At 35.5% G+C, this 70,434-nt stretch overlaps 6 protein-coding genes across 6 annotated transcripts; 3 read left to right on the top strand and 3 right to left on the bottom strand.

Annotated features, from left to right (window-relative positions):
- Positions 1-23,440: 23,440 nt before the first annotated feature.
- Positions 23,441-24,789, bottom strand: LOC131841641 (uncharacterized). Its single transcript, XM_059189965.1, has 2 exons — positions 24,288-24,789; positions 23,441-23,696 (listed from the first exon to the last, which is right to left on the bottom strand). The coding sequence occupies exons 1-2, from the start codon at positions 24,572-24,574 to the stop codon at positions 23,441-23,443; spliced, it is 543 nt and encodes a 180-aa protein (XP_059045948.1). The 5' UTR covers positions 24,575-24,789.
- A 692-nt stretch (positions 24,790-25,481) lies between these two features.
- LOC131841640 (uncharacterized) lies at positions 25,482-29,079 on the bottom strand. Its single transcript, XM_059189964.1, has 4 exons — positions 28,899-29,079; positions 27,632-27,833; positions 26,350-26,440; positions 25,482-25,553 (listed from the first exon to the last, which is right to left on the bottom strand). Exons 1-4 carry the CDS (start codon positions 28,912-28,914, stop codon positions 25,509-25,511), a joined length of 354 nt encoding a protein of 117 aa, XP_059045947.1. The 5' UTR covers positions 28,915-29,079; the 3' UTR covers positions 25,482-25,508.
- Positions 29,080-29,936: 857 nt separating this feature from the next.
- LOC131841635 (2-methoxy-6-polyprenyl-1,4-benzoquinol methylase, mitochondrial-like) lies at positions 29,937-41,381 on the top strand. Its single transcript, XM_059189961.1, has 7 exons — positions 29,937-30,126; positions 30,537-30,686; positions 32,155-32,281; positions 33,336-33,471; positions 34,946-35,034; positions 35,618-35,729; positions 41,251-41,381. The coding sequence occupies exons 1-7, from the start codon at positions 29,955-29,957 to the stop codon at positions 41,350-41,352; spliced, it is 888 nt and encodes a 295-aa protein (XP_059045944.1). The 5' UTR covers positions 29,937-29,954; the 3' UTR covers positions 41,353-41,381.
- A 1,935-nt stretch (positions 41,382-43,316) lies between these two features.
- Positions 43,317-50,460, bottom strand: LOC131841630 (serine/arginine-rich splicing factor 1B-like). The gene is made up of 5 exons (XM_059189955.1): positions 50,105-50,460; positions 47,851-48,214; positions 46,933-47,006; positions 45,520-45,663; positions 43,317-43,556 (listed from the first exon to the last, which is right to left on the bottom strand). The coding sequence occupies exons 1-4, from the start codon at positions 50,281-50,283 to the stop codon at positions 45,540-45,542; spliced, it is 741 nt and encodes a 246-aa protein (XP_059045938.1). The 5' UTR covers positions 50,284-50,460; the 3' UTR covers positions 43,317-43,556; positions 45,520-45,539.
- A 660-nt stretch (positions 50,461-51,120) lies between these two features.
- On the top strand, positions 51,121-57,330 carry LOC131841626 (dynein light chain 1, cytoplasmic). The gene is made up of 3 exons (XM_059189952.1): positions 51,121-51,242; positions 52,658-52,781; positions 57,031-57,330. Exons 2-3 carry the CDS (start codon positions 52,674-52,676, stop codon positions 57,190-57,192), a joined length of 270 nt encoding a protein of 89 aa, XP_059045935.1. The 5' UTR covers positions 51,121-51,242; positions 52,658-52,673; the 3' UTR covers positions 57,193-57,330.
- An 11,230-nt stretch (positions 57,331-68,560) lies between these two features.
- On the top strand, positions 68,561-70,132 carry LOC131841633 (phenoloxidase subunit 1-like; the record flags this gene model as incomplete). Its single annotated transcript, XM_059189959.1, has 3 exons — positions 68,561-68,671; positions 69,333-69,525; positions 70,030-70,132. Coding segments are annotated over exons 1-3 (407 nt in total), but the record flags the coding sequence as incomplete, so codon positions are not given.
- Positions 70,133-70,434: the final 302 nt, after the last annotated feature.

Below are 70,434 nucleotides of genomic sequence, written 5' to 3'. Positions count from 1 at the left end.
GATCAAGTTGTCAAAAGTGTGTCAAAAGTGATAAGTTGTATATTCATCTGCCAAGTTCGAATCTGCCGCCCCCAGAACTTGCCGGCGGGGCATGGGTGCTGTATTGCCTCCTCCCTCCCCTAGATTCGGGTCTGTATGTACTTATTATGGATTAAAACACGTTTATTTTCTTTTCTTTTTTCAACGACCGAAGTCTGTAAGCATAGTCAGGAACAATAATGTCTGACTCACGGCGCGTTTAGCCAGCGACCTTATATATGCTAACAACTATTATTTATGTACGTAGTATGTATATCTATAGCTTAACAATATATGTATACATAACACACCACTTCATTTTTAATCTATATTGTATGTTTTGTAATTGTATAATTTTTTAAGAGCTCGAAGTGTAATATATAATCATTCACGTATATATGTATGTAAGTATGTATTTAATTATAGGAGCCAACAGAATATCAGCGCTGCAGACTTATCTGTAGCTGCATGCTGAGTTGGTTGCCTCTTCATCATTGCGACACATAAAGCCACCTCCATTTTTATTTTACTTTGTAATATTATATTTCTGTATTATTTAATTTGTAAACTTTATTTCTATCTATAAAATGTATCTCATGTATGTTATGTGTTTGTAATTGTTGAATAAAGAACTTATCTATCTATCTTATATTTTAGAATCATGTTTTTTTATATGAATGCTTGTATTGAGGTTTACATGTAATGATTATATTTGAGTGCGCTACATATTTGACATTTTTAATTAAAAGTTATATTGCGGGTGACAAATACAGATACACACAATTATTGTTATATGTACAACGGTATGTTGGCATATACATATAGTACAGAAAATCCGAAAGAAATTTGACGCGGATGAAACCGCGGGCTCAGCTAGTGCTATATAATATTATCTTATCTCTGGTTATCCGGAACTGAATTCCAGTAAAAACAGCACCAATTCCGATATCTTCAGCACTGATAAGGTAATCTTAGTGGACTAAAAAAATCTATACATAGTTTAAAATTAGATTTCGTCTGTCTATTTTACTTGTAAACCACTCAACTGAATTTGATACGGCTTTTGCTGGCATTTTAATAATTTCTTAGGTAATGAAATCAAATTCAAAATATCTTTATTCATGTAGGTCTATTACACTTCAAATCTACCGTCAGTTAGTAGTGATTTCGACTTTTTTTTTCGGACTACTCTAATGCTGTTGGCCGCAGCTGGCCTTTACAGCTTCACCGGACGTTAGGGAGCGAGTGCAGATGGCACTCCAAACCAAAGGAAGGACTTATGGAGCGGCTGAAGGCCAACTCCCGCCTGACGGATACGACTTTAGTCTGAGGGCACCACTAGGGGTTCGAACCTCGGCTCAGGCCGTCGTAACTTCGATCCCCGTTTGAATTGGACGGGGGATCGATCGGAAGTGATTTCGAGATGAGAAGAACTAACAAGAAACTCAGCTCGTATTCTGTTCAAATATTGTTTAATAATACAGATTCATTTTTAAAGTCATATTTGTGAGTATAGAGTGACCACCAGCATATGCAATTGCTAAAGCAAATAGTCTAATCAGTATTCGTAACCTGAACAGACCAGCAGGACCCGTTCACAAGTATGACGGACGGCCGCCCGTCATTGCAAAGGTAAAGTTTATGTGTATGGTAAATGAACATAGTTCGTTTATGATTTTATAAGTATAAATGATAAGACTGCCTCGGTGGAACAGAGGTAACTTCGCTTTAACTCCGACAGTCGGGGGTTCAATTTTTCACACGGTATGAGCATTTCTATTAAGTATTAAGTATATACCTTATTTATATTCACATGCGTGTAGTAAAAAACGGTTATTTCAATATTAGAAACAGACATACCAATTTTATTTATATGTATAGATGTATTTATTAACCGACAGAACATATTTACGCAGTTTCTTGGTTGCATGAAATAGGTAAACGGCACTAGAAAGAGTTGAATTGCTTTCCTTATCGATATTTATCATTATAAATACACAAATATAACTGGGGCAGATGGCGGACAATTTATAGGTATTTACGCATAAAAGTAAATATGGAAATGCCCCTGACATAAATACACCATACTCCCAAAAGTCAATAACGCCATGACTTTAGTTTATGGTTGGTAATGTTTTAGGGTAATCACAGTTTGCATTTCATATCTATTCCTGGCCCTTCCCTTTTCATCTACGAAATATAAATGGCTATAAATATAAGGTACAGATTATACTTGTATTATTATTATCTTATGATAATCTATATCATCCTTACATAGTATAAAAGCAAGTCGCTGTCGCTGTCTCTTCGTCTTTATGTATGCTTAAATCTTTAAAACTACGCAACGGATTTTGAAGCGGTTTGTTTTAATAGATGTGATTCAAGAGGAAGGTTTATATGTATAATACATGTACACCCGGGGGAAGCCGGGGCGAGTAGCTTGTATATGTATAAAAATGAATTGCTGTTCGTTAGTCTCCCTAAAACTCGAGAACGGCTGAATCAATTTGGCTAAATTTTAGTGTTAAATTATTCGTCAAAATCCAGGGATGGTTTAAAATGAAGAAATTGCATGTAAAATAGAAAAACAACAATTAGGTTTTCCCATACAAATGGCTGATATCTGTCAAACTGGGTGCGTTCAGAAATTTATTGCGGAACTACACTTCAAAAAACCTTTAAGATATTTAATTTTGACGCGAAACAGCGTTCGCAGGGTCAGCTAGTGTAATGTAAATTGGACTCTATTTTGCGCAATCGGCTTCTTATCTGAGCGGTTGCATATGTAGAATAGAATAGAATAGAATAGAAAATCATTTATTCAAATAAACTTACATTGAAGCACTTTTGAATAGTCATTACATTTTTTAATCTACCACTCGTTCGGAAAGCTGTCTCATCACATGAAGAACGAGCAAGAAACTTGCGTGTTGCTTTCTTAAATAATTTTATTGTTACTTTACATTTCTAAGTTTAAGTGTGTGAATACAAACCACCAATTAGCACTAATTCAATTAAATACTCAAATAGAAAAAATATTGAATATATAACCAACTGGTTAAACAATTAATAAGAGGAAATCAGTCATAGTGATTAGAGCAGACCAGTCCCTACAAGCAGCATCCGTTCACGAGTATGACGGATGAGCCAGCCATCACTGCGCTCGACCATATTTTAGGGAGCCCAATGACCCGGCCCACCACGCCGCCACAAGTCTGGACATTTTAGTGAGCATGACTACTCAAAACACTAGACCACGTCAAAGCTACTTACAATTGCCATCTGATAGTTATAGTATTCACATTTTACATAAGAATGCATGCGGCAATCAATACAAAAACCGCTACGCTTTCATATTTCTAAAAAGAGCCGAGCCGAGACTACTAAAGTAATCAGCCAAGCTTCTCCCAGAAGCGCAGAGGTCTCCTGGTGTCTTCACGGGCTTCACGGAGCGACCTCACCATCCCGAGGATTAGTGCTCGTGAGCAGTTTGCGTGAGCAGCCGTTTCTTCGGTTTCAAACACCCCCGACTAAAGAGACGGCGACAGCTGGTCGACAAGGTAATGTAGAGTCGTGATCCTCAGCAGTAAGGATCAAGATGAGTTCCAATAAGTAACACGGTAGTCACTAGTTACATTTTTTCTATTAATAGTTTTTCCCTACCGACAAGTTCAGTAAGGATTATGTAATATTATATTATCTGTGGTAAGGAAAGGAAATGAAATTTTATTGCATAAAATGTGGTATATTGGATGTGGTATTTTGAATATTATTATATTGTTCGCACATTTAGTCATTTCTGACATGCAACAGATAATTGTGAATATATAAGGTGTTAGGAGTATCCTCTAAATTTAATTAAATAAAAGAAACTGATAACAAATCGTATAATTAATTTTAACAAAATCAGTAAAAGAATTTATAAAGCAAACACGGTATGATACGGAGATTCGTTCGAGAGCACGTCTGTCGACCAAAAGAGGCCGCACACCGGGTTTCGCAGCCTTTTATAGACGCGCCGCACGACGGTGGCGCCACCACAGGAAGTTACACCTAACACGGCCTCTCCTGACGGAGCATCGTCCCCGATGCTTTCTGGTCACGGCGCGTCGTCTGGTCCGACTGCTAATCTTATGCGCTCTGTCCAGGCTGAAAGTATGCTCAGGGCTATTGCTCGGAGACGAGTCAACAGTGACTCTTCACAACCTGTGAACCATAAGTTAGTGGTAAGCATTTTATTTTTGGAAGTAGGATCACGTTGCCTCACAAGGACTAATTTAAATCTGATCTAAGCTTGTATACATAGAAGCCACACAAAGCTTTATACGTGAGGTAACCTATAACACACTTTACGCTACACAGAGCCTTACACGAGATGTATCTTATAACACACTCGATGCTGCACAAAGCCTTACACGAGGTGTATCTTATAACACACTCGATGCTGCACAAAGCCTTACACGAGGTGTATCTTATAACACACTCGATGCTGCACAAAGCCTTACACGAGATGTATCTTATAACACACTCGATGCTGCACAAAGCCTTACACGAGGTGTATCTTATAACACACTCGATGCTGCACAAAGCCTTACACGAGGTGTATCTTATAACACACTCGATGCTGCACAAAGCCTTATACGAGGTGTATCCTTTAGCACCCTCGATGCTGCACAAAGCCTTATGCGTGGTGCTACCTAATACACACTCGACGCTGCACAAAGCCTTACACGAGGTGTATCCTATAACACGCTCGATGCTGCACAAAGCCTTATACGAGGTGTATCCTATAGCACCCTCGATGCTGCACAAAGCCTTATATGAGGTGCTTACCTATTACACACTCGACGCTGCACAAAGCCTTACACGAGGTGTATCCTATAACACACTCGATGCTGCACAAAGCCTTACACGAGGTGTTACCTAAATACCTTACGATAAAATTTATCTCAAAAATACAAATTACATTAGAAAAACTCAAATTCCTTTTTGACTCTACTCTATTTTGACTCTGTATAGATTAGAACAATAGAGAAAGCATTTGAGTGTACGAGAATATATTTGTATTCGTTACATTTTATGTACTGCATCATAAGGTATTGAAAGTATAGTGGACCTGGACATTGGGTGGAGAGGAACGTGATATAAAGTATAAGGTAACATGTTTACACATTAAACAAACAATTCCGTGCTCTATAGTATTTCTTTACAAGATGGACCCTACTTTGAAACCGTCAACTAATTTGAACTCGACAACGTTTCCACGTCGATATGGTCAACACGTAGTCTTTAGAAATATAACAATAATCGCGACTTTTTCCTATAGAGATATGTTAATAATTATTTTCTTTAAGATTTATTTTCTTTATATATCGCAAACTATTCAACTGCCCTTGTACAAGTAGTTTCATCATCAGCAGCATATGCTACTACGATTCGTGAGGTTATTAAAAGGATTTCGATGCGTGAGATATGAACTAACCTTTACGATATTCAAACGTCAAATCACGATCCTGTAGGCACATTCACCAGCGCACTACCCTAGGCAAGAGATCCTCTTATAATTTTCAGGGCGTTGCAGTTAGTTACTACCCTAAAATGTTTTCCGATGAGATGACGATGTTGCAATGCCTTGACAACAGCAAGTATCTCGAGCTCAGGAGTAGTACCTTGGATCTGCACATATTGTAAAGCTACTGCGTGTATACGTCCGTCTTTTCCTATTTGAATTAGTACCGTAACCTAGTGCACTTGCATCCGTATGGACTTCAGTCCGTAAATGGTCAAAGATAAGCAACGCGGATTGACTAGCCAATATAGAGATGATCTCATCTCTCTAGTTTCTATTCTTTTCCCCGTTAAAATTTCAAGAGGCGATTTGGGTGTATCACGGGATATACCGAATAAGATAGCTGACCAGTATCACTAAATAATATCAACTAAATATTGCACAAACCATGTCAGCTCTCCTTAAATGATATTGTTTGCATTTGATCAGTTCATTTTTATTATACATCGTCTCAACCGACAACATCGTATTCCGCAACAAGCAGCTTCGACAGTTTTTGGTATCCAAAACTACTACGGCGTTTATTTTCTCTGTCCGTCATACACATGAACGAGGACTGCTTGTAGAGACTTTCCTACTCTAACACCGCTTTAATCTTATTTACTTAATCAACCAATTGATTGCGTATTTAATATTTAGATTTTAATGATTTAGTACTAATTCGCAGTTTGTATTCACACATTTGAACTTAAAATGTACAGTTACCACAAGTGTTCAAAAAAGCAACAGACTTAGTCTTCCTCGCTCGTTCCTTATACGATAAGATAGTTCACGCGGAAGATTCAAAAATAAGTATTACTTGATGAATGAATGAAATGCTCAAATTGAAATTTGTTTGAACGAAGAATCCATCATTTCTTTTTGGATACGTTCGGCCTGACCTGACTCTTACAAATAGTTCCAGTCTCCTAGGATACACAACCTCAGGAGCGAGGTAATTACACTTAGCGGAAATGAATTGTAAACCTGGATTTTCACACGCATGCTTAATTTATAACTGTAAAATAATTTATATGGTCGATTCGGTAATTAACCGTCGTACCTACATAACGCTACTTCGTTAACAAGTAGTCGAATGTGTATCTCTATACGGTATTGACCATAGCTGTGACTGAGCCAGTAAAAAGTATTCAGAATGTTTATTCATTAAGACTACAAATTTTCTTTTTCATCACCACGGAACGGTGTATTTATCAATTGAAGTCGCGCTATCGATTCACTACGCGCTATATTATTTTCAAAAGAGCGGTTTCTAAAAATACGCTAAAAATCGTTATTTCGTATATGCAATGTCTTTTCAATATTAAAAATATCATTACCAATGAGTACCGACGTCTTTAAGATAATCACAAGGTACTAAGAAGTTACTTCTTGTGAGATGTTATGAATTTTGCAGATTAAGTAAGAAAGTAATCAAACCGCATATCCGTTTCGTCTAAACAGCATAATATGTGCACCTTACAACACGAAAACCATCATTTGATTTAAAAGAAGTTGTTGAACTACTATCGTACTAAACATTTGTGGGTATAATCAGACCGCATATCCGTTTCGTCTAAACAGCATAATATGTGCATCTTACAACACGAAGACGATCATTTGATTTAAAAGAAGTTGTTGAACCACTATCGTACTAAACATTTGTGGGTATAATCAGACCGCATATTACGGCGCGATAATTTCGTAAATGTGCATTATCACTAGTAAGTCACGGCGAAAACTTGCGTTAGCCTAATTCAGATTATTTCTTTGTAAAGTAAGCGTATTCAGTATGACCTATATTCTTACAAAACGCATATGCGATTTTGTCCGTAGGTTATTTTTCAAAAGAACTAAATTTACTTCTATACTACCCGACTATATTGCAACTATAGCACCGTATTTGAGAATCTACTTCTATACTACGTAGTTTGCTATCATATATGACCAAGTATGATCATCACTAACTCACTCACGTTACTACGCACTTGCTTCACCTTTTAACAACAAAACTGACACCGTCTGTCGGTTCACTGAATGACCACGATCTACTTCATCGCAACTACTCGTCAATGTTGCGCATACTTAAAAGTATGAAATATAAAAATGGAAAGATCTCACCAGATTCATGACATTAAACGTCGATAAGACGTTTCGTAATGTCTGTTGAGGTAGCAACCGATCGCGCCACCGCACCAGGTGCGCTCGTTGGCGCCGCGTTGGCGGGTCTGGCTGGCGCGCCGACTGTCTGCGCGGGCGGCGACAGCGTGGCGGGGCCGGTGCCGGCGCAGGCACGTCGTCAGCATCTACGTCGGCAGCTATATGCGAACCCCTGTTTCGCTGAGCTACCCGCACGTTGTTCCAGCGACACCAATTGTTGAGACTTGCGTCCATTAACGCTCCTAGTTCACCTATATTTGATAGGTGGAGAACGGAGACGCGTGCTCTCGTAACGATGGGCGTTTTCTACTCGACATGTAATCAATCCTTAGTCAAAAATGTTATTCGCGACCAAAAATGGCCTCGAATCCCACTTCTGATGTTAGGAGTATCCTCTAAATTTAATTAAATAAAAGAAACTGATAACAAATCGTATAATTAATTTTAACAAAATCAGTAAAAGAATTTATAAAGCAAACACGGTATGATACGGAGATTCGTTCGAGAGCACGTCTGTCGACCAAAAGAGGCCGCACACCGGGTTTCGCAGCCTTTTATAGACGCGCCGCACGACGGTGGCGCCACCACAGGAAGTTACACCTAACAAAGGATATAACAATATAATGATAAATAAAACGAGCATGATGTCATGTCAGTTTGCCCATCATGACAAATACTAGGAAATTATCGTGATGGTTTCCAGGGGGAACTGCGTGGAGGTCAACCTGATTGAAAATTCAAAAATCATTTTAGCCGCTTATGAACGTCAAAATTTTACATTATAATTTTTTTTTTCCCTACCGTCCAGTTCGGTATATAGATCCAATTTAGAAGAACTGGCAAGAAACTTGAATTACTTTTTTTTAAAAGCCAGTTTATATATAGATGTATATGTCTAACATTAAATGGAAATCCCGTGCATGAACAACTATTGCCATGCACGCTCGTCATTCAAGTAATGTCATAAATGAAAATAAAAATGAATAATGATGTGGTACATTGCTAGCAATAAGATCATCAGTCCACATTACCACAGATATATATTTTTTTTAATGGATTTGTTTGGGCTATTGTCAGTTGTGTAGCACCTGTAGCACTGCGACCTACATAGATCTATTGTGCTCGCCCTTTTCAGAGTTCGCTACCTAGACCCGTCAGGGACAAGAATTGAAGTATATTCTTAGGAGCGAGTGTAAACTTTCCAAGGGAGATATTTCGTTTATGCATGAGTGGGCTACAACCACATAGGATGTGATATGACAGATAACATTATTGACAAACGCCTTCCCTATGTAGGTAGTGACATATATACATATATATACATTATGTAAATAGTGTAAACATCATCCATTTAACTGATTCTTCATTTTATATATTTAAATTCATCACGAATGCTATTTCATTTTTTCAAGTGGCTCCACTGAAAATCAGCGCTGTAGTGACACGCTGTGGCATCAGCTGAGTGGAAGCCTTTTCAGTTTTTAAATTTTCTTTTTTACTCTGTACTCTTTTTTATGCTGAATAAATGATTATTATTATTATTAAACATTATATTAACTTACAGGAAAATAAACAAGATAAAAACACACAAATTACGTGTGCGCGCGTGTGCCTGCATGTGTATGTCTGTCGAATCATCTACTGAATAGGTCCGTGCTCAGCATAATGCTGCAGCGGCTGGAGCGCTGCAACGCTGTTTTTCAGCACAAGACCTGGGGTGGTGCTGGACATCATGCTCGTTTTATCATCATTCACTGGTGCCCCACCAGCCAGGGGCGTAGCTACCTAGGGGCTAGGTAGGGCAGTGCTCCGGGGCCTTCAAGCTCATCCCTCGAACCCTTACCAGAAAATCTCGATCAAACTTGAAAATTTCTCCCATTTACAAAACAAATGTGACAGATTGCAACCAGACTTCTATCATGGCAACTCAGTAGAGAGAAATTCGAAAGTTATACCTTCGGAATTCCCCTAAATTCGTTCTGTGGGTTGGCAGTGTTGTCTATTTGACGGATAGCGATATGTGTGTTTTATAAAACTATAATGTAGGGCCACTGCTGAGCAGTGGAGCACCATTTAGAAAGAAAGAAGGAAAGAAAAATATTTTATTCAGTGCAATGTAAAAAATAAAATATAAACTTATTGATTTGTCCCCGGGGCCCGTGGTTACCTAACTACGCCACTGCCGCCAGCGTTAACCGTTAGAACAAGAGGGTGCACCATTCCATTATCATCCCTTAAAAAAATGTAACTATGTGCTAATAATGTAATGTAATATGTATTTATTAATTTTAATTTATTTAAGTAAGTTTATATATATATATATATATATATATATATATATATATATATATATATAAATATCCCCTTGGGCACTTTGTGGCTCAGACGTGCCGTATAGGTAGTTTTTTGTTGATCCTTTTTCACTTGTTGATCCGGAGGCCTTTTGTTGATCTAATGCCAGATGACCATATGTAAATGTTGCTCCGTTTTGAGCCACAACTGTCACGACGAGTAATAATAATAATTAAGTGATTTATACACGATTTTATACAAATCCACCTTTTTGGCATACGAGCACTTCTTGATCCAATTCAAACGGGCCAATCAGGGTGCAGCATTTGCCAAGGGCTTCCTCATTGGCACGTTTGGGCTACTACATTATGGCTACAGTAACTTAATAATGTCTAGCTAGTATTTCAAGAATAATAGTCTATCTAATCTAAATATTTATAGAAATCAGTCTGGAGTAACGTGACTCCAGATCAAACCTCAATACTTGTTATTTTTTGGACGGGAATCTTTTCTTTTGTAACAACGTTACTGAGCGAATAAAGAGAAGACGCAACGGCGGATCCAGGGGGGAGCGTCATGGAGGTCATGGGAGTCATGGGGGCGTCATGACTCTCCCCCCCCCCCCCCCCCTTAGCCCAGAACTTAGGTAGACCACTAATTGAACTAAAAAATAATGAAACAGCAAATTTTTTTGCACGCAAAATAGGTATTTTCAAAATACTTTTTCAAAATAAATTACCCTTTGAGTTTTTGTCCAAACCTCAGATATTATATTTATTTTAGGTATATCAATCAATACATAGTATAGCATAGTACAGTCTGTCTGTCTGTCTGTTTGTTCCGGCTAATCTCTGAAATAGCTGGACCGATTTTGACGGGACTTTTTTTGGCAAGTAGCTGATGTAATAAGGAGTAACTTACGCTACTGTTATTTTAGAAAAATAAAATAAAATTTCACGCGGACGAAGTCGCTGGGGCCAGCTAGTCTATAGATATACCGAGATTGAATGTTTAAGTTGATATTATGTTGTTGACAAAATTTTACTGTAATGTTTACTACATGCATATGAATATATAAGGTACATATACCAAAATAACTATTTTTATAATTTTAGTCTGTCTGTCTGTCGGTCTGTTTGTTCCGGCTAATCTCTGAAATGGCTGGACCGATTTTGACGGTACTTTTTTTTGGCAGGTAGCTGATTTATAAGGAGTAACTTAGGTTACTTTTATTTTAGAAAAATAAAGTTAAATTCCACGCGGACGAAGTCGCGGGAACACCTTGTTTTTAATAAAAACATCTTTTTTGTGGTACTTGAGAATGTTGAAGCCTGTTGTTTGTAATATTGAAATAACCGTTTTTTACTACTTGCATATAAATACGGTACATACACCAAAATAACATATTTTACAATTTTTGTCTGTCTGTCTGTTTGTTCCGGCTAATCTCTGAAATGGCTGGACTGATTTTGACGGGACTTTTTTTGGCAGGTAGCTGATGTAATAAGGAGTAACTTAGGCTACTTTTATTTTAGAAAAATAAAGTTAAAAACCACGTGGACGAAGTCGCGGGAACAGCTAGTGTATAATATATTAGAGATACCTACGTGTTTTTTTATTGATGACTAGCTGTACACGGGATTTCGTCCGTGTTGAATTTAACTTTATTTTTCTAAAATATAAGAAGTTAAATTCCACGCGGACGAAGTCGCGTGTACAGCTAGTTGTCGGTAGTCTAGCGATTTAGCCAGCACACTGCTTTGATTCCTGCTTGGTGGTCGAGGGTTCGATTCCTCGCACGCTGCAAACATTTGTATTCATGAGTATGATTGTTTGTAACGGTCTGGGTGTTTTCTATGTATAGATAATATATATGTATTTACGAAAAAAAAATCTTTGTATTTATATCAGTACCCATAACATAATCTTCAGCTAGCTTAACTTGGGTCTAGATGAAGCTGTGTGAATTGTCCTGAGATTACTATTATTACTATAATAAATCTTTTCAAATCAGCCGATGTTTATTTTTGCCATAATACGTGCTGTTACCATGTGATAATATTACGTACGTACTTATTAAACTATTAACTTATTATTAAATTATTAACTATTTATACTGTTTTAAATGTGATGCGTTCATTATTTATATTTCCTTTGAATTAAAGACAAATGTATATATATATATATATATATTTATATACACTTGCACACTTAGTTGATCCAGCCACGATCCGTAGATATTGCTGATCCACTGTCTCTCTCTTTCTATCACTATCTTTGTATTCTAATATGCGATGTTGCCGTTCCGGCCGAGACCATGCGTTGTTGCCAAATGTATTCGTCGATAGTAGTAGATACTTATACTCGATATATATTTTTTCAACAATTTCCTGCAATAGTGAATCCGTATCGGCATTTTTTTTAAATGCACGAAGATTTTTTGGCTCTGAATATATTTAAAAATCATTTACTTGTGTGTTGATGAATTTATATACTAGTACATGAAGTACCTAATACTTGTTTTGATTTGAATAGGCAGCGATATTATGAATTTATTATACGTAATCTAAAGATTTTGACGAAATAAAAGTAATTAGTTATCTGTTAACCTTGACTTCATGCTGGCACCAGTATTATCAGATGATGAACATACTCTTCGAAAACTTACAGCAGAAATATCGTGTTTGGACTCATTAGATAGGTCTCGATGAATAGAGTTTAAAAAACTTAAAATAAATGGTAAATTAGAAATAATGTATAAAAACCCCTTACGTAAAATTCAACCACTTTAAACTTAATAATAATAATAATTAGGAAAAGAGAAAAGCTATACATGCACTGAAAGTAATTGATGCCTTCCACACAATATTTTCAGTATTAAACAACTCTGTTTGTTCAGTAAAAGTGTAAATACACTGGTAACCTTTAATCATATTTTATATGCAAACATTACATATACAAACACTAAAGTTTTATTTCAGAATAGCCAGTAGTTTTCAAGAAATAAGTCTTTGAAATTGTACGTGTAACTTATATATATACCTACTAGTTTTTTCACCATAACAAACAACACCAATATGACCTAGTTAGTAGTTTACCTGTGTACCAATTAATAATAATAGTAATCTCAGGACAATTCATACAGCTTCATCTAGACCCAAGTTAAGCTAGCTGAAGATTATGTTATGGGTACTGATATAAATACAAAGATTTTTTTCGTAAATACATATATATTATCTATACATAGAAAACACCCAGACCATTACAAACAATTTAATAATAAGTTAATAGTTTAATAAGTACGTACGTAATATTATCACATGGTAACAGCACGTATTATGGCAAAAATAAACATCGGCTGATTTGAAAAGATTTATTATAGTAATAATAGTAATCTCAGGACAATTCACACAGCTTCATCTAGACCCAAGTTAAGCTAGCTGAAGATTATGTTATGGGTACTGATATAAATACAAAGATTTTTTTTCGTAAATACATATATATTATCTATACATAGAAAACACCCAGACCGTTACAAACAATCATACTCATGAATACAAATGTTTGCAGCGTGCGAGGAATCGAACCCTCGACCACCAAGCAGGAATCAAAGCAGTGTGCTAGCTAAATCTAAGGTTTTTTCTATATTACAAACAGACACTCCAATTTTTATTAAATGTATAGATGTATAGATTATTATTTATTTATTTATTTATTCATCCAAAATAATACAAATTGTGTAGGATAACGTAATAGTAACATTACAGTAAAATTTTGTCAACAACATAATAGCAACTTAAACATTAAATCTCGGTATATCTATAGACTAGCTGGCCCCAGCGACTTCGTCCGCGTGAAATTTTATTTTATTTTTCTAAAATAACAGTAGCGTAAGTTACTCCTTATTACATCAGCTACTTGCCAAAAAAAGTCCCGTCAAAATCGGTCCAGCTATTTCAGAGATTAGCCGGAACAAACAGACAGACAGACAGACAAAACTTGTAAAATATGTTATTTTGGTGTATGTACCGTATTTATATTCATATGCAAGTAGTAAAAAACGGTTATTTCAATATTACAAACAGAAACTCCAATTTTATTTACATGTATAGATGTATAGATTAAAAAAAAGTAACAGTCATAAGGCTAGTCGTATGCCTAATATATATAATAATGTAATAAATTCATTTAAACAGAAATTGCGGGAACATTATTTAAATTTGTAACTTTTTTACTGTCCTTCTCCTTTTTTCACATCTTTCTGTTATATCCATATAGTTCTCTCTATATTTTCTGTTTTTCTTACTTTCAATTTGAGACTGTACTTATAATTTGATTATCGGATCATTATGTATTTACTTATATATAATATTTATACATTTATGGGTTATATTTACATATATATTTATGTATGTATACTGTTATTTTTTTATAGAAATGTATATTTTGCTTATCTTTATTATCTTTATAAATCTTTTTTTGACATTTCTTATTTATATTAGTGCACCGCCAATAATCTTTCTCTGCACCACTCATGGTTGCCTGGTAAATAACGCGGCAAAATATTAAGTCCGCCACATGTACAAATTTTTTTGTGCATTAAAGTTAAAGAAATAAAAAAATACAATACTGTTTAATGAAAATGCGTGTTGTCTAGTGCTTTGAGATGTATCAAAATAAGGTCAACAAAAAAGTCCGTGATGGTATATGTCTATCTCTTAAGGATAACCAACAATAACCATTTTTTATCTTTTACATTTTACGGGATTTTTTTTTATCGTATGTTTCCCTTAAAATCATGTAAACTATGTTATTATGTCATAATCTAAAGAAATAATAATATTTTATAGTGACATATCCACTATAAAATACCAAAAAGTAGCAATGTAATTCGTTACGCGCGAATCAGGTGTTATAAGGTCAAAGGTCGGTGCACCCCGCGTATTTGATAAATAGTGCTTCTCTGGATGTCTTTAAGAGAAAATGGCAGTATGTACGTGTATATGTACAAGTCCTTAAGTGTTAAGTTTTTCAAATGTACAGTAAAGAATAAATATTTTTAAGTACAGTACTTACGTACATTAATATAATACCTACTTTTTACTTCTATCTATTGTTATCAAAATTAAATTATAAGTTCTTAACTTGACCACGACTATGTGACCCTCTCTTGGCGCCAAAACGAGTGAAAAAATGAACAGCATACGACGACGACGCAGTACCTATAGAGTGGAGCAACTGCTTATTCAGTTTTATTCAACTATTTAGTCCCTCCATCGTTACAATGAATGGAGGCGGATATTACAATGTATGTAGCATTGCGAATATAAAATATCTAGATTAGGTATAATAAATTCATAATTGATAGACCGTTACGGTATCAGAGCCAAAAAGTCTTCTTTCTTTATTTATGTACTGTTAGATGCGACAGCGACTTTGTTTTATACTACACTATGTAATGATTGATATACCTAAAATAAATAAAATATCTGAGGTTTGGACAAAAATTCAAAAGGTACTTTATTTTGAAAAAGTATTTTGAAAATACCTATTTTGCATTTAGTATTTGAAATACAAAACACAAAACTATTTTTGTTTTTAGAGTGACATTTCTATGAATTCACTGTCGATAGCGAGCGGTGCGATGGAAAAAGATAACCGTTTATAAAAATATAATAAATAACCCTGGACAATTAACACAGACTGATACTGAACTGATATAAATAGATATTTTTATTTTGTAAATACATATATAATATACATATAAAACACCCAGACCGATGAAAACAATCGATGACCGATGAGTACAAATGTTTGCATCGTGCGAGAAATCGAACCCGCGACCATCGGATGTAAAGCGGTGTGACCACCGAGGCAGTCGAAATATATAAATAATCTTATGAATTTAATTTATTCTAATTTGTTTATGTGCGCGGGGTGCGGTGTACGGTGCTCCCCCTGCCTCCACCGTTGCTGGAGCTTGCATGTATGGAGCATTGCGAATATAAAATATCTAGATTAGTAAATTCATAATTGATAGACCGTTACGGTATCTATATATATTCGGATTAAAATAAGTATCGCAGTAAGGACCAGTATATAAAGTGATCAACACAATTAACTGATTTTTGAAATATATATAGAGAGCCAAAAAGTCTTTGTGTATTCAAAAAATATCTAATTTGTTTGTGTGCGCGGGGTGCGGTGTACGGTGCAGGGGGGACCCTGCCTCCACCGTTGCTGGAGCTTGCATGTATGGAGCATTGCGAATATAAAATATCTACATTAGTAAATTAATAAATTCATAATTGATAGACCGTTACGGTATCTATATATATTCGGATGAAAGTAAGTATCGCAGTAAGGACCAGTATATAAAGTGATCAACACAATTAATTGATTTTTGAAATATATATACAGAGCCAAAAAGTCTTTGTGTATTCAAAAAATATCTAATTTGTTTGTGTGCGCGGGGTGCGGTGTACGGTGCAGGGGGGACCCTGTCTCCACCGTTGCTGGAGCTTGCATGTATGGAGCATTGCGAATATAAAATATCTACATTAGTAAATTAATAAATTCATAATTGATAGACCGTTACGGTATCTATATATATTCGGATGAAAGTAAGTATCGCAGTAAGGACGAGTATATAAAGTGATCAACATAATTAATTGATTTTTGGAATATATTCAGAGCCAAAAAGTCTTTGTGTATACCAAAAATTTAGCCGTTCGGAGCCATTCAGTCACGAATTATTAGTAAAAAAAGTGTCGAGTATATCGTACTATCGACGAATATATATGGCCACATCGCAAAATAGAATGCGACGTTGCCATACCGCCTGAGATATACGCGATAGGAGTCAAGTTATTCAGTGCAAAAGGTGGAATCGGCAAGTGTTTAGGTTGTGGCGTGATCAACAAAGTGCCCAAAGAGGTGTTTATATATATATATATATATATATTGTTAGGAGTATCCTCTAAATTTAATTAAATAAAAGAAACTGATAACAAATCGTATAATTAATTTTAACAAAATCAGTAAAAGAATTTAAAAAGCAAACACGGTATGATACGGAGATTCGTTCGAGAGCACGTCTGTCGACCAAAAGAGGCCGCACACCGGGTTTCGCAACCTTTTATAGACGCGCCGCACGACGGTGGCGCCACCACAGGAAGTTACACCTAACACGGCCTCTCCTGACGGAGCATCGTCCCCGATGCTTTCTGGTCACGGCGCGTCGTCTGGTCCGACTGCTAATCTTATGCGCTCTGTCCAGGCTGAAGGTATTCTCAGGGCTATTGCTCGGAAACGAGTCAACAGTGACTCTTCACAACCTGTGAACCATAAGTTAGTGGTAAGCATTTTATTTTTGGAAGTAGGATCATGTTGCCTCACAAGGACTAATCTAAATCTGATCTAAGCATGTATACATAGAAGCCACACAAAGCTTTACACGAGAGGTAACCTATAACACACTACGCTATACAGAGCCTTACACGAGATGTATCCTATAACAAGCTGGATGCTGCACAAAGCTTTACACGAGGTGAAGTGTATCTTATAACACACTCGATGCTGCACAAAGCCTTACACGAGGTGTATCTTATAACACACTCGATGCTGCACAAAGCCTTATACGAGGTGTATCCTATAGCACCCTCGATGCTGCACAAAGCCTTATATGAGGTGCTACCTATTACACACTCGACGCTGCACAAAGCCTTACACGAGGTGTATCTTATAACACACTAGATGCTGCACAAAGCCTTATACGAGGTGTATCCTATAGCACCCTCGATGCTGCACAAAGCCTTATATGAGGTGCTACCTATTACACACTCGATGCTGCACAAAGCCTTACACGAGGTGTATCCTATAACACGCTCGATGCTGCACAAAGCCTTACACGAGGTGTTACCTAAGTACCTTACGATAAAATTTATCTCAAAAATACAAATTACATTAGAAAAACTCAAATTCCTTTATGACTCTGTACTATTTTGACTCTGTATAGGTTAGAACAATAGAGAAAGCATCTGTGTGTACAAGAATATATTTGTATTTGTTACATTTTATGTACTGCATCATAAGGTATTGAAAGTATAGTGGACCTGGACATTGGGTGGAGAGGAACGTGATATAAGATATAAGGTAACATGTTTACACATTAAACAAACAATTCCGTGCCCTATAGTATTTCTTTACAAGATGGACCCTACTTTGAAACCGTCAACTAATTTGAACTCGACAACGTTTCCACGTCAATATGGTCAACACGTAGTCTTTAGAAATATAACAATCGCGACCTTTTCCTATAGAGATATGTTAATAATTATTTTCTTTAAGATTTATTTTCTTTATATATCGCAAACTATTCAACTGCCCTTGTACAAGTAGTTTCCTCATCAGCAGCATATGCTACTACGATTCGTGAGGTTATTAAAAGGATTTCGATACGTGAGATATGAACTAACCTTTACGATATTCAAACGTCAAATTACGATCCTGTAGGCACATTCACCAGCGCACTACCCTAGGCAAGAAATCCTCGTGTAATTTTCAGGGCGCTGCAGTTAGTTACTACCCCAAAAAATGTTTTCCGATGAGATGACGAAAATGTTGCAACGCCTTGACAACAGCAAGTATCTTGCGAGCTCCGGAGTAGTACCTTGGATCTGCACATATTGTAAAGCTACTGCGTATATGCGTCTGTCTTTACCTATTTGAATTAGTACAGTAACCTAGTGCACTTGCATCCGTATGGACTTCAGTCCGTAAATGGTCAAAGATAAGCAACGCGGATTGACTAGCCAAAATAGAGATGATCTCATTTTTCTAGTTTCTATTCTTTCCCCCGTTAAAATTTCAAGAGACGATTTGGGTGTATTACGGGATATACCGCCTAAGATAGCTAACTAGTATCACCAAATGCTATCCACTAAATACTGTACAAACCGTGTCAGCTCTCCTTACATCTTATTGTTTGCATTTGATCAGTTCATGAACATGAACGAGGACTGCTTGTAGAGACTTTCCTACTCTAACACCGCTTTAATCTTATTTACTTAATCACCCGATTGATTGCGTATTTAATATTTTGATTTTAATGATTTAGTACTAATTCGCAGTTTGTATTCACACATTTGAACTTAAAATGTAGAGTTACCACAAGGGTTCAAAAGAGCAACAGACTTAGTCTTCCTCATTCGTTCCTTATACGATAAGATAGTTCACGCGGAAGATTCAAAAATAAGTATTACTTGATGAATGAATGAAGTGCTCAAATTGAAATTTGTTTGAACGAAGAATCCATCATTTCTATTTGTATAGGCTCGGCCTGACCTGACTCTTACAAATAGTTCCAGTCTCCTAGGATACACAACCTCAGGAGTGAGGTAATTACACTTAGCGGAAATTAATTGTAAACCTGGATTTTCACACGCATGCTTAATTTATAACCGTAAAATAATTTATATGGTCGATTCGGTAATTAACCGTCGTACCTACATAACGCTACTTCGTTAACAAGTAGTCTAATGTGTATCTCTATACGGTATTGACCATAGCTGTGACTGAACCACTAAAAAGTATTCAAAATGTTTATTCATTAAGACTACAAATTTTCTTTTTCATCACCACGATACGGTGTATTTATCAATTGAAGTCTCGCTATCGATTCACTACGCGCTATATCATTTTCAAAGAGCGGTTTCTAAAAATACGCTAAAAATCGTTATTTCGTATACGCAATGTCTTTTCAATATTAAAAATATCATTACCAATGAGTACTGACGTCTTTAAGATAATCACAAGGTACTTAGAAGTTACTTCTTGTGAGATGTTATGAATTTTGCAGGTAAAGTAAGTAAATCAGACCTTACAACACGAAAACGATCATTTGATTTAAAAGAAGTTGAACTACTATCGTACTAAACATTTGTGGGTATAATCAGACCGCATATCCATTTCGTCTAAACAGCATAATATGTGCATCTTACAACACGAAAACGATCATTTTGATTTAAAAGTTGTTGAACCACTATCGTACTAAACATCTGTGGGTACCCGCATATTACGGCGCGATAATTTCGTCGCGATGTGCATTATCACTAGTCCAAGTCACGGCGAAAACTTGCGTTAGCCTAATTCAGATTATTTCTTTGTAAAGTAAGCGTATTCAGTATGACCTATCTTCTTACAAAACGCATATACGATTTTGTCCGTAGGTTATTTTTCAAAAGAACTAAATTTACTTCTATACTACTCGACTATATTGCAACGATAACACCGTATTTGAGAATCTACTTCTATACTACGTAGTTTGCTATGATATATGACCAAGTATGATCATCACTAGCCCACTCACGTTACTACGCGCTTGCTTCACCTTTTAACGACAAAACTGACACGTCTGTCGGTTCACTGAATGACCACGATCTACTTCATCGCAACTATTCGTCAATGTTGCGCATACTTATAAGTATGAAATATAAAAATGGAAAGATCTCACCAGATTCATGACATTAAGCGTCGATAAGACGTTTCGTAATGTCTGTTGAGGTAGCAACCGATCGCGCCACCGCACCAGGTGCACTCGGTTGGCGCCTGGCTGGCGCGCCGACTGTCTGCGCGGGCGGCGACAGCGCGGCCGGGGCCGGTGCCGGCGCAGGCACGTCGTCAGCATCTACGTCGGCAGCTATATGCGAACCCCTGTTTCGCTGAGCTACCCGCACGTTGTTCCAGCGACACCAATTGTTGAGACTTGCGTCCATTAACGCTCCTAGTTCACCTATATTTGATAGGTGGAGAACGGAGACGCGTGCTCTCGTAACGATGGGCGTTTTCTACTCGACATGTAATCAATCCTTAGTCAAAAATGTTATTCGCGACCAAAAATGGCCTCGAATCCCACTTCTGATGTTAGGAGTATCCTCTAAATTTAATTAAATAAAAGAAACTGATAACAAATCGTATAATTAATTTTAACAAAATCAGTAAAAGAATTTAAAAAGCAAACACGGTATGATACGGAGATTCGTTCGAGAGCACGTCTGTCGACCAAAAGAGGCCGCACACCGGGTTTCGCAACCTTTTATAGACGCGCCGCACGACGGTGGCGCCACCACAGGAAGTTACACCTAACAATATATATATATTATACTTTGTTACCTTATTTCCACTCACGTGCCGCCTACTTTATTTTTATTTATACTCTTTTTCATAAGGTTGTCTGGAAGAGATTGTGTTAGGGATAAGACAGCCTTCTGTACCTTCTTCTTTCTTTAATGTATTGTTATATATTATTTTCTTTTTATGTATCTACTTTTAATATTGGTGCAATAAAGAATTATAAATAAAATAAATAATATGTCGTTGAGTATTGTAATCTAGATATTATTTTTATAAATTTAATGTGTTTAGAAGGGTAACCCCCAAGTATAGGCTAGATCTTTCGAAAATGTAATCATACTAAATTTATATTTTTATCTACCTATTTAGATAACGACATGCCTACTTATATATAATATATAATCTATACATCTATACATATAAATAAAATTGGAGTGTCTGTTTGTAATATTGAAATAACCGTTTTTTTCTACATGTATATGAATATATATACGGTACATACACCAAAATAGCATTTTTTACAAATTTTGTCTGTCTGTCTGTTCGTTCCGGCTAATCTCTGAAATAGCTGTACCGATTTTGACGGGACTTTTATTGGCAGGTAACTGATGATATAAAGAGTAACTTAGGCTACTTTTATTTTAGAAAAATAAAATAATTACACAAGCTTTAGCTAGCTTAACTTGGGTCTAGATGGCGCTGTGGGAATTGTCCTGAGATTATTATTATTATTATTTTAGGTCATATACTTAGGTATAAATGAAACTACTGTATGTTCTTTTACATTTTATTACCTTAATAAACCTAGTTCTTAATACAATAAATAGAACGTTCTAAATAAAACAAATAGCACCGAGTTTATATCTAACTAACTTCGTCCGCGTAAAATGACGATACTTCCATATAACCTTTCAACCCTTGTTTTACATTAAAAAGCCTATGTCCTTTGTTAGGGTCTAGACTATGTGTGTACCAAATTTCATTTAAATCGCTTCAGTGGTTTCGGCGTGAAAGCGAGACAGACAGACAGAATTACTTTCGCATTTATAATATTAGTAAGAATTGCTAAGTGCAATACATAACTGACTTGCAAGTAGAAATATATGGTTATTTTATATTTATAACTGTTAAAGTAACAATTATATATATTCCTTCAGAACTTGTATACCTATTAACCGCTTTAAAACCACTTCAAAGTTGTTTTGAACAACATCACAGTTAACTGCCTCACGTAATGATTAATAATCATATTTTACACACCTTTTTAATTAATTACATCTTGATAGAGAGTGATGTGGACCGACTTTGAGTTGTTATTGCATGCTAATTATAATCCATATTGCTTCTTTTTATGTTCAATTTGTCTACCTCTTTCCTTGTAAATTGTGTACACCCTTTTTGGCCACGATCTCAACGCATTGTCGATTACTTCTTGAGGAAGTTGTTTCCAATCTCTTTTTATCGCTCTTTTCAGGCTTGCCATGTCACTCACTTTCATCTTACCTGCTCTTGTTTTTAACCATGACCAGATTGTGTAGTCCATCGGAGCCGCATCGGGAGAGTTCGGCGTCCATTCCTCATGCTTGATATAGTTGAGTTTACCACGCATCCATGTCTTAGTCATATTCTAAACATGCGATGGTGCAGAATCCTGATGGAAAACGAAATCACCATTTGGATATAGTCTAGGTGCATCATATCTCAGAAATTTCTTTAGTATATTTTTGATGTAATATTCAGAGTTGATTTTAGCTCCAGATTCTACAAGATATATGTTTGTCTTGCCAGCATGTGAGATCCATACCATAAACCCCATTGCGTGTTGTTTTCTGCGAATTTTCATTTCGATTTCAGGATTCCTTTTGTCTCTCGAAACATACTGAATACTTGCTCCACGATCACAGTCACTCATATATGTCCAAGCTTCGTCAGTTTGTGATGACATGTTGCCATTGATTCTTGTTTAATTTCTTATATAGCTTCAGTAATCTTGTAAAAAACATTCAACCATGCCAACAACAATTCGTGAGAGATTCGTGTTGGCGGCATCGTTGTTTTGACTATGTTTTTGCTTTTTTCTACTAGAGGGAGAAATATCCTTTCCAATATTACCTGATTTGTGACTCTGAGTTCAAAAATCGCAAATTTACAACATGTTAAAGTCGGTCCACATCGCTCTCTATCAACCTGTATTTATGACTTTAATACTATTACTAAGCTGCCATTCGGCTACCATCGGCTACGGTCGGCTACCACCGGCTTCGGTCGGCTACCATCGGCTATCGTCGGCTACGGTCGGGTGTAGTCCTTGTATATGAGTATTGCGTCGTGGTCCGTACCCACAGCGCGGTGAGCACGCAGCACGCGCTCGAGCGGCGCCGCACACACGCGCCCCCGCCCCCCTCGAAGCCCTCCCCCTTCCCCGCGCCCCCCTCCCCCAACCTCTCGTCCGCCCCTTGCGGGGTCGCAGTAGTAGGCGCGAGTACCTCGTAGCCCGCACAGGACCACGTAGTGGCCTCGGTACCTGCGACCTCCCAAGCACCACCTACGTTCAAATACCTTGTTTATATAGTTACTCACAATATCTATGTCAGAACTATTGTATAGTGTCATTTTGTGTGTGTAAAGTTTGCATTAAGTTATGCATGCTGTGTCTACATCTAGAAGGAGTAGTTCTAAAGATTTAAGCATACATAGGGACGGACAGACAGCGACAGTAACTTCGTTTTATACTATGTAATGATATGATATACAGTTAACTTAAGCAAGGATAAAACACTGTTTTATCTACTAGACGTCCCGGCAAACGTTGTTTTGCCTTAAAATAAAAAAAAAATGTTGGGGTGGTCTACGGGTAGTCCATTTAGGGCGATGAAAATTAGATATTGGCCGATTCTCAGACCTACTCAATACGCTCACAAAATTTCATGAGAATCGTTCAAGCTGTTTCGGAGGAGTATGGGAACGAAAATTGTGACACGAGAATTTTATATATAAGATATATGAAATTTCAGATCTACATTACTCCAAGAAATAGCAAACTTAAAAAAGGTTCACTTGGCTGAAATTCTGCCTCATGTGGTACACCGTAACGCACTTACATCATAATATAATATAATGACAACCAGAACTTTACCTAAAGTCGAGTCTGAATTTGTTATAGTAGCATAGATCACAGGAGAGCAGGCTGGCGTCTATGAGCAGTATGAGGGGTCCCCGCCGCAGCTGGGCGGCCAGCTCGTGCGGCGCCAGCCCCCCGCGCCGCTCCCTCACGTCCAGGCCTGCGCCCCCTGCCCCGGCAAACCTACTCTGCACGCGCCGCCGATCCTGAGGGTATACCACACAATCTAACATGGTTGTTCCCCTACATCCGATGTAGATACATCGTTGCATGCTGCTACACCGACCACGGCACCCCATCATCCTGCCTTCACTACGCCATCAAGGAACAGGACATTGTCGATTACATATGGACCAGGAGTAACCTGACATTGAGTGACGCAGCTGGAGTCAAGCCACAACGCGAGTTTCAAGGCGTTTATGGTCCGAGTCACCAACATGCTGCCCACCTTCATGAAGGAGAATTACTGGCCGAAGACGGTGGTACATCAGCGCTATCGTGGCAGATTGCCGTCGTCACTGCCATGACCATAAAGACATTTTCAATATATAATATTTATTCATATGTATGTTAGTCTATAAGGTATTTATACTATGGGACTAGTAGCCTGATATAAATAAACACATAAAAATAAAAATAAAATTTTTTGTTCTGTTTATTTTTTTTGGATCTTTGTACACAAAATGTGACAATGACATCGTACCAGTAATAATAAATTTAAAAAAAACTTTTTTTTTTATTTTATTAATACTAAAAACTTTTTTTATTAATAAAATAAAAAAAACTTTTTTTTTTATTTCATTAATAATGGGATTGGCAAGACCTAGGATGTAGGGCGCTTACCCAGAAGAAATCTATTCACCATAGACTTGAATAATCCGGGGTTGTATTTCTCCAGGAACACAAAAGCTGGAAGTGTGTTCCACTCTTTGGCAGTGCGTATTAGAAAGGACGATGCAAACCGCTCAGTGCGAATGTGCGGAATTTCCACGACGTACGGATGAAGTCCAAGTGTTCGTCGTGTAGTTTGGTGGTAAAAAGGAGAAGGCAAGATCAATTTATGCAGGTCCTGTGCACACTTGCCAAAGTGTATCCTATAAAACACCGACAGACTGGCCACTTTGCGTCGATGTTCTAGCGTCTGAACTCGCCCCATTGGCTTTGCGGCGAGATATTGCATCTCTGTGCATTTTCCACCGCATATATCACGGGGAGTGTTCTGAGGAATTGTTCGGATTAATACCAACTGCTGAGTTTCACCACCGTACCACCCGCCAGAAACTGAAATACCATCCTGATCATCTGGACGAATGGCGGTCCTCCACAGTACGGTTTTCTAGAAATTTCTGCCACGCACAACCACATTGTGGAATCACCTTCCAGCAATGGTATTTCCGAACCGATACGATATTGAAACCTTCAAGAAAAGAGCTTATTCCTTTTTAAAAGGCCGACAACGTACTTGCAATTCCCCTGGTGTTGCGGGTGCTCATGGGCGGCGGTAATCACTTACCATCAGGTGAGTCGCATGCTCGTTTGTCCCTTGTGTTATAAAAAAAAAACCTTCTAACAATGTGATGCCAGCCAGAATAACTTGGCTGCATCGGAAGCTGGACTTGCCAATATTTCATGGAATATACATACCTATGTTGCACAAATTGCAAGCGAAAATTGCGAAAGATATTTTTTTTTCGGACTATTCTAATGCTGGTCATAGCTGGTCTTTGCAGAACGATAGAGGGCCAGTGTAGATGGCACTCCAGACTAAAGAAAGGACTTATGGAGCGGCTGAAGGCCAACTCCCGCCTGTCGGATACGACTTTAGTCTGAGGGAAACTATTATCATCAGATAGGTCTTCAGCTTGTTTGCCGTTAGTCCACATAGCTAACAATCCTCTTTTACACTAAATGTTAAGTAAAAACGGGTAGGAATTGAACTTAAACTAAAAAAAATAAAAATGGACTCAGTAGTCTATGATAGTCCTTAAACTAAAAAAATAAAAATGGTCTACTGAGTGTCTATGATAATTGATAATGTCCAGTTTAGGTATACCTATAGGGCACAATATTGACTTACCATTTTGATAATTTTATCGTAATATTCATATGTTTGATATGCCTCGTTGACACCAATCGTACTCGTGTACATAACGTGAGGTATTTCAAATCTGCAATTTAATATACATTTAGGATTTTAAACTTGGCGGTATTCATACCGCATGGAAACGAAAGAGTGAATGGGTGGAAACGAAAGGGTAATGTATGAAAACGAAAGAGTGAATGGATGGAAACGAAAGAGTAACTGAATGAAAACGAAAGAGTGAATGGATGGAAACGAAAGAGTAACTGAATGAAAACGAAAGAGTGAATGGATGGAAACGAAAGAGTGAATGGATGGAAACGAAAGAGTGAATGGATGGAAACGAAAGAGTAACTGAATGAAAACGAAAGAGTGAATGGATGGAAATGAAAGAGTGAATGGATGGAAACGAAACAGCAACTAATTGAAAACGAAAGAGTGAATGGGTGGAAACGAAAGGGTAATGTATGAAAACGAAAGAGTGAATGGATGGAAACGAAAGAGTAACTGAATAAAAACGAAAGAGTGAATGGAAGGAAACGAAAAAGTGAATGGATGGAAACGAAAGAATAACTGAATGAAAACGAAAGAGTGAATGGATGGAAACGAAAGAGTGAATGGATGGAAACGAAAGAGTAACTGAATGAAAACGAAAGAGTGAATGGATGGAAACGAAGGAGTGAATGTATGAATAAGGAATGATTAAGAAAAGGCGATGGGCATCACTCTCTTCCTCATAGACTGCCATATAGTTAGGCCGTTACATCCTTGTAGTAAATGTTTTTTTAAATTTTAAATAAAAGGAGTCCTTGATTATCCTGTTATTTGCGAATTCTCACTCCCACATACATTTTACATTATGCACCGTGTTTATAACCAGTCAACTAGGGGGAAAGGGGATTGTTAGTAATGTGGACTCATGACCTAGACCTCACGACCGCAAGACCACCGGTCTAGCGGTCTAGCACACCGCTTTACGACCGATCGTCGCGGGTTCGATTCCTCGCACGGTGCAAACATGTATTCATGAGTATGATTGTTTGTATCAGTCTGGGTGTTGTTGTATCAGTTATCTAGTACCCATAACACAAGCTTTACCTAGCTTAACTTGAATCTAGATGGCGCTGTGTGAATTGTCCTTAGATTATTATTATTATTGTTATGACCCCATTACTAGCAATGTCCTATGTCAGGTTGACCTCCAAAACTTGACAGAACTTTAATTTGATTGTATATGGTGTATAAAACATTGTTAGTTAAATTTAACTAAACATCTCACCTTTTTAGTAAGTAGCACAAATCTATAGTCCATGTGCACTGACCGAAACCTTCCTCGTGACAGATGTCATTGAAATTCTGTAGCATATATTCCTGTTGCTGTGGATCAAGCAACATGAGGACGCATGTGACTCCACAGTCCCAATTGTACCGTTGTTTGTAATGTGTAACATTGTGGAATATGTCAGTGTCTCCTTTTATTTCTGTTTAAAAATATACTCAATGAAACGTTAACATTACATCAGAGATACAAAGTTTAAAAAGATTATTGCACAGGATTCATTGTATTTGGTTCACTGGATGGCATGACAATTAATATTTTAATACTTGTTGTATGGTTTTGTAATTTTTTATTGCTCTTGCCTTCTGCTACACATACCCAGTTTGTTACGAAATATATTTTTATTTATTTTATTTAACTTTAATGCACACAATACAATATATCATACAGTACATTTGGTGGAATTAACACCATGCGGTATTTTCTACCAGGCAACCATAGGTGGTGCTGAGAATAATTGTTGGCGGTGCAAATACAAATAGAATACAAAAAAAAAACAATATACTGTTGTACATTCATATATGCGCCATTAATTACCATCATTGGCTGCACCGACTGGCTGCTGGGGTCCACACAATAAATTTCTTGGATCATAAATGTGCCTAGACATAATTTCCAAACTAATAAAAACTGTATCAATTCCTTCCAGAATCATCTATGTCCATTACTATTACTTTTGCAGATAATGGTACTAAATATGGTTAAAGTAAAAGTAACTACCTCGTTTAAAACACTTATATCATTGGCATGATATGGGTCAGCTAACCCGCGCAATTTTGTCTGCATCACACTTACTTGACATTTAAGTTTATATTTCGCCCACTTGATATAATATGTTTTTAAACTTTAGAAATAGAAATAAATAGAAATAATCTTTATTCAAATAAACTCATTACAAGCACTTTTGAATAGTCATATTTTGATTCTACCACTCATTCGGAATGCAGATTCATCACAAGAAGAATGAGCAAGAAACTTGTGTGTTGCTCTTTTTAACTTTAGCCTATGTTATTCTAATGTACAAGCTATATTACTGTAGTTTCATCAAAATCCGTTCAGTAGTTTTTGCGTGAAAGAGTAACAATCTCACATACCATTACTTAATCATTCTCAATTACTTATGGTATAGCTATAAAGATTGTTTATTTCGCTAAAATATATTTTTTTCCTATACTATATAAGACAGGACGATTATGCCTACACTTACCCTCTACTTCAGTCATATTAACTCATATTTAAGGGAAAAATATACAAAATATGCAATTTTTAACTTAGTATCTATTACAACTTAGGAAAAATACATTTCTGTTTCGTGTTACTTATTTTCAAGTATTATTTAAAGTATCTAAAAATACTAAATATTTTTGATCTAATGTTTTGACTTTTGGTTGTTATTGACATGATTGATAACAAACAGGTAGGATCAGTCACATTGATAACACTGACAATTCGTTCCGTTTCAGAATATTTTATTTATTTGTTTCTATAGTATCATAAAAATTTTACAAAAAGCTACGACAAATAATAAAATTTATGTACTCTATAACTATGTAATATTTAATTTTGCGTGTAAGAAATATTATTTCATACAAGTTCAATTATTCATTCCAGTTCTTCAATTATATGAATAATTTCTGCATGAAATGGAAACAAAATAGGGAATGACAGCTGTACGTTTTGTTGTCGCTTTTTGTAATTTTCATGAAAATCGTCGAAAACCTAATCTGTGGAAACAGTGTTATAAACGAAGTATATACATTATGTTTCTTAATATATTTAATATATAAGACTATATATAAATCTGTGTATAATAAACTTGAAAATACTGTTATTAAAAATAAATAATGAACTATTTTTTCTGTCAAACATTACTTATATGTTATAGTTAGCAACAACTAAACGGAACCTAAAAAAATTGTTTTTTTTTTTAATAATATAACCTAATATTATTAAAAAAAATTATTGCATACATAAAAATTAATAAATATAATTTTATCATTCTGAAGTGTAAATAATATAGTCTTAGAATTAATATGCAATACATGTTTAGACTGTGATTATTATTATAACACTTAACTATTCTTAAGTTCATTCACGAATTAACTTATTTATTATATATAAATACTGACTATATTTGCCAAAAACTCACTGAGTAAAAATTGTTATTTTTACTTGAAGTATAAAATTAAATATGCTGAACTTTTAAACAGTGTTCCACCACTAATTTTCATTCTAGATCCGAACGTTTAACCTTTATTATACAATGTTCAGAAGTGTATTAATAAAATCAAGAAATGCTAAAAAGCTTTTCTCGTGTGAACTACGTGCTGTCAACAGTAGAAGTAATCACACAGAGACTGCAACTGGTGACAAAGAAAATAAACAAACCCACTTTGGTTTCGAAACTGTAGATGAAGGAGAGAAATGGAAAAAAGGTTAGTTTCTACACAATAATATTCTTATAGTAACTATATATTTGTAGTTTAATATCATCATAATCGCAGCCCGGAAGATGTTCACTGCTGGTCATAGATCTCCCCCAAAGATGTTCACGACTATCGGTCCTGCGCTGCTCGCATGCAATACCTTGTGAATGTCATTTTGAGCTAACTGACCTGACCTCATGCTCATCTTATCCTCCACTGATGCCCCGCTAGTGTAAACTGTTAGCGCAGGAAAAACACCATTCCATTATCATCTATTAAATAAAAAAACTATTTTCATTAATGTAACTGTTTGTATGAGTCTGGGTGTTCTATGTATATTATGTATGTATTGATAAAAAAAATAGACAAATATTTCTGTTGTTTAGTACACATAGTATAAATATATTATAATTTTACAGTGCATGAAGTATTTGAAAATGTAGCTGACAAATATGATCTCATGAATGATGTGATGTCTTTTGGTATCCATCGACTTTGGAAGGACATCTTCATCCAACGGTTGGCACCCACGCCTGGCACGAGACTGCTGGACATGGCTGGAGGCACTGGTAAGTATTCGATTTGCTGTTGTTAAGCTGGAATACTATCTATTTATTCATTACTCATTTGTTATATGCACAACAATTCCGTACACAAAAAAATCTGCAGATTTTGTCAAACTGAAGAGGAAACGCCACTGCATATCCTATGTGGTTATAACCCAGTCATGCATAAACATATCTCCTTTGGAATAATTGTCAATAAAAAAAATATTCTTTTGTTGCCATTCCATAGGACTAAGGGACCATTCAAGTAGTATGTAAGTGATATAGAAGGCCGGGGGGTCTTTGCTTTGCTTATTTTGCATGACAGGAGAGTCTAGATGATGATTACGTTGTTAGCAGTTATTTACTTTTTTATACAAATGGCAACCCTCACATTGTCTTTGCTAAAAAAACAATACATTAATTAAAAAATGTTTACATAAGCATGGGGGTTTTTTTTAGTGGATGATAATGGAATGGTACACCCGCCTGCGCTAACGGTTTACGCTGGCGGGGCACCAGTGGAGGATGATAAGATGAACATGAGGTCAGGTCAGTTAGCACATCGTGATAAATTCACCGGGAATTTATCACGATGGTTTCCAGGGGGAACCGCGTGGAGGTCAACCTGACGTGGTACATTGCTAGAAATGGGTTAATTAGTCCACATTACTAACAATCCCATTACCCCCAAGCATGGGGGAAGGGATAAGAGCTTTGGTTACTTTTGTTCGTTTGTGCTCTAATCACTATGACTGATTTTTACTTATTAATTGTTTAACCAGTTGGTTATATATTCAATATTTTTTCTATTTGAGTATTTAATTGAATTAGTGCTAATTGATGGTTTGTATTCACACACTTAAACTTAAAAATGTAAAGTAATAATAAAATTATTTAAAAGAGCAACATGCAAGTTTCTTGCTCGTTCTTCTTGTGATGAGACAGCTTTCCGAACGAGCGGTAGATTAAAAAATGTAATGACTATTCAAAAGTGCTTCAATGTAAGTTTATTTGAATAAATGATTTTCTATTCTTCTATTCTATTCTATTCTTTGTTGACAAGGGGGATTGGAGGGTAAATAATAATTTATTTTGTAATACTGATATGGGCTGACTGACCTGACCTCATGCTCGTCTTATGATCCTCCACTGGCACCCCGCCGGCGTGAACCATTAGCTCAGACGAGCACCATTATTTCACATAAAAAAAATAATTTTAGGATATGAGCTGACCCGAGCATCCTCGTCTACATTTAATTTCCTCACCTTTTGAAATATTTTTCATTGCAGCTCCGCTCCTATTAACCGTAGCGTAATGTTATATAGCTTAAAGCCTTCCTCGACAAATGGACTATCCAACAGAAAAAGAATTTTTCAATTCGAATCAGTAGTTCCTGAGATTAGCGCGTTCAAACAAACTCTTCAGCTTTATAATATTAGTATAGAAGTATAGATAAGTAGAGTCAATTGGTGATATATTTATTTGCAGGTGACATAACCTTCAGGTACATAAACTACCTGAAAAACCTCGGCGAGGCGGGCGGCCGTCGCAGCGCCGTCACTGTCTGCGACATCAACCAGCACATGCTGGACGTCGGCCAACTCAGAGCACAGAAGTAATACATTAGGATATGTGAAACTTTTACTAACGACACCTGAATTGCAAGGGTTTACTTGAAATGTTTCTTGTTGACGAATTATTAAATAAAATTAGCCAAATTAGGCAAAACTTAATGGAAAACAATATTTCACAAACGGCGGTTTAGCACATCACTTTACTGCCGATGATCGGGTCGATTCCTCGCACGGCACAAACGTTTGTATTCATGAATATGATTGTTTGTGTCGGTCTGGGTGTTTTGTATGTATTTACGAAAAAATATCTAAGTAATAATAATAATATTATATTTATTCATTTTTATACAATGTCACTAATTTATATTTATATAAGTATTTATATCAGTTGTCTACTTATAACATAAGTGGGACTAAATGGTGTTTGTTTATTTAGGTTCAGTAGGCGTTACAATAAATATCAGGAGCGTAGCTACCGTCGTATCAGTTATATATAAAATTCTCAATAATTAACTTCTAAATTTTTTTTTATTTAACAAATGACAAAATTTAAAAAAAGCATATTCTTTTTACCCCGCATAAGCTATAATAATCAGTTTGCCGAAAAAAGTTTGTATTTAAATATACAACGAGAATGTATATTTAGGTTGAATTGTTTGTAAAAATTATTAAAATTACGATGAATTTATAATAAATACTTTTAGTTTTATGCAATCTTTTTTTCTTTTGTGAGAAATCTTTACCCTTCGTAAGGGCCCCCAAACAAATTTTAATACGGGGCACCGCCAGGGCACACTCCGCTTCTGACGTAACCATCAGTATATTGTGAATTACATTTTAAATTAAACACCTAAATATCTTAATTGATTTTCTTATCGTTTATATAATTAGTATATTATCTTATATATAAAATTCTCGTGTCACAGTTTTTGTTCCCATACTCCTCCGAAACGGCTTGACCGATTCTCATGAAATTTTGTGAGCGTATTGAGGTCTGAGAATCGGCCAACATCTATTTTTCATCCCCCTAAATGTTATGACAGCTAGTATACTATATATAAAAAGCACGTTACGTAAATATTCACTTATCTTCAGGCAAGGGTATACCAAAGACAATGCAGTGGATATAGAATGGGTGTGCGAAAACGCTGAGCAACTGTCTCTCCCGGATGACTCATACACTGCATACACCATCGCATTTGGCATCAGAAACTGTACACACGTCGATAAGGTAAGAATTCAGGTATCAAAATAATTACGTACAAAACCAGCTCTTCCCGCGGTTTCTACCCTGAAAACAGGGTGTGTTATTCTTTTGTTTAATCTTTATTTTATTTTCATTCATTTCCATTCAGTGTTCGATGCCCCCCCCCCCCCCCCCCCAATTCAGACGGGGATCGAAATTTATTCATGGGAAAATATGTTTTTATGATTAAAAATCTCTAAACTTTCACCCTTATACCATTTATTCATTCTTAACTTAAGAGCAACGCTCTTGTCGATGGAGCACTTGCCACTTTCTACGATCTTCCATCACGACACGACTCCAATTCTGTCTTCAATTTGTTTAACTTTACCTTTATACCTATTTAAACACGGACTTTCAGACAAAGAGAAGTTTTTTTTTTAAATACAACCAATCATACAAAGATGACATATTACGTTTTGTTACATCGTTTACTTATGCGCTTACATTGCGTTTTGTTACATTAGAAACTTAATTAGATTTAAGTTTAAGTAAGTCAGTACCATCCACCCCTATTTTTAATAGCAATATTAATTATACATGGCAAATCAACATTTGCCGTGGCAGCTAGCTCTTCTTACTAATATTATAAACACGAAATTTTTATGAGTAAGGATGGATGAATAATTTTGATGAAACTTTACAGTAATATAACTTATACATCAGAATAAAACATAGGCTGTAATTTAAATAGATAGAATGTAAATTGAGTATGTGTAATGAATTTGCACGGGTCAGCTAGATTTATATATATTTTTTTATTTTAAACTAGCTACCCACCCTGGAGTCGCTCGGGTGTACATGTATTATACATATAAACCTTCCTCTTGAAACACACATCTATTAAAAAACGCTTCAAAATCCGTTGCGTAGTTTTAAAGATTTAAGTATACATAGGGACAGACAGACAGCGACAGCGACTTTGTTTTATACTTACTATAAGGTTTTACAATAAAATACCAGAGTCTGTTATAAATCTGCCAGAAAAAAGATTTAAATGTCAAATAAAACACTTCCTTTGCAAAAAAGCTTACTATAAAATTGAAGAATTCGTTAACGATAATAATGTTTTTCTAGAAAATTTTTAAATACATAGCACTGACAATATTATCTGATTACACTAATAACGAGTGCGTAGCGATTTCTATGTTGATTGTCGCATGCCTCTTACTTGTTATACTGTAATTATTTATGTAAAAAAAAACATCTATTAAAAAGAGCAACACACAAGTTTCTTGCTCATTCTTCTTGTGATGAATCTGCATTCCGAATGAGTGGTAGAATCAAAATATGACTATTCAAAAGTGCTTGTAATGAGTTTATTTGAATAAAGATTATTTCTATTTCTATTTCTATTTCTACTATGTAATGATATCGCCTATTGTTTTCAGTGGGGGCTGGGGGGTGCAGCCCAAAAAGCCCTTAGGTAGATCCGCCCCTGTAATTATGTACTGTGTAGGTTCTGGAGGAGGCATACAGGGTGCTCGCGCCCGGCGGCCGGTTTATGTGCTTGGAGTTCAGTCACATACCCAACGACGCAGTGCAATGGTAACTATCACTAGGGATTATGTAACGCTGTTACGAATTCTAATTCCATTTCTATAAAAAAATGTATAGTCTGAGGGCACCGCTAGGGGTTCGAAACTCAGCTCAGACTGTCGTAATTGGGATCCCCGTTGAATTGACCGACTGGTCTGCTCTAATCACTATGACTTATTTTCTTTTATTAATTGTTTAACCAGTTGTTGTATATTGAATGTTTTTTCTATTTTATTATTTCATTGAATTAGTGCTAATCGGTGGTTTGTATTCACACACTTAAACTTAAATTGTAAGTAAGAATAAATTATTTTAAAGAGCAACACACAAGTTTCTTGCTTGTTCTTCTTGTGATGAGACAGCATACCGAATGAGCGGTAGATTAAAAAAAATGTTATGACTATTCAAAAGTGCTTCAATGTACGTTTATTTGAATAAATGATTTTCTATTCTATTCTATTGGACGGGGGTTGAATCGATCGGACAGACAGCGACAGCGACTTTGTTTTATACTATGTAATGATGATCAAGGGACGAGTTACATATAGCGACAGAATACAGGTTTGATTCTATAAAATAACGTTTATCGCAGGGTATATGATCGGTACTCGTTCCAGCTGATACCTGTGCTGGGTCAGCTGATAGCCGGCCAGTGGAAACCTTACCAGTATCTAGTTGAGAGCATCAGACAGTTTCCAAATCAGGTAAAGTTTTTAATACTAGACTGTTGTATGATTCTTTTTGAGCCTACGTGGAGTTAAATTACCTTCTACTTCACTTAGAACAGGGGTGGCCAACAGGTCGATCAAGTTCAGTAGATCGTGGCAAAAAATATAAATACGTAGCATAATACTGCACAACGTAATTAAATAAGTTAAATACACATCATACATATAATTCACCAGTAGCATCTATACTAGGCCGAGCCTGTATCATACATACTACCTTCTTCCAGCGACAAAATTAAAAATTTGCAATTGCGTGGGTAGATTTAAATTCCAACTTATACAAAATATGAACGAATATATAAAATTATATTTTAATTAGTATTCTCAGTCAAATATGATAAATTTTTGCTATGATAATTATTTAATTCCTGCATGTGAAGTATGTCAAAGTCAATGTCAATGTCAATGTGTGATGTTGATTAATCTATTAATGTTACTTTCTCTCTTGTTAATTATCTGTCATTGTGTAAGTTTATAAGCTTCCTAATAAATATTAAATATAAAATATAGACTGCATATTATTATAAAATATCATATAAAACATGGCGCAGTGGTATTTACTGTAAGTCTAAACAGTGTATTTCGGCTATAACTATATCAAATCTGAAGCTGACCACGGATTAAAATTTCAAACAACATGGAGCGTAGCTGGGTGAAATTGCCCCCAAACTTCGACATTCGAGCTCAATCTGCAGCAACTGAATGGAGAGCTTGGAAAAGCATGTTTATAGATTATCTAGTGGCTGTCGGTAGTGACAAGGCTACAGACCAAATTAAATTATCTCTGCTGAGGAACATGATGGGTCCTGAGTCGACGAAAATCATATTATCGTTTAAGTTATCAAAGGAAGATAGTGAAAACTACAATAAAGTGTTACAAGAAATTGAGAATTATGTCAAGCCTAAATCTAACGACGTTTTTGAAAGGTACAAGTTTAATGAAAGAAAACAATTGGAAGGTGAAAATTTTGAAAGTTTTTACACTAATTTAAGGTTACTGATTGTAAATTGTAATTATATAGAGTCTATAGAGGATGATTTACTAAGAGATCGTATCGTTCAAGGCATTTTCGATAAACAATTACAAGAAAGTTTGCTCCGAGTCGAGAACTTGACGTTGGACAAAGCTACAAGTAGATGCAGAGCAGCAGAAGCTAGCCGTTCTCAAGTAATGGAAATGAATCCAACCTGTATTGAAGTAGATAGAGTAAAGAGTTATGGAAATAAAAGAACTGAGAAGAAGTTTCAAAGAAATATAAATAATAAATTTGATTGTCGTCGTTGTAAAAGTCAGCATGGTCCGAGAGAGTGTCCTGCATATGGGAAAAAATGTGCAAAATGTGGTATATTAAATCACTTCGCAGTGAGCTGTAAAGTGAAGAAAATAAGTGAAGCTGTGTGTAATAAATCAAATTCATCAAATGAAGAGTTATTTTGTGGAGTAGTGTTGTCAAATATAAAAAAGAATAGAAGTGAGTGGGAAGAAAATATACAAATAGAGGACAAAATTTTTAAGTGCAAGCTAGACACAGGAGCGGATGTGAGTATTCTGCCAAAGAGTGTATTTGATAAATTAAATTACAAGTTAAATTGTAAAATTCAGAAGACAGAGTTAACAGTACAATCTTTTACTGGAGAAAATATTAAGCCAATAGGCATTGTAAATCTTAAATGCAAGTATAAAAATAAAATATGTAATGAGAATTTTGTCATAGCTGAAGCAAGTAACATACTTTTAGGGTTGCCGGCATGTGTCTCATTAAATTTGGTGAAACGAATTCATAGTGTTCAGGTGACAAATAATGATAAAGATAAATTTGTAAATAATAATATAGTAGTTTTTGAAGGAATAGGAAGGTTGCCAGGAAAAGTTGAAATTCCTACCAGAGCTACAGAAGAATATATTTGTCATCCTTCTCCGAGATTACCATCTTGTTTGCTTGAACCTTTAAAAGCAGAACTAAATAGATTAGTAGAGAGAAAATCAATTGTTAAAGTTAATAATATTAGTGAAAATGCATATATAAACAGAATGGTAATAGTAGAGAAGCCAAATCGTAAAGTTAGGTTATGTCTCGATCCATTAGACTTAAATAAAATTATTGTAAAAAAACCTAAATGTTTACCCACATTGGAGGATTTAAGTTTTAAATTACAGGGTAAGAAGTTTTTCTCTGTTTTAGACTTAACTGAAGGCTTTCATCATCTAAGTTTGTCTGAGGAGTCATCTTGGAAGTGTTGTTTTGCTACACCTTATGGAGTTTATAGATATCTTGTGTTACCATATGGTTTAATGAATGCACCAGAATTATTTCAGGATGTACTTGAAAGTCATTTTTCAGAAGTGTCAAATGTTATTATTTGGGCTGATGATATTTTAGTAATGGGAAACACTGAAAAAGAGCATGATTTAGCATTGCAGAGTGTAATCCAGAAAGCAAAGAAATTAGGTATTGTTTTCAATAAAAATAAATTTCAATATAAACAAAGAGAGGTTAAATATGTAGGCCAAGTTTTTAATGAATATGGAATGTCACTTGATCAGGATAGAGTTGAGTCATTAGTTAATTTAAAAGAACCAAGTAATAGAGATGAGTTGAGACAAATATTAGGATCTTTCAATTATGTACGAAGGTATGTGCCTGACATGGCAAATATAATGGCACCACTTTTCAATTTATTAAAGAAAAATTCTGAGTTTACATGGTTACCTGCTCATAGTCTTACTTTTACTGAGCTGAAAAGAAAAATATGTTCAGCACCATCTTTGACACCTTTTGACCCCAAAAAGAAAATTATTTTACAATGTGATGCAAGTAAAAGTGGATTAGGTTGTTGTCTATTTCAGAATAATGAACAAAATATACTAAAGTTAGTAGCATGTGCATCTAGATCTATGAATGATTCAGAGCTTAATTATAGTCAGACAGAAAAAGAATTATTATCAATATGTTTTGGTATAAAAAAGTTTCATAGATATGTTTATGGTTGCAATGTTGATGTTCAAACAGATCACAAACCAATTGTATCAATTATGTCAAAACCAGTTTGTAAAATAGGATCTCCTCGTTTGAAACGCTTAAGATTGAAATTATTTACATATAATTTGAATGTATATTATGTACCAGGAAAGTTATTACATTTCGCTGACATGTTATCAAGAAATTGTCTAAGTATTACAGAAAATGATAATCAAATGTCACAAATAGTACACTCTGTTACTGTACACTTGCCTATGTCAAAAGAAAGAAAACAAGATTTTCAAAATAAAACAAAAGCTGATGTAACATTAAGTTTATTAAATAAATATTATATTAATGGATGGCCAGAGATGAATAAAATTACTGAATTGTGTAAAGAGTATTATAAGTTAAAAAATGATATCTATTTTGAAGACGGCATTGCTTTCCTTGAAAATAAAATAATTGTACCTAAATCATTGAGAAGTTATGTATTAAATATAATTCATGAAGGTCATGCTGGAATCTGTAAGTGTATAAAAAAAGCTAGGCAATTATTTTATTGGCCAGGTCTTACAAATGATATTAAGGATTTTGTAATGAAATGTAGGACTTGTGAAAAGTTTAGTGATTCTAATAAAAGTGATAATTTGTTACTTCACAAGATTCCAAACAGAAGATATGCTAAAATAGGTACTGATATATTAGATTTTTGTGGAAAATACTTTTTAGTTGTAGTTGATTATTTTTCACATTGGCTTGAAGTATTGCCATTATCTGACAAAACTTCTTCATCTGTTATAAATGCATTCCAGGAAGTTTTCATGCGATTTGGTTACCCTGAAGAAGTTATTGCAGATAATAACCCTTTTAATTCTTTTGAATGTTTAAAATATTTTAAAAGTAAAGATATAAGTTTAATAACTAGCAGTCCACATTACCCAAAGAGTAATGGTATGGCTGAAAAGGCAGTACATATAAGCAAAAAGATTCTATGTAAAGCTAAGGAGGATAAAGTTGATTATAGAGAATATGTCCTAAGTTATAATAATACACCATTGTCCACATTGCATGTTTCTCCGTCTCAAATTCTAAACAGTCGTAGAGTCCGTACATTGTTACCTATGAATGAAAAATTATTAAATCCGAAGGTTGAGGAAAATATACATAAGTTGCTACTTCTAAAACAGTCAGTGTTGCAAAAGGAAAAGTTTGTTAAGAAAAAGGAAATGGAATATAAAATAGGAGATAAGGTAGTTCATAAGACTGATAAAGACAAATTTTGGAGAAAAGGTATTATTGTGGGAAAATGTAAAGAACCTAGATCTTATTGGATACAAAAGGAGGGAGAAGATAGGAAAATAAGAAGGAATATTAAACATATAAAGAAATCTTTTTCAGATTGTAAAAGTGCAAATAAACTCAATCCTTTTTTATCTAATTATAATGAAGATTTTGATCAGGAATCTGATATAAATCTAAATGTTCCCATTTCACCTAGACCTGTAATAACCTGTAGGAATCAAGTACCACTAAGTGTAACTACTAGATATGGTAGAACTACTAAGCCTAGAAGGGTGTTAGATCTGTAAGCTAAAGGGGAAGGTGAAGTATGTCAAAGTCAATGTCAATGTCAATGTGTGATGTTGATTAATCTATTAATGTTACTTTCTCTCTTGTTAATTATCTGTCATTGTGTAAGTTTATAAGCTTCCTAATAAATATTAAATATAAAATATAGACTGCATATTATTATAAAATATCATATAAAACAGCATGTATGCCGGAGGACGTCATTTAATAAGAAGTCTTGCTCTCAATGGACTGCAGACTCTCATTGCCATTTGCCAACCAATCCGATTATAGTAGACATACTGATCGCGGATAACCCAGAAAAAAAAAATAGTTTAAATAAAAGTAAATTTCACTAAATTTCAAACAAACAGTACAAATATAGCTTGTTGATAACAATAAGAATTATTTCAATATGCCAAAGATGAAAGATAAACAGTTTAGCACATCGCTTTACTCACGATGGTTGCGGGTTCGATTTCTCGATTTTAGCTTTTTTTATAATAATAATATCTCAGGACAATTCACACAGCGCCATCTAGTCCCAAGTTAAGCAGAGCTTGTGTTATGGGTACTCGACAACTGACATAAATACATGGATACATTTTTTTTTTCTATATAAATACATATTATACATAGAAAACACCCAGACCGATACTATCATACTCATGAATAAAAATGTTTGTACCGTGCGAGGAATCGAACCCACGACCATCGGATAGTAAAGCGGTGTGCTAAACCACCACCGAGGCTGTCAACATTGTATGTGAACGTTTATGGGAGCGTCTGAAGGCAACTGTTTTTAATTAAATTTAATTCTGAATAATATTTTTTTTATCTTTATCAGTTTACTTATATAGCTTGTCCAGTACTGATAACACAAACTCTGCTTAGCTTGGGACCATATCATTGAATACAATAAGTTTTATTTGATTCATTGAAAACTCCAAATTTTATGTTCGCAGGAAAAATTCAAGTCTATGATCGAGGATGCTGGATTTAGACAAGTCACATATGAAAATCTTACATTGGGAACTTGCGCTATCCATTCAGGGTTTAAAATATAATATTTATTGTTATAAAGGCAGGTATACACAGTGCAACATGTATTTTCCCTCCGATCGACCCCCGACCAATACTAACGGACCCCGGAGGTTCGAAGCCCAGGGGTGGCCTCAGACTAGTCATATTATTGTAGTTTTATAAAAATCTATTCAGTGATCGATTCCCCGCCCGAATCAAACTGGGATCGAAATTACGACCGTCTGAGCCGAGGTTCGAACCCCAGCGGTGTCCTCAGACTAAAGTCGTATCCGCTAGACGGGAATTGGCCTTTAGCCGCTCCATAAGTCCTTCCTTTGGTTTGGAGTGCCATCTGCACTCGCCCCCTATCGTCCGGTGAAGCTGTAAAGGCCAGCTGCGGCCAACAGCATTAGAGTAGTTCGATAACAAACGCAATATACTCTATGAATACTATATTTGAGTTCACTTAGGTTTTAATACGTTTACTTCCATCAGAAATATATAAAAAGGCAGTTGCATTGTGTGTACATGTCTTAAATTAGTTGATAGGGTATAAAATAAACAACATTATGTCCAAAAAGAATTTATTTAGTCCATCAAACTGTAAGTTTTTGGAATGTAATCCAGTACCTAAATACATTTCCAGCCATTACAACTATGATACAGTCGACGCTCGGCCGATTATATGGTACAATTTGTGATCCGTCTGTTTATCAATATAATATAATATATACCTCGCACTCGCTCACATTCACACAATTTGGGAATAACAAACTACGTCAAATAAACCTGGCATTCGTTCCACGCTCGTCTCGCGCCGGCCTCTCGCTCGCACCTCTCGAATTAAGCGGAGAAAATGCATGCTAATTATTATATGACATAAATGTTAGGTGTCACACTAATGAGCGAAGCTTAATTATACTCGTCAGTTCTAACCGTCGCTCACCTACGTCTAGAAAATAAAACGCAGACATCGAGAAGCAAATAAAGTGTGAGTTAGGGATATCCAAACAAACAATGACGCTTTACACGGTGACAGTTCACTGGCTGCCGAGGTCTCGCCGCCGCAGTGGGCCCACTTTTTCGACTCGGTTTTTCAAAAAGCGATTAACTTAATCTGCCAATTAACGCTTGTTAACCTCATGCAGAGCTATTATATAAACTTTGCGTTCTATACATGAAAAACAATTATTTTTGTCCTATCCAAATATTAGTTTTAAGAATAAATATATCTATAACTTTGTGAGGGTAACAAACATTATCTATTGGCTTCTTAAGTTAATTGTTAATTGAAAAAATCGTGGGCGAGTACCGTCAAAGCACGTCGCTCGTTCACAAGACGCAAGTTACGAGCGTGGGCGTTTCTCGCCGTGACTGCAACAGGCGGAGGCGGATGGTGATGGTAAACGGGCATAGACGCGACGGCGAGAGGGACAGCGGCGAACTGTCGCCGTATAAACATGCCATAATACTTTGTACCGAGCGTGCACTCAACATAAGTTATTTGCAATAATTACAAAATCATACCCAAAGATCCGTGATCCGGCGTCCGTTCGGTCCGTTCGGTCCGTTCTGTGCGTCCGACAACCCGACTGGCCACATCCGAGATCCTTCGGTACGATCCCACTCCGTGCGAGAGTGCACCGGCACCGTCCTACTGCGATCCGATCCGATCCAATCCGACACTAACACCCGTCCGTCCGATCCGTCCCTGATCCGATCCGATCCGATCCTACGGCATCCTGACTCACACCTCCAGCCAAGCACATCCAATGATCCCAATCCACAGTGGATGAAACAAAAGAAAACTTATTTAATTATCTAATAATTGTTTTGTCATATTAAAATTAATTTACAAAAGATTACGACGGCCCGTCGCGGTCCCTCATCTATACACTTATCATATGTCGAATTATTAAAATAACCATTTGAAATAAAGAACTTATATAGTCAAAAATTTATCTGTAAAATTCTCAGCCTACAAACGTCACTCGACAATAACACACGTATAACATTAATATCAACTACAATAACACAGATCAAATTGAATCCATAATTTCATGATATGAACAGGTATAAACATCTAGCTACACAGTACATACATCGCTTTAGGGACGAGCCGAAAATTGTACAGATAAGAGCGTGGTTGCAACGGGCCGTGAAATATGTAGAGCTAGTTATGTGTAGAGCTAGTGTAACTAGTCTAGTCGGACGACTGCTGCTCCGGCGCTGGCTGCTGCGGCTGGCGCTGTCAACAACATGCTCAGTCGGTCACATGTCCACACCTCTATACATTACATACGCAATGATACTTTGAATAATTGAATCTAAACTTGTGGGCCAGTCCCCAGTCTGTTCAGGTTACGAACACTGTGACTTTTTGCAATAGCATATTCTCCCAAATTTGAATTTAAATTAAACTGTATTATTTTAAACATGTACAACATTTATTTGAAAAGAATACAAGTTGAGTTTCTTGTCAGTTCTTCTCATCTCGAAATCATTCCGAACTGACGGTAGATTTGACAAGAGTCTGTAACAGATCTACATGAGTAACGATATTTTGAATTTGAAAACACATTCTAGATATCGTATAAACTAGTCGCCTATATTATAGAACGAGCAGATCCGACCACGTGTTGCTGTGGCTAAGTTTCTTGAATAAAATAGTATTACGACTTGAGATTTAATGAGATGTAAGCTATCCTATCATTCAAGTTGAATCAAATTGCACACAACATGCAAATCAATTTTGCAATCGATTCAGTAGTTTGGGAGTCCATCACGGACGAACAACGTGACACGTTTTTATATATAAATATAGAAGCAAGATAGCTATTATAGAATAATAAACTGACTAGATCACTTCCATACATTATTCATGAACTAAACTTGACGGTCTCGAGGGTCTAACGGTTTAGTACACCGTCATACTCATGGCCGCGGGTTCGATTCCTCGCACGATACGAAGATTTGTATTTATAAATATTATTATATCAGTCCGGATGTTTTTTATGTATATAAATTGTCTAGTATCTATAACACAAGCTCTGCTTAGCTTGGGACTAGATAGTGCTGTGTGAATTATACACAAAAAAACGAAATGGCTCTCAAAAACTTTGTAACTTTTGAATTATATTAACATAAGATATATATATAGAAATGCAACTATTTCATTATATAACCGATCATTTTATATTTTCGATTCTACAATCACTATTTATTCCCAATGCAATGAAATTTATACATAAAAAATTCAAAGTATCATTGTTTCAATTATAATAAAAAAAATGTTACTTGTTTCAAATTGTCCAGTAGTCTGAAAAATCGTTTTTAAAGACATAGTTATGATGAAACTTATAGCTAAAATGTGTTGACTGTACATATGTGTACAGAAACAAGAGATCCTGAATTGAATCACAATTGAAGAGATCTTCAAATGTTGTGCATGAATTTGGTAGACATTATTTAAATATTATATGAAAATTAAACATAAATATATAAATGTTAACAAGTTTTATATTGTGAGTAACATCGTTGAATATTGGGAACCTTTTAAATATTACAATAACTATTTAGTTTGTATATTGTGTACAATCATATACTACTGTATGTAAGTGATATTGTAAACAATTTTTGAGTTAGATTTGAATATTACATTATGACTGTATATGTAGATCGACTTGAAGCTACTGTTACATCTTATAGGGATCTATTTATAATTGATTCAGGTATTAGATTTATTTAACTGCCACATAAACAGATTGGAGAGTGTAATATTGAAATAACAGTTTTCTACTATATGCATGTGAATATAAATATGGTACAGACACATTGTCTGTTTGTTCCGGCTAATCTCTAAAATAGCTGGACCGATTTTGACGGGACTTTTATTGGCAGGTAGCTGATGTAATAAGGAGTAACTTAGGCTACTTTGATTTTAGAAAAATAAAGTTAAATTCCACGCGCACGAAGTCGCGGGTACAGCTAGTAAGTAATAATTAAAATATGACTGATATATGATTTTGACATATATTAATTATTTGAAAAAAAAAACTAATATTCATCTAAATTTAAAAAAGCTTCAAAGGCAGTACTCGCGTAATAGACTGTTAGTCTATGTTTTTGGGATAATATTTGTTTTGTTTTAGTTTAGGTTATGTAAAGTGTAGCGTGTAGATGTGTGTGTGTGTGTGTATGTATGTACGTACCTGGTGTGTAGGAGAGCGCCTCAGTAGGGGGAGCGGGAGCGCGAGCGGGAGCGCGAGTACGAGCGACGCACCGGGGAGTACGTCGGGGAGCCGCGCCGCCGCGGGGAGTACGACCGGGACCTGCACCCACACCACACGCTCTCACTACTACATCTCACTATCCATATAATAGCCCTCATTACTCCACTATGATAGCTCCTCACTACTCCACTTCACGTTAGCCCATATTACTCCGCTCTATGATTGCCCCTCACTACTCTACTTCATGTTTTGGTTGCGAACACTGATAATTTTTTTGTTCTTTGCGATATCATATGCTGGTGGTCACTCTATTCTTCCAAATTTCAATTTTAATGACTGTGTATTATTGCAAACGTGTACAACGTTTATTTGAAAAGAATACGAGCTGAGTTTCTTGTCAGTTCTTCTCATCTCGAAATCATTCCGAACTGACAGTAGCTTTGACAAATCATAAGAGTCTGTAATAGACCTATATGAATAAAGATATTTTGAATTTTGTTAACCCTCATTACTCCACCCCAGGATAGCCCATGACTATTCCACTCTATGATAGCCCTCACTACTCCACTCCAGGATAGCTCCTCACTACTCCACTTTATGTTAGCCCTTATATACTCTACATCATGATAACCCCTCACTACTCCATAACTAACCATAAATAAGAATACCATCTATTATATATTACTTTTATAACAAATTTCATTTCATTTCCACTCTATGATAGCCCTCTGTACCTTATGCCAGCAATAATGGTACTCTTGCCTATACTACACCGCTGCTCATAATACCCTCATCAGGGTGGAGAGAGAGAATCATTAATAATGGAAACAAGTAACTTCATTGCTAGCAATATAGTGTGAGATTGGTTGACTTCCATGCGGTCTGTCCTGAATACCATCCTGGTTAATTCACCATGATGGGCTGACTGACTTGACCATACATCATGATCATCATCTTTCACAGGCTTGTACATAACATATTTTCTACACTATACAAAGAGTTAATATATAGAAGTCTCCATGGTTTATTTCCATAGATGCATCTAAGACATACCATAGATAAAAAGTCGCGTCTGATGCATACTATTCCCAATTTACATTTTTTTACCAATTTCCAAAAAAAGCAATTTCATTATTTTACTATACTTTATATGTCTCATCACCTTAAGAAGAAAGTTTTACTTTTTCTTATGAGAACTAATTTTGATAATTATTTTATTTGCAAGCTGGTAATGTCTTGGTAATCTGATTAGTAGATTATTAATTCTACTGCGAGAGACTAGTCTCTCCCTAATATCCCAATATCTCGTCTAATTAATTGTAATAAAAGGTAAAGTTTGGGAGGGGATGTACAGAACAGAACAATCAAATTTATATAGGATGGCCACAGTACCTGTCACCACCACCGCCACCGCCACCACCGCCGCCCCCGTAGTCCTCCTTCACACGTATGTACGACACCTCGCCCTGCAGACAAGTTCATACATCAACCATCATAGTGTCATGAACTAACTAGGACAAAATTGACAGGGGGAGCATCAATAGAGTACTCAAATCAGCGCTACAGATACACTGTACATAGTTATATAATAATAATAATATCAGGACAATTCACACAGCGCCATCTAGACCCAAGTTAAGCTGGTTAAAGCTTGTGTTATGGGTACTAGATAACTAATACGAAAAAATTTTTTTTTCCTAAATACATACTTGTTATATTTAGAAAATACCCAGACTGATACAAACAATCATACTCATGAATACAAATGTTTGTGCCGTGCGAATCGAACCCGCGACCATCGGATGTAAAGCGGTGTGCTAGACCGCTAGACCACCGAGGTCGTCGTTATATGCAGAGTTAGATACATTTTATGATAATGGAATGGTGCACCCGCCTGCGCTTGCCGTTTACACTGACGGATTATAAAATGTGCATTAGGTCAAGTTACTCAGCATTGTGACAAATTCACCAAGGAATTTATCACAATGGTTTCCAAGGGTACCATGCGGTGTTCAATCTGACATGGTATTTTGCCCATTTTTAGAAAAGAATTATGTTAGATTGGGCCCCCAAGTGAAGTTTCTTGAAAAGCATAGAGGTTAATTTCTGATGAATGAATGAATGAATTAACCTCAATCAAATTTAAACATTATTCTATCATCTTCTATAAAAAAAAAGACAGAGATATAGAAAATAATTCAGAGGAATTACAAATAGATATCCTTGAATTTCCACTAATGCCAGAATCAAACTGGCAAACAAAAAGAGCTATATTACTACAGACTATAGTTCATAGCTGTGGGTGCTCACCTCATGGCTCCTGAATCTTGAGTCATCCAATTTCTTAACAGCATACTTCATATCCTCGTGACGTAGAAACTCCACCACACCTGTGCCATCTTTGAAGGTATCGGCAAAGCAGACATCACCCGCTTCCCGCATATGATCTTTCAAGTCCTGCCAGGACCCTGATGGTGGTAGTCCAGTGACGAGCACACGGTATTCTGATCGGCGAGCGGGAGGTCCCCTGGTCGCTGTCCTGGCTCCGAACCGCTCGGGTCCTCCTCGGCCTCCTCTCATGCCTCCACCGCCGCCACCGCGAGGAAACTCCACGCGTAGTCTGTACCCATCATAGTCGTAACCGTCGCGGGCGCGGACTGCATCGTCAGCATCTCTGTAACATTGTTTTAGATTTTTTTATGCAAATTGAATAGACAAGCAGTTCTAATCAAGTGGAGATCCATTTTTTTTAATGGATGATAATGTAATGGCGCTCCTGCCCGCGCTAACGGTTTACGCTGGCGGGGCACCAGTAGAGGATGATAAGATGAGCATGAGGTCAGGTCAGTTAGCCCATCGTGACAAATTCACCAGTAATTTATCACGATGGTTTCCAGGGGGAACCACATGGAGGTCAACCTGATAGGGTACATTGCTAGCAATGAGATCATCAGTACACTTTACTAACAATCCATTTGGAATGATGTAGCATTGATAATTTCTATAAATATTTATGTAAAAACAATAATAAATAGCATGGTATCATTAATGGCACATAATTAATTATTTATGTCTTATCTATACAAATAAATAAAATTTAAGTGTCTCAGCTTTTTACTCTATGTACCCCCAATATCAAATTATTAATTGTTTTCTCTGTTCACTCCTAGATTGCTGATATTGTAAGGAGTAACATAGACTGGGGGGGAAAGAGGATTGTTTGTAATGTGGACTGATGATCTCATTGCTAGCAATATACCATGTCAGGTTAACATCCATGCAGTTCCCCCTGAAATCACCATGATAAATTCTTGTTGAATTTGTAATGATGGCCTAACTGACCTGACCTCATGCTCATCTTAACATCCTTCACTGGTGCACCGCCAGCGTAAACCGTTAGCACAGGCAGGTGCACCATTCAATTATCATCCATAAAAAAAACCTAGGCCACTCTGATTTTAGAAAGTGGCTTAAATATGATGGTTGTAATACACATGGACAATGATGCAGAACAGCTTGTTTAATAAAAATTTTGAGACACTGTAAATACATACAAAATATACAGGAATTTGTTAGGGTTCACATCAATATTGTCAAAAATCTGATATTTTAAAAATATTAAAAGAAGGTAATTTCATTATTACTCGGTATTGTTAAACTAGTTGCGTATAAGCCCCACTCATATCTTCTCTGTATAAAAGGGAGGGTTTTTGTAAGCCGCGGAATTCAGTGACTGAGCATAGTATGTGCTGGTTCTAATTTAAATGCTAAAGTGAATTGTATTAGAGACATAGTTAAATTAATGTTATATAGTTGTTATTTTATTATAATACATACTTTTACTAGTACATAGAGTTACATATAGATATATAGAGTTGATATATTTTACAAATTACAGTAATTAAATATACATTAATTGCATATAATAGATTTATAACTACCTCATTAACTATACATATAAAAAAAAATTGTAATGTTTGTTTGTAGTATTGAAATAACCGTTTTGTATTACATACATATGAATATAAATACGGTACATACACCAAAATAACATTTTTTACAATTTTTGTCAGGTAGCTGATATAATAAGGAGGAACTTAGGCTACTTTTATTTTAGAAAAATTCTTTTATTTTATTGAAATAAAGTTAAATTCCACGCGGATGAAGACGTGTGTATGATGTGTATGATATAAATACACACAAACATAAAGACAGACAGAGGTCATCAAACAATTGTATTATAATATATATATATATTGAATTTAAGTTAACAAATTCATACGTGATGCCACAATAAAAACTAGAGAGAAAATTTAATTGAGCATTTACATTTTTGTTTATCAAGCAAAAATATCTAAACTTGAAATTTTCGCACATGAACGAATAATTGAAGTATGTAGTACAAGTGGCATTAAATTACACGTGATTATTTTGTGACGGAATTTTCCAATCTAATACAGTAGGCGTACGATAGACAAACATTGATAATTTTAAAATCGACATGATGGCTGTCTTTATAAACACAAAATGATTTTAATGATACTTTATATTGATTATTTCTCACCTAGGATCCTCAAACTCGACGAAAGCGAATGGTGGCCCTTTCCTGTTCTTCAAATCGACAAATGTAACTTTGCCGAATTTGTAAAATAGGTCTTGTATGTCCTTTGTCCTAATATCCGGAGGTAAGTTACCGACATATATTCTGCACTCATTTCTATTGTTGCCGCTACCTCCCGACATAATATTTATATCTTATGCAGATGGTACGTAAATTTTATAATTATGAAGAAACACTGTTTTCCATTCGGAACAAAATTCAAGCTATAGCGTCAGTTTGGTATGATCCAACAATTAAATTAATCAAATATGGCGTCGTCCGTGTGACGGACTAATGGACGATTTTAGCGTTTGACAGTTGCATTGCAATTCCACAGGAAAAGGAATTTACATGTTTTTTTACAAACGAATGCGTTCATGCCGCCATTTCTTGAAACGTTTCTAAATTGAGTATGTCGTATAAAATTGATGAATTATCTCACGATAATTTATCAAATTTTATCATTTATTTAATATACCATATCTAAAATATCTTTTTGATAACTTTAATAATAATCATAAAGTGTTTCTCATTGTAAAATATTGAAATGTTGTATTTAAAGCAACATCATGGTGACCACATTAAATCAAAACCCTATCGCTTTGTGTAACATTACGTCTACTAGCCATTATATTCTGAAAATTAATATTTTTGAAAATAATGAATATATTTAACCAGAATATTTGTTACATTTAGAGTAATTTTTGTTGTAATCAAATAGTAATGTAATAAAAATTTAAGTTGAACGGGGATTTCATTGTTTGATATTTATCATAAAAAAATATCTTACAGAATTAAAAAGTAACGTACTCTTGTTCTTTTTTTAACCACTAAAAAGGTCTAATAGATTTCTAATATGGGTTAAAACGTCGTATAAAGCGTAAAGAATTCTTTTATTTCAGACTGGCCGAAAATAAAACACTATGTTTAGAACGCACCATAATACACGTCATTTTTTAATCTTTCAAATTTGGAACGCCATCTGCAGCACTACAAAGAAACATTTAACGAAAGAAGCCTGTGAAAGAATCCTATAGAAAGTAGTCAGAATCTCCGGTATCAAAATCTTTACGTGATAATTTGTTCATATCTGGAAGTAAAAGTGAGTATATATTATTTTAGTGTTAATATTTTCTTTGTTATTTATAGTTATTATTATTTTAGTGAAAATTTAGCAGGTAATTTTGGAAATAATCATAAAATGGTGATTTGTTGAATAATGCGGTTTCAAACCGCATGTATTCGCTAAAATATGCCTGTATTGATCAAACTTTCATGTTTCTATGGTATTATAGCAGTAACCTGGTAGGTGGGATTAGTTTTATCTTGTTTGCAAGCCTTTATTAATACGGGGGTCGTTCGCGCTCTTCCTCGATTTCTATTGATGACGGGCCTGTCTGCTACCGCTTCCGTTCGAATAAGCACGAAAAAACGTCCGCAGTGCATACAGGAGTCCAGGTATACCTACAGTGCTCGTTAGGTTTTATTTGAACAATCTAGAAAATTTGCGAAAGCATGCGGAGTTGATTCCCACGGTAAATTCATAAAGGGCGCGCTGGAGTCCCGGGTAGCTCCTGACCTTTACTGGAGTCTATTTTTAGCTTAGCCTGTTATTGAATATAAACATTCAATGAGCATTAGGCATGATGCTGAAAGCTACAGCTCTGGTATCGAAACATTTCATATCCTAATCTTTCCACGTCCCTGATAACGCGAGATAAAATATTATATAGGCTTATGAAAATCATGCAGATGAAAACAAAATTACGTTAGTTTACTGATTACAAGGTTAGCATTTCTACTACGGAAAGTTTTTAATTTTTTCTAAACATTTTTTTTTGTTAATTTTCTTTGACATACTGATTCATCACAATATTATTTACTTTAAATATATTTAATACTTGTAAATAAAATAAAGCATATTAATATTCAACCGCTATTACATATTTTAGTCTTCTATAAAAAATTAAAACAGTGTACTTAATTTTAATTTTTTTTTATGAAAATATCTCGTAATAAGAGGACATAAATGTTTAATAGGTGAAATAATTTTATTATGTTAGTCTTTAAAATACAAAATACTCTAATTTATTTTAGTTATCAACTAAAATGAGTCTGGAGGGGTTGTGATAAATATTGATATCCAAAGTGTTTTTCTAACTGTGATCTATTTATAATGCATTTAAAATCAATAAAATTAATAATAAATGATAGACCGTGGTGATAGAAAGAAGCAGGGTTTAGACAAAATTAATATATATAGATTTTTTTATTTAATTCAGGCCACATGGCCCATATTACAAATACCTTGTAGACAAACATACATAAAAAATGTCTCTATGGTCACGGCACTGACGACAACAATCGGCAACGGTAGTGCCGATACACCACCCCGTTCGGCCAGTATTCCTCAGTCATGAAGGTGGGGCAGCATGTTGATGGGGGACCTGGGCCATGAACCCTTGAAGCTCGTTTGAATTTATAACAATAGTCAATAATTTTTGTTTGTTGCGGCAGGAACACAGCTGACAAGATGTGCGACCGCAAGGCGGTGATCAAGAATGCCGACATGAGCGAAGAGATGCAGCAAGACGCAGTAGATTGTGCAACACAAGCGCTCGAGAAATTTAACATTGAGAAAGTAAGCCATTTCAATTTTACACTCTGTAGTATTTTATCTAACTAGTGGTAGATCACCTTGGCTTCTTTCAGGTGATTGTTCCTTCTTAAGTATTCCAAATTTTACTCTGCTATTTTATCTTACACTCATAGGACATCTTGGCGTCTTTCAGGTGCTTGTTTCTTTGTAAGTTTTGTAAATATTTCCATTTTATTTATTACAAATAGTACACAATTATACTTTTGAAATTTTGACAATACATAGTTTGGCATAAAAATAACATTTAATAATCAAATTTAATCAAACAGAATTTATTTGTGTAGGACATTTTAGCCACTTATGAATGTCAAATTTTTTTGTATTATTTTTCCCACCCGTCCAGTTCAGTATAAAGATTCAATTGCAAAGAACAGGCAATTTTTTCCCTTGCAGTTCAGTATAAAGATTCAGTAGAGAAGAATTGACAAGAAACTCAACTAAATTTCTATTTTTTTAAAAGATATACTGTGATCTTATATAAGTGTCTGGTATGTGATTTAACAGATGTTTTGAATTTATTTAAAACCAATTCCAGTATATCCCTTGCGATCTTATTGTAAATTTTTATACCCATTAAAAGACCTATAATAGGATTTACTCAGTAAATGCGTCATACTCGTGAACGAGTGCTGCTTGTAGGGACTGGTCTGCTCTTATCACTACGACTGATTTAATCTTATGTTTTTATATTTGAGCCTAAATAAATTAGTGCTGGTTGGTAGTTTGTAATCACACATTTCTACTTGTAAAATGTGAACTTACGAGGATTATTTAAAAGAGTAACACACAAGTTTCTTGCTTGTTCTTGTGATGAGGCAGTTTTCCGAATGAGTGGTAGATTAGAAAGAATGTTACATTCAAAAGTGCTGAAATTAAGTTTTTTGAATAAATGATTTTCTATTCTAATATGATTTAACAGATATTTGGATTTGTATAAAGCTAATTACAGTGTATCCTTTGGTATCTTATTGTAAATTTTTATGCCAGTTCCCATAAAAGATCTATTGAATTTTAACATTGTGTGATCTGCAACAATACAAATTGGTTCTAAGCTCATTTGAATAATATATAGTCTGTCACTGTCATAATACAGGTTTTAAACTGTAGAATAATTTCTTTAATGGACTATAAACATGCAGTTTCTAGAGTTTTCTAGAGTTTCTGTGCTTAGCATGAACAGTTTTTTAACATCTGTATTTTTGATCTGAATCATTTTAAACATGAAATACAACCAGTATTTAGTTTAGATTACTTGAATGACGAGCGTGCATGGCAATAGTGCTTCATGCACGGGATTTTCATTTAATGTTGGACATGGACAAAACTGGCTTTTAAAAAAATAAAATAAAATATTCAATTGAGTTTCTTGCCAGTTCTTCTCAATTGGATTTATATACTGAACTGAACTGTAGGGAAAAATTAAAATTATCTAAATATATATAACTCAAAGGTGACTGCCCAAACCACTGGGCGGATCGGGCTGAAAAATGGCATACTTGCATGTACTGATCTATCAACGCACAGCCCAAACCACTGGACGGATCGGGCTGAAATTTGGTATACCTGCATGCCATGTTATGACGCCATCCGCTAAGAAAGGATTTTGATTAATTCTACCCCCAAGGGAATAAAATAGGGGATGAAAGTTTGTATGAAACTTTGTCAATTTTAAACCGATCGGGCTGAGACTTTGCATGCATAAAGCTACTATGATGTAGGCATCCCCTAAGAAAGGGTTTTAATAAATTCCACCTCTAAGGAGATAAAATATGGGATGAAAGTCTGTATAAATCTTCTTAGATTTTAGACTGATTGAACTTAAATTAAAGATCGGAGCTACTATGATGAAGACCTTCGCTTAAATAGGATTTTGATAAATTCAACCCCCATGGGGATAAAATAAGGGATGATGCAGGATGTAAATGTATTAGTTTGAACCTATCAGTACCTAATGGAACGAATAAATTAAGACGAACAAAATATTTTTTTGTTCTTTAGGCTACTTTTATTTTAGAAAAATAAAGTTAAATTGAACAGCTAGTAATGTAATAAAATTGAAGTTCATAAGCGGCTAATATGTCCTACATGAATAGAATAAATGATTTTTGAATTTGAATTGAATGAATGAATCTAAAAAAAAATGAATATCCATCTGTACAATATTAGAACACAATAGTCTAAGACCATACATAAGGTCCATTATACTATTATTAGTGAGGCCAACACTAACATTACAATTAAGTTTATCGAAGGCTATTTGCTCTTAAAGCTATGAATCTACATCCAGTTTTTTGTACAATTTACACAGCGCCATCTATGGGTCTAAATGTGCAGCTAGTGTTTCATAACCTTTGTGTAATGGAAGTGGTAGATTTGGTGTGCATATATTAATTGACCTACTGGCAGCCGCTAAACAAGTGGGGCCTCACAACACTGTGGTTATGTTAGTTAGTGCCGAGCGTTGCGTTCACACACTGATAAAACTGTATTTAAGTGGTTTTCCTGTGGTCGACCGCAATAAATAGATTGTTTGAACGACAATTTCACATGTACTTTAACTGTTGGGTATTGCTACAATTTATAAATAACTAGCTGATCCCGCGACTTCGTCTGCGTGGAATTTACCTTATTTTTCTAAAATATAAGTAACCTATGTTACTCCTTATTACATGAATTACCTGTCAAAAAAAGTCCCGTCAAAATTGGTCTAGCCATTTCAGAGATAGCCGGACAGACAGACAGATAGACAAAAATTGTAAAAAATGCTATTTTGGTGTATGTGCCGTATTTATATTCGTATGCACGTAATAAAATACGGTTATTTTAATATTGCAAACAGACACTCCAATTTTATTTATATGTATAGATTAAATTATTATAAATTGTTTATTAGTTTGGAAGTAACAATGTGAGAGTAATATTGTAACATTAACGATGATAATGTAATGGTGCACTCGCACTGCGCAAATGGTGTACGCTGGCGGGTTATGAAGGATAGGATGAGCTTGAGCTTTCCAGGGGGAGGGCGTGTAGGTAGATTTGGCGTGGTACATGTCCTTCACTTGATCACAGATTTAACTAATACGGCTCAAATGGTAGTTTTAATAAATTAAAAGATATATATAAAAAGTCGACTCGTTGCTGTGGCTAAGGTTCTTGAATAATATTGGGACTACAAATTGAGATGTAAGCTATCCTATCTTTCAAGTTGGATCAAATTGCACACAATGTGCAAATCAAATTCGCAATCGACTCAGTAGTTTGGAGAGTCCATCGCGGACAAACGTGACATGTAATTTTTATATGTAAAGATTAAATAAAATTAAAATTCTGAAAAAGCTGGTGAGACCTCATACAAAATGTTTGAAATCTAGGTATTAGAAGGCAAAAATTTTACTTGTTACAAGAACTTCAAAATTGTAAAACAAATTTATTTAATAACTAGCTACTCACCCCGGCCTCGCCCGGGTGTACATGTATTATACATATAAACCTTCCTCTTGAATCATCTATCTACTAAAAAACACCGCTTCAAAATTCGTTGCGTAGTTTTAAAGATTTAAGCATACATAGGGACAGACAGCGACAGCGACTTTGTTTTATACTATGTAATAAAGATTTGGAACATAATAAATTAAAGAGTAAAATTCAAGAGTTAGAATCCATTAATAACTAGTAAATCGCTGTATAAATTAATGGAGTTGGGAAATCACATCATTGAAAGAGAAGTGTTGTGAGACACATGATTCCCGCAGCTGGCCTTTACAGCTTCACCGAACGATAGGGTGCTAGTCAGGGCCGGATCGTCAATTTGTGGGGCCTTGGGCTAAATCTACTTAGAGGCCTACCTACTTAATTACTCAACTAAAAAAATACACCGATCAAAAATAAGCGACCAGAAATTCCCCATTTCTTTCGATAGACGCGCACTTGCAGGGTTGCCAACTTTATGATAGGCTTTTTAACATTCTAGATATTTTTTATATTCTAAATATCGTTTCAGTGGGGACTGGGTGCCCTTTGTATTCTCAGGGCTCTGGGTTACAGCCCAAAGAGCCCTTAGGTAGATCCGCCCCCGGTGCGAGTGCAGATGGCACTTCAAACCCGCAGAAGGACTTATGGAGCGGCTGAAGGCTGACTCCCGCCTGACCGATTACAACTTCACTGAACAGCCTTCCAAAGTCGTGTCAGTATAGCTTCCATTAACGAAATGTTTGTTGTGTTGCTGCAGGACATCGCCGCGTATATAAAGAAAGAGTTCGACAAGAAGTACAACCCGACGTGGCACTGCATCGTGGGCCGCAACTTCGGCTCGTATGTGACGCACGAGACGCGCCATTTCATCTACTTCTACCTCGGCCAGGTCGCCATCCTGCTGTTCAAGAGCGGTTAGATCGTGCGCCCGCCCACTCTTGCTCTCTAAATTTTTTGTTGTTAGCAGCGAACATAGTGTTGCGCTCGCTCGCTCCGCCCGGACACCCGGACGTCCGGACGTCCGGCAGCCGGACGCCGAACGGCCGCGCATCCGGACGGCCGGACGCCGGTCTGCCGCGCCCCCGGACGTCCGGACGCTGGACGGTTTTGTCCGGACGGCCGGACGTCCGGGTGTCCGGGTGTCCGGGTGTCCGGTCGTCCGGACGGCAGCGGGCGAGCGCTCGGGCGAGCGGTTCTCTGCGCTGGTCGCATGTGCGTCGAGCCACTTCACTTAGTCCCCGGCGCACTGGTTGTATGTTTGTACTGTGTTAGTTAATTAAGGTTCCACCTGACTCGACAACATTCACATTTAGTGTATTTATATTAAAGAAAATTTTAGTTAATTGTAGAGTTTTATTCCTAATTACCTAGCATAGCGCGGAAGGTATATATAATTGTACTTATGTATCTAAATTAATGTTTAGTTTTGTTGATATGTTCACTGGAGATATTTTCAATACTTCTCGAATTAAACTTTCTTACAAACCAATGTGATTTCTTTTCTTTCCCAACTCCCTCCTGCGTTCTTAGAGCACTGAAGATAAGGGCGCGTTTCTTTGAAACGATGCATAAACGATGATACTTACTATAAAATTTAAGAATTCGTTAACGACAATGTTTTTATAGAAAAACTTAAAATCCATAGCACTGACAATATTATCTGATTACACTAATAATGAGTGCGTAGCGATTTCTATGTTGATTATCGCATGCCTCTTACTTGTTATACTGTAATTATTATATAAAAAACATCTATTCAAAAGAGCAACACACAAGTTTCTTGCTCATTCTTCTTGCGATGAATCTGCATTCCGAATGAGTGGTAGAATCAAAATATGACTATTCAAAAGTGCTTGTAATGAGTTTAATTGAATAAAGATTATTTTTATTTCCATTTCTATATCTAGCAATGTACCATTACCTCGCGGTACCCCAAAAATGATACTTAAGGTGGGTTTTGAAAACCACAGCACAGTATTTTATATACTTCGATCGAGGCTAACAAGCATACGGTCTGAGAAACCTGAATATAGCCTTGTAAAACCCCAGAGGAAGCACCTGAAACTGCACTATCCGAAACCATATAGGTTCCAGCGTGTAGGGATGAATTCCTTGTCAATGGTGAGCGAAGTGATGGTAAAAGGTCGTAGCATCATATCGAGCTATTGACAGTTGTTACACTACCCTACATTGTACATTATTTTTGTAATAAGTATTATATTTTGGTACTTGAACAACCCCAAGAAAACCCCCTTGGGGTACAAAATATAGTAAGAAACATTAAGTAGTCTTCACACTTGACTTTATGATGACCATCCAGCTAAGATTATTGAATAGTATGTCCATACATAGGTCTTGATTTTTTTATACTATACTAATAATAAACCGCGATTTCGTCCGCGTAGAATATTGATGTTGGATACCATTTTTAATTATTTAGGCCAATTATTTTACAGATAAAAAAACCCAAATATACATACAACCTCTCATCACCTATTTTATTTTACCCCCTTCAGGGTAAAATGTTCAAAAACTGAATGTCATATTTATTTATTCATGAGTATGATTGTTTGTATCGGTCTGGGTGTTTTCTATGTATAATATGTATGTATTTACAAAAAAAAAATATCTATGTATATGTATCAGTTATCTAGTACCCATAACACAAGCTCTAGCTAGCTTAACTTGGGTCTAGATGGCACTGTGTGAATTGTCCTTGTTATTATTATTATTATTATTTATATTTAATCAACAGCCTAAAAAATAAGTTTTGAGCTTTTAGCTTAAAAATTAGGATACTTCCACAAAACCTTTCATCACCCCTTTCAGTACCTTACACAACCCTTTTTCGCATAAAAAGTAGCCTATATCTGTTCTCAGGGTCTAGACTATCTGTGTACCAAATTTTCATTTCAATCGCTTCAGTAGTTTTGGCGTGAAAGCGCGATGGACTGACAGCGATTTTAGGCTTTTATAATTTTAGTATATTTATAATATTAAGTAAGGATTTTATATGTATGTTGGTCTATAAGGTATTTATAGTAATAAACATTATTACCCTGAAATAAATAAATAAATTTTATAACGACCTCGGTGGTTTACCAGTTTAGCACACCGCCTTACTTCCGATGGTCGCGGGTTCGATTCCTCGCACGGCACAAACATTTGTATTCATGAGTATGATTGTTTGTATCGGTCTGGGTATTTTCTATGTACAATATGTATGTATTTACGAAAAACAACATGTATTGTATCAGCTGTCTATTACCTATAACACAAGCTTTAGGTAGCTTAATTTGGGTCTAGATGGCGCTGTGTGAATTGTCCTGAGATTGTTATTATTATACTAGCTGTTACTGCGACTTCGTCCGTGTGGAATTTAAATTTATTTTCTAAAATAAAAGTAGCCTAAGTTACTCCTTATTACATCAGCTACCCGCCAATAAAATTCCTCGGTCCAGCCATTTCAGAGATTAGCCGGAACAAACAGACAGACAAACATTGTAAATAAAATGTAATTTTGGTGTATGTACCGTATATATTATTCATATGCATGTAGTAAAAAACGGTTATTTCAATATTACAAACAGACACTCCAATTTTATTTATATGCATAGACTATAATTTCGGCCATTAGAAGCCTGAAATAAATAAATAAATTTTAATAAATTCAGATAGTCATAAATATATTGACCGCATACATTTTTATAATGAAGCTATGATTTCCATTTGTTAAACAAAAAAGTTTATACATCGCGTGACTAGTAAAATATTCAAACCTAGGACATGAAATACTTTTAATGGTATGTGATATTGCAGGTCGAGTCGTGTCACGCTATATGTATGTATTTGCATCTTGTTTATATTTGAAAGTTACCACCCGTCGGTTTTTCTCAGGACATGTCCTAGTTTTTGTAGTGTACTGGGACGTCCTGTATAATTTTAAGCAACATAATTTTTTAATTAATTTTTTTTAATAAATAAATCGGATTTTATTGAAGTAAATTAATTAAAAAAAAGAGAAAATTTACGCACTTTTAGTAACTTAGTTTTCAACATGTATAATTGGTGGGATCCTTCCCATTGTTGTTTTTTTATTGTTAGCAAGGATGTTATGGATATGAAATTTGGGATACGGATAGGTTTCGGATATACGAATGATTATTATACCGGATACAGATACGGATGCGGATGCGGATATGAAATTATTTCGGATTATCCGTTAGTTTCGGATAATTTCGGTTACGGATATTAATGTTCTAAGGAATTTCAAAAGTAAAATACAAATAGCTAATAAAACGGTTACATAACGTGTCTCAATTAGGCTCCGCCCCTATCCGATATTATCCGAAACTTTTATTTCGGATTTGGTTACGGTTACGAATATTTTTTTATATCGGATATCCGACAGTTATGGATAGTTACGGAGCTCCCTAACATCCCTGATTGTTAGTAATGTGTATTAATTACCCCCTTGCTAACAATGTACCATGTCAGGTTGACCTCCACGCGGTTCCCCCTGGAAACCATCATGTTAAATTTCTGGTGTATTTGCCACGATGTGCTAACTGACCTGACCTCATGGTCATCTTATCATCCTCCACTGGTGGCCCGCCAGTGTGCACCATTCCTTTATCATCCATAAAAAAATACACAGCGCCATCTAGTCTCACAGTAAACAGAGCTTGTGTTATGGGCAGTAGACAACTGATATAAATACTTAGTTTTTTTTGTAAACATATATAATAGATATACAGAATACACCCAGACCGATACAAACAATCATACTCGTGAATACAAATGTTTGCACCGTGCGAGGAATCGAACCCGCGGCCATTCGAAGTAAAGCGGTCTGCTAAACTGCTAGACCGAGAGCAATCAATTATCCAATACTAGCTACTCGCCACGGCTTCGCACGGGTGTACATGTAATGTACATATAAACCTTCCTCTTAAATCACTCTATCTATTAAAAATAACCGCTTCAAAATCCGTTGCGTAGTTTTAAAGATTTAAGCATACATAGGGATGGACAGACAGCGATAGCGACTTTGTTTTATACTATGTAATAAAGATATATTTACTATGTAATGATTTTCCAACTTCTTTAATCCAATTTAAATATTTTTTCAGGCAGATTTATACCAGAGTCTGTTATAAATCTGCCTGAAAAAGATTTAAATGTCATATGCAAATAAATACATTTCATTTCATATAAAACAGTTCCTTTGCAAAACAGCTTACTATAAAATTGAAGAATTCGTTAACGATAATAATGTTTTTATAGAAAAACTTTAAATCCATAGCACTGACAATATCTGATTACACTAATAATGAGTGCGTAGCGATCTATGTTGATTATCGCATGCCTCTTACATGTTATACTGTAATTATTTATCCCATCAAAAACATAAATGTGAAATGATAGCCGAGTTTAATATTATGATGTATACCTTGATTGTTGACTTCTACGACAAAAGAGATGAGATCTAAATGGGTGCCAAGTTCAATGGTCTGTCCTGAAATGTATTTATAACAATATAAAATATCATTTCTTCTTATAACTTAGGATAATATACTGTAGCCTAAGGTCTTGTAGGTAAGGTAATGATTTTACACTATCGATGTGCGCTAAATATTGAAACAATAATTAATACCAAATCTCAGTTAATAACATAATAAATACGAAATTCGACTATACTCCTAGTTGTAAGTACGAGTATATTTTAGACAGAATCTAAATTATAGCAACTAGTGTTTACCGCTCAATGCAATATTTGAAGTTTGCTAGTTATCGACACTGATGTGAAGGGGTCAACGTAAATTGGTAATGATCGACGTTTTCATACAATATTAGTTTCCGTCCAGTACAAGATGAGATATTTCGCCAGGGATCAATGTCAATTGGTGGCTATCGACGTTTTCATAGAATTTTAGTATTCGTCCAGTATAAGTTGAAATATAATCAATTAAAGTGAAAAATTGTAGTAAAATGATAACAATTTACCAGTTTCAGATTTTTTCCTTTATATTCACCTAATTACCTATCTGCATACCAAATTTGAACTTCCTAGGTCATCTGGAAGTGGGTTATAATTTTGATCTATAGTTGATCAGTGATAAAAATGACGATTTTTGGACATTAATATCTACTAAACCGTTTGAGATATGTTTATGAAATTTGGAACACATATTTATCTCGCAAGTCTCAATATATGAACCAAATTTGACAGGTTTGTGTGAAAGAGTTTTTGAGTTATGAGGGGGTCAAAAGTGGCTCCAAATGGTTCGTGTAAATATACACACGGTGCTGCAGGCCAGTTTACTTGAAACTCGGCTTGACACGCTGCCGCGTGTCTAGATATAAAAAAAACATCTATTCAAAAGAGTAACACAATACAAGTTTCTCGCTCATTCTTCTTGTGATGAATCTGCATTCCGAATGAGTGGTAGAATCAAAACATGACTATTCAAAAGTGCTTGTAATGAGTTTATTTGAATAAAGATTATTTCTATTTCTATTTCAAATCCTATTTTTTGACTTGTCGTTGGCAACCCTAATGTATGTACTTGTTGCCTAGTAATAATGTTTTCATTGTGCTTCATCGATTTTCAGTGACCTTCAAATGAAATCCTTTCGACTCGTTCATACGTCAGCGTGGTTTTCCACGTATCTACCTACTTATGGCATTTTTTTTTTTTTATTCTTTATTGCACTATAAAGAGTGTACAAGAGGCGAGCTTAATGCCATATGGCATTCTCTACCAGCTAACCTTTGGGTAGAACTAGAAAGCGTTGTAGGGCAGTAATGGCAAAAATTTGTGATATTAATACTGTACTAAATAATTAGGCAAACAAAATCTATGTACATATATAATTTATGTTATATAAATATAATATATACTTTAAACATACACACATATATATATATATATATTGAAATATATAAATTATACAGAATAAATACATAAATACGCTAAATATAGTTGAAAGTACCTACTTAACTCAACGCCAAACAGTTAAAGCTCATTTTGACGACTCAACAGGTAATTAAATAGTTTCGTTTTAAAAATGGTCTTACTCGGTGCTCTACGCAGGTCTACAGGCATTATATTCCAGAGGTTAATTGCCGTAACTGTGAAGGAGTTTGACATAAAGCTTGTATGATGGGAAGGAGTAGAGAGAAGGAGGTTATGAACTGAACGGAGGTTACGTTAATGAGAGTCGCCAATGAACCGAAATCTATTTTTCAAATAAGTGGGAGAGGAAGAGTCGAATATGATGGAGAAGAGTGTGCAAAGGATACGCAAGTTTCTGCGGTTACGAATTGACAACCATTTAAGTTGTGACCGAAATTTAGAGACGTGGTCATACTTTCTCAGCCCAAAAATGAACCGAATACAGTTGTTAAGTAATCGGTCCAACTTATTCAACTGATCTTGGGAGAGATTAGTAAGACACACGTCAGCATAATCAAAATGCATTATGTGTACATTTGTATTTTATTGATGATAATGGAATGGTGCACCCGCCTGCGCTAACGGTTTACGCTGGCGGGGCACCAGTGGAGGATGATAAGATGAACATGAGGTCAGGTCAGTTAGCCCATCGTGATAAATTCACTAAGAATTTATCGCGATGGTTTCCAGGGGGAACCGCGTGGAGGTCGACCTGACATGGTACATTGCTAGCAATAAGATCATCAGTCCACATTATGCCTTTTTGTTCAGTTAGCTACATATATAAGTATTGCGTTGACAATAGTCAATGTTTTGGGACAGAACTTTATATTACACTAGCTACTCGCCCCCGCTTTTTACGGATGTATATGTATTATATATATAAACCTTCCTCTTGAATCACTCTATCTATTAAAAGAAACCGTTTCAAAATCCGTTGCGTAGTTTTAAAGATATAAGCGTACATAGGGACGGACAGACAGCGACGGCGACTTTGTTTTATACTATGTAATGATGACTAGTAGTCTAACTAGATGACCGGTAAATGTATTGCCATATCAATTAATATTGTTATAAAAAATTGGGGTTGATAGTAGAAAGGGTGGAAATTTAGGACTGAATGTATTTTTTATGCCGAAACGTAAAACAATAAAATGAAATATTAGTCAGTAATTTTCTTGGGGTCACTCTTGTTGTTTAGTTATATGAAATACAGCTGTACCCGCGACTTCGTCCGCATGGAGTTCTGATTTTAATTTTAAAAAGTAAAAGTAGCCTATGTTACTCCTTATTGCATTACCTACCTGCCAATAAAAGTCCAAAATAACATTTTTTACAATTTCTGTCTATCTGTCTGACGGTCTGTTTGTTGCCGCTAATCTCTGAATTTGGTGGACCGATTTTGATCGGACTTTTTTTGGCAGGTAGCTAATGTAATAAGGAGTAACTTAGGCTACTGTTATTTTAGAAAAAGAAGTCGCGGGAACAGCTAGTGTAGAAATAGATTAAATCAGTCGTAGACACAATCAAATGTGTCTTCAAACACGGGCATCTTATTGGAAAGTATATATTATTATTATTGTTAAAAATGGAGACCAAACAATGATGGTATTGAAAAAATATACAATATCTGTTTCAATAATTTGAAGTGTAATAGTTATTTCCTAATTATTTATAACTGCTTTCTCGATTTAATTGATTGATTTTAGAAATATGAAAGCGTAGCGGTTTTTGTATTGATTGCCGCATGCATTCTTATGTAAAATGTGAATACTATAACTATCAGATAGCAATTGTAAGTAGCTTTGACGTAGTCTAGTGTTTTGAGTAGTCATGCTCACTAAAATGTCCAGACTTGTGGCGGCGTGGTGGGCCGTGTCATTGGGCTCCCTAAAATATGGTCGAGCGCAATGATGGCTAGCTCATCCGTCATACTCGTGAACGGGTGCTGCTTGTAGGGACTGGTCTGCTCTAATCACTATGACTGATTTCCTCTTATTAATTGTTTAACCAGTTGGTTATATATTCTATATTTTTCTATTTGAGTATTTAATTGAATTAGTGCTAATTGGTGGTTTGTATTCACACACTTAAACTTAAAAATGTAAAGTAATAATAAAATTATTTAAAAGAGCAACACGCAAGTTTCTTGCTCGTTCTTCTTGTGATGAGACAGCTCTCCGAACGAGCGGTAGATTAAAAAAAATGTAATGACTATTCAAAAGTGCTTCAATGTAAGTTTATTTGAATAAATAATTTATTATTCTATTCTATTCTATACTATTATTAGACATATTTTGCATTGATAACATAGACCGCAGACTTGCTTATCATACACCCTACGCTGCATAGAGATGTGCTAACTCGTAATAAACATGACTCGAATTAACTCGAGTTGAAACTCAGGTAACTCGAGTTGACTCGTTACCTTGAATAAACAGTTTTTTTTTAATTTTTCGAAGAATTTTCATGTTTTTGCAACTGGCCTTGAAAGCTTCTCCGAACCATACAGGGCGAGTAGAAACACACAAGTTTCTTGCTCGTTCTTCTTGTGTTGAGACAGATTTCCGAACGAGCGGTAGATAAAAAAAATTGTTATGACTATTCAAAAGTGCTTAAATTAAGTTTATTTGAATAAATGATTTTCTATTCTGTTCTATTCTTTTAATGATAAAAAAATCGGACGAATATGGGAAAAAAATGATAACCTCAAATTAATATTGAGACATTTGTGACGAGTGAAAATTGTATGATATGAAATGATCGGAAAACTTGTCATTGTCGGTTCGACGACAGAATCATGCTCTCGCTCTTTCACTTGATTCGTTTATTTACCAGTTGAATTCTTCCAACTCGAGTTGGCAGAATTCAACTCGAGTTAACTCGAATTCAGCGCAACTCGAGTTGTCACATCTCTAACGCTGCACACGTCCCGTTTCTATGCACACGAAAATTATGAGATTTTTATATAAAAATCATGGTCAATAACGATCTTATACATTCGGGCCGTGAGTACACGGCTAGACAGACAAACACGTAAATTAAATATATTTAGTTAGTATTCATTCCGCAGTTCTAATAAAAGGTGAGTTAAATTGTTATAATAATACAATTTATTTAGTTACTACTAGCTGCACCCGCGTCTTCGCATGCGTTGAATTTAACTTTATTTTTCTAAAATAAAAGTAGCCTAAGTTACTCCTTATTACATCAGCTACCTGCCAAAAAAGTCCCGTCAAAATCGATCTCAGCCATTTCAGAGATTAGCCGGAATAAACAGACAGACAGACAAAAATTATAAAAAATGTTAGTTTGGTGTATGTACCATATTTATATTCATATGCACGTAGTAAAAAAACGGTTATTTCAATATTACAAACAGACATATCAATTTTATTTATATACATATAAATTAAATTGAAATCTTTTTTTAGAACTGGGAAATTAATCTTTACAGGTACAGATTAATTCCGCAGGTCTAATAATAGGTTAGTTAAATTGTTATAACAATAAAATATATTTAGTTAGTATTTATTTAGCAATACAAAGTGATTTGAATTTTATAAATATAGCAAATTTTATCAAAAATATAGCCTAAGCAATAATAAACTAAGCAAAATTTCTAAAATAAAAGTAGCCTAAATAGCGTATGTCTCTGGGCAGTGCCTGAATATCAGTGAATTGCTGCTTGTATGCTGCAAACAATACACTGAGGTGCTGCTTTTTTACGTATAGGCTCTGCACACACACTACGTTACTCATACCGTTTTTTTATTGTTATCTGTATTGCATTTTATTTTATCTGTATATTTATAGTGTATATGTGTATATCAAGAATTAAAGAGCATGATGGAAGATCGCGGAAAGTGGCAAGAGCTCCACCGACAAGAGCGTAGCTCTTAAATTATGAATAAATGAATTTGTAGTATTTTGTTTGAGTTGGCTAATGTAATTGTATATCTGTTTTTATTTTTGTTCATAATTATTTTATCTATGTATCTATCTACATAAATTACTTCTTATAATATTAGCTATCGGCAAGTCCCGTCAAAATCGGCACAGCCAATTCAGAGATCAGCAAGAACATACTGACAGTCAAAATATCTCTATATATTTCGATGATTATTTTGATACAAGTGTCGTATATACTTTCATATGAATAAAATTGAAGTTTCTGTTCATAATGTCAAATTTTCATAAAAAAGCTGTAGAAATAGAAATAGAAATAGAAATAATCTTTATTCAAATAAACTTAATATAAGCACTTTTGAATAGTCAAGTTTATTTTTTATTCTACCACTCATTCGGAATGCAGATTCATCACAAGAAGAATAAGCATTTGTATGTTGCTCTTTTAAATAAATATTGATTTAATTTTTTTTTAGTTCGGTTTTTCCCTTTTTAGGGAAAGGCAAAAGATTGATTTACTTATATTAGGCATACGACAAACTGTCAATTTGACATTATGAACAGAAACTTCAATGTTATTAATTTGTATACATAATAATAATAATTTACCATTACGGCTATTACACCAGATGGTATAGTCAGTGACGTAAGTATGGCACACTAGGGAGGGGTCTAAAGCGAAATGTGAGGGGGGAGGCGGAAGTGGATTGTCAGTAATGTGCACTGATGATCCCGTTGGTAACAACGTACCATGTTCCCCCTGAAAATCATCGTGATAATTTCCTTGTGAAATTATCTGGGTGTACCATTTCATTATCATACATTAAAAAAATAGGGGTTAGGCAAAAAGTATAGAATTATTATGACATGTTAGAATTCACATCATTATTGTAGAAAAAATCCGATACTTTAAAAATATATTAAAAGAAGGTAGTTTGTTTTTAGTACTAATGAAGTACCCAATGTAAGGATTATTACGAATATTGTAAATAGCGCCATCTAGTATTTATAGACCAACCTACTACACTTACTTTGGTCTATACTATACGGAGGTCGGTAGTTGAATAATCCTCTTTCGTTGCGTGAGCCGCGGCATTTAGTCGACGAGCGCAGAGCGTGCCAGTTGTGTTTTGGATACTAAAGTGAATTGTATTAGCAATGGGTTTATCCCGGTCTTAATTGGGCCTGGGGGGGAAGCTGCAAGTAGTGAAGGTGAGTGTTAATGCATTCTAAAAGGGCCTTTAAACCTACACCCGTGTCACAAGTTATGGGCGCTACTTGGGGTTTCCCTTGCGGTAGCCGACTTCAAAGCCTCAGTCGTCCATCATAAATAGTGCTTCTTACAGACGTAATATATATATTGTAATCTAGTTTATTGTAGCTCCAAGTAATAATCAATATTTCTTCCAGTCTTAGAAGATGAGTAACAACAGGGACAACCTTCTCCGGTTCTTCGACCGGCCCACGGAGCCCTGTTTCTTGCAGAAAGGCGAGGACAGTGCTGCCTTCGAGGTGCCTGATCACTACTACGTAAGTACTTCTCTTATTTTCTTTATGGCTCACAAGGAAGGTGATGGTGATCAATTTCCTCCCGGTCCAAAACTTCTGAGATGGAAGAGACGAAGATTCCCATCCAATTAGAAGTTTCCCATCGAGATGAAATAATTGACGAAATTAGGCTCTGGCTTGCTGACTACTATTTATGTCATTGAATGTGTCATCTCGTTATTTACTCCCTTTCTTACCATATCATCTTTCACACAGTCCATCCATCTCTTTTTCGGCCATCCACTACGCTTATAACCATCCACATTCATATTCCTTAAAATATTATCTCCATTCCTACGCGTTACATGTCCATACTACGATAGATGATTACACTTCAACCTCTCCGACACCGGCGCCACTTTCATGTTTCCTCTAATATATCCATTCTTTATTTGTCCATCCTTGTCACATCGTTTCTCCCTTGTGCTATATATATATCACCATCATCATCTCAGCCCGGAAGACGTCCATTGCTGGACATAGGCCTTCTCCAAAGATCTCCACGACGATCGGTCCTGCGCTGCTCGCATCCAATGCCTTCCAGCGATCTTGACTATATCGCTGGTCCACCTTGCTGGAGGCCTTCCTTTGCTATATATATATATAAATAAAAACATAATTGTGTTTGTGTTTATATTTTCAGCCAGATAAATACAAGAGTCTGACTAATTCGTTGTCTAATCGTTTTGGGAGCGGCGATCTGCGTGCTATACCTGTAAAAAACATCGCCCTACCCGACTTGACTCTGCCTCTCGAACTGTCTTATAATGACCAGTTCTCGTTGTTCGTGGCAAAACATCGCAGGATGGCTGGGAAACTCATTGACATCTTCCTGAGTGAGTAACACACACAACTTCCTTGCTCGTTCTTCTTGATGAGTCTGCGTTTCAAAGAGCAACACACAAGTTTCTTGCTTGTTCTTTTTTGTGTCTGTCTTGTTGTTTATGAGTCTGCGTCCCGAATGATGGTAGAAAAAAAATATGGCTATTCAAAAGTGCTTGTATTGAGTTTATTAATTTAAAGATATTTATATTTCTATAATATAATATTACTAGTTGATCTCAGGATAATTCACACAGCGCCATCTGGTCCCAAGTTAAGCTAACTAAAGCTTGTTATGGTTAATAGATAACTGATACGTATTTTATAAATATATACTTAATATAAATTTAAAATATACACACGTAACGTAAATCCACGTGTAACGTGCGAGGAATCGAACCCACAACCATAGGAAGTAAGGCGGTCTCCTAAACCACTATACCACCGAGGCCGTCAATATTTACCTTTCTATTATGTACTTTGATATATAAATAAATAAATGTATTTTTTGTTCGCAGATATGCGTGACGTGGACGACCTCATTTCTCTGTGCTCGTACTGCCAAATGAGAATTAATCCTTACATGTTCAACTATTGCCTCTCGGTAGCCATTTTGCACAGGTCAGTACGGTATCTTCTATGTCACTTTATTTCTAAAAGAACTATTAAGTTTATTCTACGCTAGCGTGTAAAATAAAAAAATATTAAATTATTCTATTTACGCCATCTATTGTCGAGTAGAGACAATTCATTATTGCTATTTAACAATAGATGGCGCTGAGTAAAGGACAGTTTATTGCCTTTTTAGAAACGTAATAATTAATAAAAAATTGTTGTTACAAGAAGTTGAACATACTTTTTATGACTATTTTTTATCAAAATTTATAATTTCTTTTAGCTGTAAGAAGTTATACAATAAGGTA

Source organism: Achroia grisella, unplaced genomic scaffold (assembly GCF_030625045.1).
Source record: "Achroia grisella isolate CSIRO2021 unplaced genomic scaffold, CSIRO_AGI_Agris_v1 utg1866, whole genome shotgun sequence".
NCBI lineage: Eukaryota > Metazoa > Arthropoda > Insecta > Lepidoptera > Pyralidae > Achroia > Achroia grisella.
Note: the sequence above shows the minus strand (reverse complement) of the source record. Positions and strands in the feature narration are given on the sequence as shown.

Excerpts from the sequence above, each read along its gene's own strand:
- LOC131841641 (XM_059189965.1), bottom strand. The coding sequence starts at position 24,574 with ATGATGGGGTGCCGTGGTCGGTGTAGCAGCATGCAACGATGTATCTAC. Across the intron at positions 23,697-24,287 it reads AAATTCAGACTCGACTTTAG|GTGGTGCTTGGGAGGTCGCA; the intron begins GTAAAGTTCTGG and ends ATTTGAACGTAG.
- LOC131841640 (XM_059189964.1), bottom strand. Across the intron at positions 26,441-27,631 it reads TTGTGCTACTTACTAAAAAG|ATTTGAAATACCTCACGTTA; the intron begins GTGAGATGTTTA and ends ATTAAATTGCAG. Across the intron at positions 25,554-26,349 it reads ACGATAAAATTATCAAAATG|TTTCTGGCGGGTGGTACGGT; the intron begins GTAAGTCAATAT and ends ATGGTATTTCAG.
- LOC131841635 (XM_059189961.1), top strand. The coding sequence starts at position 29,955 with ATGTTCAGAAGTGTATTAATAAAATCAAGAAATGCTAAAAAGCTTTTC. Across the intron at positions 30,127-30,536 it reads AGGAGAGAAATGGAAAAAAG|TGCATGAAGTATTTGAAAAT; the intron begins GTTAGTTTCTAC and ends ATAATTTTACAG. Across the intron at positions 35,035-35,617 it reads CCCAACGACGCAGTGCAATG|GGTATATGATCGGTACTCGT; the intron begins GTAACTATCACT and ends CGTTTATCGCAG.
- LOC131841630 (XM_059189955.1), bottom strand. The coding sequence starts at position 50,283 with ATGTCGGGAGGTAGCGGCAACAATAGAAATGAGTGCAGAATATATGTC. Across the intron at positions 48,215-50,104 it reads GTCGAGTTTGAGGATCCTAG|AGATGCTGACGATGCAGTCC; the intron begins GTGAGAAATAAT and ends ACAATGTTACAG. Across the intron at positions 45,664-46,932 it reads GGTGGCGGTGGTGGTGACAG|TGAGAGCGTGTGGTGTGGGT; the intron begins GTACTGTGGCCA and ends GAGATGTAGTAG.
- LOC131841626 (XM_059189952.1), top strand. The coding sequence starts at position 52,674 with ATGTGCGACCGCAAGGCGGTGATCAAGAATGCCGACATGAGCGAAGAG. Across the intron at positions 52,782-57,030 it reads AGAAATTTAACATTGAGAAA|GACATCGCCGCGTATATAAA; the intron begins GTAAGCCATTTC and ends GTGTTGCTGCAG.